This window comes from Heterodontus francisci, chromosome 13, assembly GCF_036365525.1.
Source record: "Heterodontus francisci isolate sHetFra1 chromosome 13, sHetFra1.hap1, whole genome shotgun sequence".
NCBI classification, from domain to species: Eukaryota; Metazoa; Chordata; class Chondrichthyes; order Heterodontiformes; family Heterodontidae; genus Heterodontus; species Heterodontus francisci.
The window spans coordinates 104,841,392-104,907,395 of NC_090383.1; the positions used below are offsets into that span (position 1 = coordinate 104,841,392).

General features: G+C 42.7%; 2 protein-coding genes across 5 annotated transcripts; one reads left to right on the plus strand and one right to left on the minus strand.

Annotated features, from left to right (window-relative positions):
- Positions 1 to 6,372: 6,372 nt before the first annotated feature.
- mrpl4 (mitochondrial ribosomal protein L4) lies at positions 6,373 to 24,487 on the plus strand. Of its 2 annotated transcripts, XR_010976276.1 has the most exons (10): positions 6,373 to 6,560; positions 13,346 to 13,427; positions 14,211 to 14,376; positions 16,337 to 16,388; positions 17,879 to 17,996; positions 18,789 to 18,895; positions 19,837 to 19,946; positions 21,397 to 21,470; positions 22,400 to 22,503; positions 23,945 to 24,032. XR_010976276.1 is itself a non-coding variant. In XM_068045327.1 (9 exons), exons 1-9 carry the CDS (start codon positions 6,510 to 6,512, stop codon positions 24,088 to 24,090), a joined length of 906 nt encoding a protein of 301 aa, XP_067901428.1. In that variant the 5' UTR covers positions 6,374 to 6,509; the 3' UTR covers positions 24,091 to 24,487. The 2 variants fall into 2 exon arrangements, 1 of the variants encoding a protein (XP_067901428.1); XM_068045327.1 differs by lacking the exon at positions 22,400 to 22,503 and having other exon boundaries at positions 6,374 to 6,560; positions 23,945 to 24,487.
- hyls1 (HYLS1 centriolar and ciliogenesis associated) lies at positions 24,110 to 49,243 on the minus strand. Of its 3 annotated transcripts, none has more exons than XM_068045325.1 (13): positions 49,214 to 49,243; positions 48,669 to 48,770; positions 47,579 to 47,680; positions 46,118 to 46,209; positions 40,915 to 41,168; positions 29,359 to 29,417; positions 28,643 to 28,954; positions 27,002 to 27,159; positions 26,572 to 26,632; positions 25,784 to 25,847; positions 24,871 to 24,952; positions 24,754 to 24,786; positions 24,110 to 24,354 (listed from the first exon to the last, which is right to left on the minus strand). In XM_068045325.1, the coding sequence occupies exons 2-13, from the start codon at positions 48,766 to 48,768 to the stop codon at positions 24,223 to 24,225; spliced, it is 1,449 nt and encodes a 482-aa protein (XP_067901426.1). In that variant the 5' UTR covers positions 48,769 to 48,770; positions 49,214 to 49,243; the 3' UTR covers positions 24,110 to 24,222. The 3 variants fall into 3 exon arrangements, with proteins under 3 accessions (XP_067901426.1, XP_067901424.1, XP_067901427.1); XM_068045323.1 differs by lacking the exon at positions 49,214 to 49,243 and adding an exon at positions 49,064 to 49,193; XM_068045326.1 differs by lacking the exons at positions 28,643 to 28,954; positions 49,214 to 49,243 and adding an exon at positions 49,064 to 49,193.
- Positions 49,244 to 66,004: the final 16,761 nt, after the last annotated feature.

The window sequence follows — 66,004 nt, forward strand, 5'->3', positions numbered from 1 at the left end:
GATTCTGTAAATGCTGGACTTTTTTTTAAAAAAGAGATCATCAGAAGGTCTGCTCAACTTGGCTTGTAAACAACTGTTATTGGCACCAATTTTCAGATAAATACCTCAGCAGGGGGTTTGTTTGACTTGGGGAAGATGTTTACGGAGAAGTGACAGGTCAAGATTTATAAGGATCAGGAGGCTTGACTCCTGAGATGTTTTTGGTTTCACTTTGGGATTGTTTTCAGTCAATTGGGGTATAGACAGAGTTTTGAAAAGGAGTTAAAGAAAACTTGCCAAGAGGGCAAACCCCAACTCAGCTTGTTCCAGTTCTTTGAAAAGCCTGCCAGTTTTTCCATTTCTTTAAGAAGACCTGAGAAGCAAGTATAAGAAACAGACTGAAAGCCCTTTTGCTTCATTTCTCCTGGAAAAGAACCTGAAAAGAACCGTTTAGGAAGATCTCAATGACAGCCGTCCAGATGTATTTGGGATGCCAAACCAAAAAAGGACATCTGACAGCTTTCCATATCTTTTTTTCAAGAATTAGCAAGTATTTTGCCAAAGTATTCTTTTTGTCTTTTATTTGTAATAGAGCTCTAAAGAGTAAATTTCTTTATCTTTTTCGGTTATGTGTGTGTGTGTGAGGGGCTAAGTTAAAAAGGGAACTTTCATATTTCAATCTGTGTGTTAATACTTTGCTTCACTACTGGTTAAGACTTGTTTTATAATAAACTGATAATTTTGTTGTTTAATAAAGAAACCTGGTTGGTGAATTTTATTCTGGGATATAAATAGAGTCTATGACTGTATTGGTAACTGGGAAAAATTTTAAATATATGTTGTGATCTGTGGAGAAGTGGAACTAGAATAACAGTGCACTCCTCCCACCTTGGTCGTAACACCTGTTAGTAGTAGTGAAAATGATAGACTATTATAAATAATGTGATAACTAGACACTTAGAAAATAATATGATTGGGCAGAGTCAACATGGATTTATGAAAGGGAAATCATGTTTGACAAACCTGTTGGAGTTTTTTGACAACATTACTTGTAGCATAAAGGAGAACCAGTGGATATGGTGTAATTGGATTTTCAGAAGGCTGTTGATAGGAGGTTCGTAAACAAAATTAGAGAACATGGGATTGGGGGTAATATACTGGTATGGATTGAGAATTGGTTAACAGACAGAAAACAGAGAGTAGGAATGGATGGGTCATTCTCAGGATGGCAGGCTGTTACTAGTGGGGTACTGCAAGGATTTGTGCTGGGACCACAGCTGTTCACAATCTATATAAATGATATGTGGGGACCAAATGTAATATTTCCAAATTTGCTGATGACACAAAACTCGGTCGAAATACAAGTTGTGAGGAGGATGCAAGGAGGCTTCAAAGGGACTTGGGCAGGCTCGGTGAATGGTCAAGAATATGGCAGAAGGAATATAATATGAATAAGTGTGCAGTTATCCACTTTGGTAGAAAAAGAAACAGAAAGACAGAGTATTTCTTAAATGGTGATGTCCAAAGGGACCTATGTGTCTTTGTTCATGAGTCACTAAAAGTTAGCATGAAGGCGCAGCAAGCAATTAGGAAGGCAAATGAATGTTGGCCTTCAAAGCATGGGGATTTCAGTACAGGAGTAAAAATGTCTTGCTACAATTGTATAGAGCCTCGGTGAGACCGCACCTGGAGTATTGTGTACAGTTTTGGTCTCCTTATCTAAGGAAGAATATATTTGCCATAGAGAGAGTGCAATGGAGGTTCACCAGACTAATCCCTGTGGGAGTGGGATTGTCATACGAGGAGAGATTGAGGAAACAGGGCCTGTATTCTCTAGAGTTTCGAAGAATGAGAGGTGCTCTCATTGAAACTTACAAAATTCTTACAGGGCGTGACAGGGTGGATGTAAATAGGATGTTTCCCCTGGCTGGTGAGTCTCGAAGCAGGGGACATAGTCTCAGAATAATTTCTTCACTCAGAGGTTGGTGAATCTTTGGAATTCTCTACCCCAAAGGGCTGTGGAAGCTCAATCACTGAGCATGTTCAAGATAGAAATTGATAGACTTCTGGATACTAATGACATCAAGGGATATGGGGATAGCATGGGAAAGTAACGTTGAAGTAGATGATCAGCCATGATCTAATTAAAGGATGGAACAGGTTTGAAGGGCTGAATGGCCTACTCCTGCTCCTCTGTTCCTGTGTTTCCTATTCAGTACTGGCAGCTGCCACAACCAGCCTTTCTCACTGTGCTGTGGACCTCCAGTGGAGCTGTTGAGTTGTTCAGTTTCCTTTTGAATTAGGCCCAACCACGAAGTCACAAAATGGGCAAACTAAAACAGTAATAAAAGCAAGAAATGCTGGTCTGGCAGCATCTGTGGAAAGAGTTAACGTTTCGGGTCAGTGACCCTTCTTCGGAACTGACAAACATTAAAAATGTCACAGGTTATAAGCAAGTGAGGTGGGGGTGGGGCAAGAGATAACAAAGGAGAAGCTGTAGATTGGACAAGGCCACATAGCTGACCAAAAGGTCATGGAGCAAAGGCAAACAATATGTTAATGGTGTGTTGAAAGACAAAGCATTAGTACAGATAAGGTGTTAACTTAATATTGAACAGCAGCAAGTGCAAACATGAAAGAAAACAGTGGGTAAGCAAACTGAACAAACTAAGATGAAATGAAATAAATGCAAAAAAAAGGTTGTAAAAAATGTAAAAAAGAAAAAAGAACTAAAAATGAAAGTAAAATGGAGTGGGGGGCTGTCATGCTCTGAAATTATTGAACTCAATGTTCAGTCCAGCAGGCTGTAGTGTGCCTAATCGGTAGATGAGATGTTGTTCCTCGAGCTTGCGTTGATGTTCACTGGCACACTGCAGCAATCCCAGGACAGAGATGTGAGCATGAGAGCAGGGGGGAGTGTTGATATGACAAGCAACCGGAAGCTCAGGGTCTTGCTTGCGGACTGAGCGGAGGTGTTCCGCAAAGCGGTCACCCAGTCTGCGCTTGGTCTCCCCAATGTAGAGGAGACCACATTGTGAGCAGCGAATACAGTATACTACATTGAAAGAAGTACAAGTAAATCGCTGCTTTACCTAAAATGAGTGTTTGGGGCCTGGGATAGTGAGGAGAGAGGAGGTAAATGGGCAGGTATTACACCTCTTGCGATTGCAGGGGAAGATGCCATGGGACGGGGACGAGGTGGCGGGGGTAATGGAGGAGTGGACCAGGGTGTCGCAGAGGGAACGATCATTTCGGAATGCTGACAGGGGAAAGGAGGGGAAGATGGGTTTGGTAGTGGCATCACGCTGGAGGTGGCAGAAATGGCGGAGGATGATCCTTTGGATATGGAGGCTGATGGGGTGGAAAGTGAGGACAAAGGGAACCCTGTCACGGTTCTGGGAGGGAGGGGAAGGGTTGAGGGCAGAGGTACGGGAAATGGACCAGACACGGTTGAGGGCCCTGTCAACAACAGTGGGGGGAATCCTCAGTTGAGGAAAAAGGAGGTCATACCAGAAGCACCGTCATGGAAGGTAGCATCTTCAGAGCAGATGCGTCGGAGACGTAGAAACTGGGAGAATGGAATGGAGTCCTTACAGGAGGTAGGGTGTGAAGAAGTGTAGTCGAGGTAGCTGTGGGAGCCAGTGGGCTTATAATGGATATTAGTAGACAACCTATCCCCAGAGATGGAGACAAAGAAGTCGAGGAAGGGAAGGAAAGTGTCAGAGATGGACCATGTAAAGGTGAGAGAAGGGTGGAAATTGGAAGCAAAGTTGATAAAGTTTTCCAGTTCGGGGCGGGAGCAGGAAACGGCACCGATACAGTCATCAATGTACCGGAAAAAGAGTTGGGGGAGGGGGCCTGAGTAGGACTGGAACAAAGAATGCTTGATATATCCCACGAAAAGACAGGCATAACTAGGACCCATGCGGGTACCCATAGCGACACCTTTTACTTGAAGGAAGTGCGTGGAGTTGAAGGAGAAGTTGTTCAATGTGAGAACAAGTTCAGCCAAGCGGAGGAGGGCGGTGGTGGATGGGGACTGGTTGGGCCTCTGTTCCAGGAAGAAGCGGAGAGCCCTCAAACCATCCTGGTGGGGGATGGAGGTGTAGAGTGATTGGACGTCCATAGTGAAGAGGAGCTGGTTGGGACCAGGAAACTGGAAATTGTCAAAATGACGTAGGGCGTCAGAAGAGTCACGGATGTAGGTGGGAAGAGACTCGACCAGCGGAGAAAAGATAGAGCCAAGATAGGAAGAAATAAGTTCAGTGGGGCAGGAGTAAGCTGACACAATGGGTCTGCCGGGACAGTCCCGTTTGTGGATTTTGGGAAGGAGGTAGAAGCGGGCTGTCCGGGGTTGCGGGACTATTAGGTTGGAAGCTGTAGGGGGAAGATCTCCAGAGGAGATGAGGTCAGTGAGGTGGCTTGATGTTCAGTGATGGTGTCATGGTCCAAAGGGAGGTAGGAATAAGTGTCTGTGAGTTGGCGTTGAGCTTCTGCAAGGTAGAGGTCGGTACGCCATACAACAACAGCACCACCCTTGTCTGCAGGTTTGATGACCATGTCGGGTTTAGACCTGAGAGAACAGAGTGTCTCAAGTTCAGAGGGGGACAGGTTAGAGTGAGTGAGGGGGGGGGGGGGGGGAAGGGAAATTGAGATGACCAATGTCTCGCCGACAGTTTCAAAGAAGAGATCAAGAGCGGGTAAGTGGCCAGGGGGAGGGGTCCAGGTAGAGGGAGAATGCTGGAGGCGGGTGAATGGGTCCGCTGGTCGGGGGGAGGACTCCTGGTCAAAGAAGTGAGCCCGGAGGCGACGGAAGAGAGCTCAACGTCATGCTGAGCGCGAAATTCATTGAGGTGGGGGCGTAAGGGGATAAAACTGAGACCTTTGCTGAGTACAGAACGTTCAGCATCAGAGAGGGGGAGGTCAGAGGGTATAGTGAAACTAAAACAGTAATGGCTTCAGCTACTGCTTTTCAATTTTTTCAGCCCACTGCCAGACCAGTTGAAAGCTCTGATTCCCTCACAAATTGCTCCTGTACTCAAGAGTTTCAACACCTTCCGGGGTACTGTCTGTGGTCCTAGCTCACTGCACTAGTGTGGGGTCTCCAGATGCCAGCTTCTCTCCAGAATATTCTGCCACTCCAGATAAACAACCTGCTGTTCTTTGTTGGTGTGTTCGTCAGAAAAAAAATCAAACATTGCCACAATGTAATATTTGGGATCTTCAGTAAAAACTATATCCCACCGCTGTCACCATATTATATTACTTGTCCCTTCGGTATAATAGAACATAGAACAGTACAGGACAGTACAGGCCCTTCGGCCCACGATGCTGTGCCGAACCTTTAACCTACTCTAGGATCAAACTACCTACATACCCTTCATACTACTATCATCCATGTACCTATCCAAGAGTCGTTTAAATGTCCCTAATGTATCTGCTTCTACTACCACCGCTGGCAGTGCATTCCACGCACCCACCACTCTCTGTGTAAAGAATGTGTATGTGAACTATTCTACGAGTCACAGGACTACAAGTAATATCCAAAGACATGGGTTTTGTTGTATACAGTTACTTACCGAACCACATCCAAACACATCTCTGTTGGATTACACCCACAACTCCCTCGTCATGTGTGACGCAACATCACTTCCTCAGGTGACCTTCACTTACAGCTATTAAAGTGATCCTCTCTTAAGGTGGATCCCTTCTTAAGGTCATCCCACAACACCTTTTGGCTTGCATCATCTTCCCTTTTGTCATTTAATCACTCCTGCCCTCAACCCTATCACAGTGGGGTTACCAATTCTAGTTGGACATATTCCTGGAGCATTCATCACATGACCTCCCAACTCCAACCACCCTGTTTAGTCAAACAGCCTTTTTACCCATCTCAAGTATTTTTATAACTAATTAAAGAGCTCAAAGTACACTGAAAAAAATACTTTTTTTCAATGATTTATAATTTTACTCCTGGATTGTTATAGATTTTTTTTTCCTGGAAACTCCAGGACAAATCTGGAGGGTTGGCAACCCTATGACTGACGGGCACATTGCTTTTAAATTCTAAATTTTCTAACCTGTTCCAGTTTTGATCACAGGTCATAGACCTGAAACGTTAACTCTCTCTCTCCAAAGATGCTACCCTGACCTGATGAGCATTTTCAAATGCAGATGTAATATCTTTTCTTCACACTGAGATATTTTATAACCTTGGCCCCCCATCAGCAGCGACGATCCGTCCCGCGCCTGGAAGAGGCCCGCATGCTGCCTCATAACCGACGCCGCTGCTCGAGCGCCGTGACATCAGCATTGGCCACCAATAAGATGACGGCGGCGGCTTCAGCGCCCGAGTTTCGCGGTCTGTTTGCCAACACGGGATTTCACCCAGTCAGTCTCGCGAGGCTGGGTGCCCATCGCTCTCCCCAGCGACGTTGTCTGCCGTCCAACAGTCGGAGCCGGATTGGTTGAGAAACAGCAGGTTTGCAAAGTGGCGCCGTGGGCGGACATTAAGCGATTAAAGGCGGACGATGATGATTTCTCGGGTTATCCGCATGTGTTGCAGGGATTTCGGGAAAAGGGTAAGGGAGGAAGCGCCGGGCCCTGAACCTCATCCCAAGCGTGTCTGAAGCATTTTAAAAGGGCACAGCCGCAGCCCGTTCAGATAATTGCTGTTTTTTAAAATGTCATTTTATGTTATTGACAGAAGGTTGAATCTTCACTAACTGTGGCCTGTTGAAATGCCAGACACATAGATACACAAAATCTGTAAAAAGGGAAGATATCAGTGCACTTACGGACATCTGTTGTTTATTTTTTGTTCCAGACAGGTTAGGAATAGATATTTTGTGTAAATGTGGACCTGCTGTGTGTGACAACATGATTGTCCTTTGCACAGTTCATGATGTCACAGCAGCAGTACGTAGACAAATACCTTCATTTGTAAAATGTAGAATTGCGATAATTCACATTAATCCAATTCATCTCTAAACAGTTTTCAAAGAAACTTTTAAAAATAGATCAACACCGTCTTGTAATGCAAAATCTATTTTTGCTTTCCTGCTTCCTACATAATAAGATAGTCTATTTTAAAGGAACTTGATTAAGTTTAACCCTGAAGGATTTATTTCCTTTCATCTTCTGAGATGTCAGGTTATTCTGCCACATAATTCCCGTAAAAATGTTTCAGTCACTAGGTATAGTGACAACTGGTGTGCATTGAAAATGTTAGCTTCTGTAGTTTTGGATATTGTGCTTTTTAAGTAACTTGTTGCCCTAAACAGAGCATCAGTTTCTACAAGTATGTTGATGACACTCAGCTCTACCTCACCACCACCTATGATCCCTCTATTGTCTCACTGCTTGTTTGACATCCAATACCAAATGAGCAGAAATTTCCTTCAACTAAATATTGGTAAGACCAAAGTCATTGCCTTCGGTCCCTGCCACAAACTCTATTCCCTAACTACTGGCTCCACCCCTCTCCCTGGCAACTGTCTGCGGCTGAACCAGACAGTTAGTAACCTTGGTCTCATATTTGACCATGAGATGAGCTCCTGATCACATATCCGCTCCATCACTGAGATCACCTTTTTCCATCTCTGTCATATAAACTGACTCTGCCCCTGCCTCATTTGATCTCTTGAAACTCTCATCCTGGCCTGCCTCCCACATTCCATAAACTTGAGGTGATTGAAAAGTCTGCTGCCTGTGTCCTAACACATACCAACTCATGTTCACCCATTAAAATTCTCATTCTTGTTTTCAAATCCCTCCATGGCCTCGCCCCTTCCTATCTCTAATCACTTCCAGCTCCACAATCTTCCTAGATCTCTGCGCTTCTCTAATTCTGGCCTCTCTAACATCCCTGATTTTAATTGCTCCACCATCGGTGAGAGGTTAGCAGGGTCATTTGAGACCTCGGGGCGGTCATCCCTGCTCTTTTGCAAGTTGCCTGGGGCCCAGATAACAGTCCAATGCTCGGGGTTACGCGCCATGGCCAATGTTGGAACCAGCAAACTTTCAGTGGTGATAGCACCTCAAGGGACAACAGCTGCTTACAGGTGGAGAATCCTACAGGAAGTGGACTTGTGTTTCTTTTAAAGTACACATGAGGAAGGTAACAGGAAACCACCTCATGTACATTTTCCATCGTCATATTGCTCATTTCTCATGGAACTTAAAAAATGGGAGGCTCTTATGAGCAACTGAAGAAGAAAGCACAGGACCATGAGGCATGGAGAAATGAGCAGAGGACCTGCCCTTGGGCAGATCCCCACTACTACTACCATTGAGGATTGTGCATTTAGATGCCACTGCCCTAAGTTCTGGAATTCCCTCCCTAAGCCTCTCTGTCTTTCTACTTTGCTTTCCTCAAAGAGACAAGACCAAGATTTTGGTAATCTGCCCTAATATCTCATCATGTGGCTCAGTATCAAAGTTTTGTTTTATGAATCTCCTGTAAAGTGCCATGGGACATTTTACAACATTAAAGGCATTATATGAATACAAGTTGTTATTTTCAGTGTTTATGTTACTAATTCCATCACCAGTGTCAGATTATCTTCAGCCTGCATCCCGCTACTATCCTAAATCTGTAATTGGATCGTTGAAAGCACTGAAGTTGATTGCGTTGTTTCAGCACACTGCTTTCCATCCTTTGGTTTCACATCTTCTCAGCTGTTTGTTCAGGTGGATTGTAACCTTGGCATCTCGTTTGACCTCAGTCTGACCTTTATGCCGCTAATCAAGTCAGTTAGTAAGAATACATATTTCTGCTTTAAAGAATAGCTCATTTACACACTTAGCTTTTCTGCCACCAAAAACTTATTCAATGCCATTGTCACATCAACCACTATCAACACAATAAATATTTAAAAGGAAAATACAAAAAATTTGTGGGACTCAAGTTGAAAAGTCACCAGGCTTAGTGATGCTCCATAAAACCCATCTCTTTGACCAAGCTTTTGTTCACCTGTCCTAATGGCTCGAATTTTGCTTACTGTTATTGAATAGTAAATTGGACAGCAATTTCCAGCAACCAGTCATGCACAGTTAAAGGCACAAATCAGAATATTGTTGTCTGAGTTTCCCTGCTCTTCCAGAAATTGCGCTATACCTGAATTATGCCAAGATACCTGGCTTGAAACACACAAAAGGGTGTGAAGTTGCCATATTTACATGATAAATAAACACCAAACACACCAGAAAAAGTTAGGACTGGTCCATTCCACTGTAAGTAAATAACGGCATGATATGTCTCAATTACTGCCAAACAACCTCTCTGGCTCTGAAAAATAACTTCTACGTGTGCGGAGTCTCATTTCTTCAGATTTTAATTCATAGAATGCTAACAGCACAGAAGGAGGCCATCGCCCAGTCGTGTCCATGCCAGCTGTCTGTAAGAGCAACTGAACTAGTCCCACGACCCTGCCTTTTCCCATAGCCCTGAAATTTTTTTCGCTTCAGATAATTATCCAATTCCCCTTTGAAAGCCACAGTTGAATCTGCCTCCACCACACTCTCAGGTAGTGCATTCCAGATCCTAACCACTCACAATGTAAAAACGTTTTTCGTCATTTTGCCGTTGTTTCCTTTGTCAATCACCTTAAATCAGTGTCCTCTGGTTCTTGACCCTTCTGCCAATGGGAATAGTTTCTCTCTATCTACTGTGTCCAGACCCCTCATGATTTTGAACACTTCTATCAATTTTTTTTATTAACTTGTGGGATGTGGGCATCGCTGGCTAGGCCAGCATTTATTGTCGATCCCTAATTTCCCTTGAGAAGGTGGTGGTGAGCTTCTTTCTTGAACCTCTGCGGTCCCTGGAATGTAGGTACACCAACAGTGCTGCTAGAAAGGGAGTTCCAGGATCTTGACCCAGCGACAGTGAAGGAACGGCAATATAGTTCCAAGTCAGGATGGTGTGTGGCTTGAAGGGGAACTTGCAGGTACTGGTGTTCTCCTGTATCTGCTGTCCTTGTCCTTCTAGGTGGTAGAGCTCATGGGTATTGAAGGTGCTGTCAAAGGAGCCTTGGTGAGTTGCTGCAGTGCATCTTGTAGATGGTACACACTGTTGCCACTGTGTGTTGGTGATGGAGTGAATGTTGAAGGTGGTGGATGGGGTGCCAGTCAAGCAGGCCGCTTTGTCCTGGATGGTGTTGCGCTTCGAGTGTTGAGTTGCACTCATCCAGGCAAGTGGAGAGTATTCCATCACACTGCTGACTTGTGCCTTGTAGATGGTGGACAGGCATTGGGGAGTAAGGAGGTGAATTACTTGCTGCAGTATTCCTAGCCTCTGACCTGCTGTTGTAGCCACAGCATTTATGTGGCTGGTCTAGATCTGTTTCTGGTCAATGGTAACCCCCAGAATGTTGATAGTCGGGAAATTCAGCAATGGTAATGCCATTGAATATCAAGAGGAGATGGTTAAATTCTTTCTCTTGTTGAGATGGTCATTGCCTGGCACGAATGTTACTGGCCACTTATTAGCCCAGGCCTAGATGTTGTCCAGGTCTTGCTGCATATGGACATGGGCTGCTTCAGTATCTGAGGAGTCGTGAATGGTGCTGAACATTGTGCAATCATCAGCAAACATCCCCACTTCTGACCTTATGATGGAGGGAAGGTCATTGATGAAGCAGCTGAGGATGGTTGCACCTAGGACATATCTCCTCTGAACCTTCTCTACTCTAGGAAGAATAGCTCCAGCTTCGCCAATCTTTCCACATAACTGAAGTCTCTCATCCCCAGAACAGTTTTCGGAAATTTTTTCTGCACCCTCTCCAATGTCTTTACATCCTTCCCAAAGTGTTGTGCCCAGAACTGGACACAATACTCCATTTGAGGCTGACCCAGTGTTTTATAAAGTTTCACCATAACTTCCTTGGTTTTGTACTCTGATTTATGAAGTCTTATTAACCACTTTCCCAACCTGCTCTTCCATCTTCAACAATTTGTGCTTATACTTATATCCCAGGTTCCTATACTCCAGCACCCCCTTTGGAATTGTATCCTTTTATATATTTTATATTGCCTTTCCTCGCTCTTCATACCAAAATGTATCACTTCACACATCCCTACATTAAATTTGATCTGTCATGTGTCCACCCATTCCACCAGCCTGTCTATGTCCTCTTTAAGTGTATCACTATCATAGTTCACAATACTTCCAAATTTTGAAATTGTTGGTCCTGCACACCCAAGTCTGGGTCATTAATATAGATCAAGAAAAGTAGTGGTCTGAATACCAATCCCTGGAGATTTAAAAAAAAATTAAAAATTACAACTTTTTCTTTCTGTCTCTATTATCTGTCTCAATCCAATCGCGCTCACGTTCTGATTTGGCAGTGAGCCAACTATTCGAACTTACACTGAAGAAGGGTCACTGACCTGAAACGTTAACTCTGCTCTTCTCTCCATAGATGCTGCCAGACCTGCTGAGTATTTCCAGCATTTCTTGATTTTAATTCAAACTTACACTTCTTGCTTCAGACTCTGCAACTCATTATGAATTCTTCAATTTGATTGGTTAAGGAGATAGAATTGCTTTCCCTGTTTACACAAGTACCAGATCATTTGTCGAGGATGCTGTGCTGAAATAGATTTCTAAACACTGCAAGTTCCCATGCAAAAGCCTATAGAAAGTCTGTGGGAAAGTGTAAGTGTAATGAACAGCTGTTGCCATTTATTCACTGCTGACTGCAAAATCTAGGCCAGTATCTTGTGTGGCTCAGTGTCAATTTTTGTTTAATAATGGTCCACTGAAGCACTTTGGGATGTTTTGCTATGTTAAAGGTGCTAGATAAATGTAAGTTGTTGTATGCATTGCAGATTACAGGGGAAGGAAATGTCAGTCATTAACTACAATTTCCAAAATATCTTTGGAAATATCTTTAGTTCACTAAACTGTTTCTTCCACTAACTGTACTGATTTGAAAAATTTTTGACAGTCAGGTGAAGGGCATCTTTATTTCAACATCATTTCTCTTTAGTCCCAATTGAAACTACCTGATTTCCGGTTGTGTTATTCATGGATAGATTTTTGAAATAACTTTGTATCTTACTGTCTCGTAGCCCACCTTTTTTCTGTTTGTCTTCTTTTTTCTCATGCAAATTATCTCTCATCGTCTCTATCTTTTACATTTTCTCATTTTCCTGCATGCCGTAATTAAAACAGGCTGTGCACTTTGACATTATCTTGGCATCAAGAAAGACTTACATTTATATCGTGCCTTTCATGGCCTTGGCGTCCCAAAATGCTTTATAGCCAATGAAATGCTTTTGACGTGTAGTCACCATTGTAATCACAGCTAATTTGCACACAACAGGATCCCCCAACCCACAATGTAATAATGACCAGATAATTTGTTTTTAGTAAGGTTGGTTGAGGGATAAATATTGGCCAGGATACTGGAAAGAACCCCCCCGCTCCCCACTTCTCATCAAAATAGTGCTATGTAATCTTTTACATCCACCTGAGAGGGCAGGCGGGGCCTTGCTTTAACGTCATCCAAAAACCAGCACTGCCTCGAGTCTGCTCTCGAGTGTCAGCCTAGATTTTGTGCTGTAGTCTCTGAAATGGGACTTCAACCCATAATCTTTTGACTCTAAATTGAGAGTGCTGCTCCAAAGCCACAGCTGATAAATATCCTGATATGTGCACTAATATTACTTTACCAGATTCCTTTCCTGGAAATTTATCCTATTCATTATGCTGGGGAGATAATGTCCTGAGGCATAGGATATGATCTGCGCTTGCCTAGATCTGTCTAGACCACTGAAATCTTAAGTATCAGTTATCGCCTGTTATACACATTCTGACTGTTCTCCATAGGCTATACAACTTATAATTAACATATATTCTGCTTTCCATTTGACATTTAAATTACCACAACTGTTAAACACAGTCTTTCTGTAATTAAATGCCCTTATCAAGTGTTACATGATGCCCCATGCTTGATGTAATATGCTGCCATTGTGCCATAAATGGAAGAGAGAGATTGGACAGACAAAAATAATTCCTGACCAGTTATATCTAATAATACAGCTTTCAGAGATCTAAAAACTGATTGGAGAAAGAGTTCTTTCCAGACTTTCTGAAAAATATGACACTACAGTGGTTTTATTAGTTTTATAAGTACGTTTACGAAGTGCAACTGTTGTAAACTTGCTTCTGAAAAATGAATGAAACTAGCCCAGTTTCAGGTCTTGATCGTGTTTATCTCATGTCTGATGAGTCAAAGGAAAAACTTTTTTTAATTAAATGGATAAATACAGAGTTTAGTGTGTGCCACAGCCCAGTGGGACAATATTTTAGTGTACTGCATTGCTTTAATTAAAATGCTTTCTTTTCCTCTTGAAATAGTTTGTGTCAACTCTATCTGGAGGAAGTGAGTTGCCATCCAATCTCCATCTCCAAGGAAACTTATTTGAGATAGGAAAAAAAGGTATGCTATTCAGTGTTGTTTTCTTCGGTTTAATGAAGCACCTAAGCACAGGGCCCACCCTCCCCTCAGTTTGTAGCGATAGTCTGACTTCAGTTTGTGCTTTTTATTCAGTTGGCCAGGAGAAGATCCATCTATCCTAAAAGTTTTGTACAATTCATTAGGGCATTATCACAGTGCCTCCTTTGTGATAATCCTCTATTAAAGAAATTAGACTCTCTTCTGCGACAACATTATTAACAGCCTCTAGTTTTGATCCGATTATCCCAGGGTGATAATATTACTTTCTGGTCCTAATGGCCTCAGCATCCCAAATTACCTTTTGCTGTCTGCAATTTAAATTGTAGCTGTTTTTTTTGACTAAGCAATAAAGCAGTGAATACAGTTATTGCCTATAGCTTATAGTTTATGTAGAAAAAAATCAGGCCGACTGAAACCAAAAGGTGATGGAGAAGTTATTCTAGATGTTAGTAATAAAGTGACCAATAAAGTTGGCTACTTGAAGAGAAAAACCAAGCAAAACCAGCAGCCAGCCTGTAGTTCTAGGGAATTCTGATTTCAGTAGCTCAATGGTCACTCATTTGCTGCAGCCAAAGTTGTAAGAGCCATGGTAGGCTTTATTTACTTGGGCACTTTGAGTTCAGCCTGAGGTGGAATGTGTTTTTAAATTTACATTTTTTAATGGAGTCTTAGCAATAGAATTTTCTCACAACATAGTTTTAACTGCTATCATTGTATTCAAGGACAGGTTATGGCAGCATTCATAATCTGGTTAATACATTTCAGGACCATCCCCAATTGAATCTGGGCTGCCCGTTCTGAGAAAGTGTGAAATAGCAGTTCCTTCACATCTGAAGCCCAGACAGGCCTGGCTAGAGTCTCTGCAGAGCTATACTGATGACAAGTTAGGCATTGTTGATTTGCATCCTGATGTCTTTGCAGTACCTCCAAGGTAATGTATTCACTATATTTTAAGATTGCAACAAAAATTGAAATATTATCAAATTCACTCATTTACGATTGTTTTCATGTTCCATTATCTTTTCTGACTGTTTTAAAGGAAAAGATTAATCGTGATTGTATTAGTTTGGCACTGTATAATCAGCTTGTTTCCCTATGGTATTAGGCTATGTGCACAATTATACAAATAAATGTAGAAACAAGTGAAGACTTAAATTTACTGAACATCGTAATCCTAAAACAATTAGAACATTGAAATTGTATTTTTTTCTAATGAACTCTACTGAGTTCATAAATTAGTCCCTATCTAAGATACAGCTTAATTTACTAACTAATGGGTCTCCTGAAGTATTGCTCACAAGTGAGTCTAGAGGAAATGCTGTTTGATATGTAAGGTTCAATGTATTATCAGGACAACTGATTAATAGCTACTAAATAATTGAAAATGTATTCTTACTACTTTTAAATACAATTACTATGATAGCAAAAGTACATATAGCATTTTGAGCACTGAACCTGTACTCCCAAAACCATGGCTTTTGCAATGTGGGGCCAGGAGGAAGAGGTCGAGTAATTGAGTCATAGGAGAAGCAGCAGCGAGGTGGTACACAGCCACCTTGGGATGGGGGAAGGGGGGGCTCAGTAATCAGAGAAGCAGCAAGGGGCCATTGGGCAACAGGCTCAATTTTAATCAACCTGAGGTGGTGGCACTTTGGAGAGCAGTGCCACAGTCTGAAGAGGGGGGTAGAAGAAGGCAACTATAATGCATGGTAAGTTTAAGTGTGATAGGCAGATAGGACAGAAATCTGTTGCAGGAAGTATGTGTGACACGTGCAAGAAGTGCACTCTACACAAAACTTTTAAAATCTTACATGGCATTGTTTATGGTGAGTTGGAGGATATGCTGCTGATTCATTCTCTTGGTAGAATTCATAGCATCCAAAGGAAAGGCAAATTAAAAAGCTACTTAAAATTACAAAAGTTAAAAAACAGGCTTAGTTTGCTAAGATGCTGCAAGTTAATACTTTCTATTTGTATATTATATTCACTTAAAACATTCAGTTTCCTGTAATGGAACTCTCAGTAATCTCAAGAATGTGAATTGTAAGTTTTATAAAAAGCCTAAATGCCTCTCCTGAGGGGCAAGATTTTTTCATTCATTCTCCGGATGTGGGTATTGTTGGGAAGCAATGTTCTCTTAATCTGCGTGGATGTGGCTGCAATTCAGAATGTACAGCAGAGGGAACAGCAGGCCACGTACAACCAGTGTTCCCTTTAAGATGCGCACATGTGCGGTGATCTTAAAGGGGCTGCACAGTGGAACAGGCTGCACACAGCAAGGAGAAATTAGAGGGAACATTGCTGGTAAGACTACTGATCACTAGTTGCACTTAGTAATGGACCTTCTTGAAACGCTGAAGTCCATGTGACGAAGGTACTCATACAATGCTGTTGGGTAGGGAGTTCTAGAATTTTGCCCCAACGATAATGAAGGAGCAGTGATCTAAGTCCCAGTTCAGATGATGTGTGACTTGGGAACTTGGAAATTGATACTGCTTCAGTTCACCTGGTGCCCTTATCTTGGTGTGGAGGTTGTAGCTTTAGGAGCTGCTGTGAAACTGTCAGAAATTGCTGCAGTGCACCTCATAGATAGAATACACCTTGGGCACTGTATGCTGGTGGCAGAGGGAGTGAAGATTTAGGCTAGTTGATGAGGTGCTAATCTAGTGGTCTGCTTTGCCCTTGGGGGTCAAAAATACACCAAGTTTTTGTTGTAATTTTCAGCTGCATGAAAAGTAGTGCATTCAAATGCAATTCTTGGAGAAATTGTTGCACTTCTTATCCACAATAATACCATACTTATTTGAACTCATGTTGACCAATATGATGTGTTTACACTTGCTACTTCAGAAATCAAATGCTAATGATTCGTTTTATTTGTTTTTAAATAGAATTGATATTCTACATGAAGTGGCAATTTGGCAGAAAAACTTTAAAAGAATAGTAAGTTCATTTTCTTTTTCTGTTTGTTCAGAATGCAGGCTGTTCGGTTCACAACTTGGTTTATTTTCAAGTTCATGATTTAGGAATAGGAGTAGGCCATTTAGCTCTTTCAGCCTGTCAGCCATTTAAATAGATCATGGCTTATCTGTATCTTAACGCCATTTACTGCTTTTGTTCTACATTCATTGATACCCTTAATGAAAAAAAAATCTTAGTCTTGAAAATTTCCATTGAATCAGCATCACAGCTTTTTTGTGAGGCAGAGAAGGAGTTCTAGATTTTCAGTACCCTGGAGGAAAGTTTTATTGTCCGTGTGCTCTCCCTATCATACTGTAATTTTAAATACTTGGATTCTAAATTCAAGGAGAATGCAAATTAAATTTAAATAAACTGTTTTCATACTTTAACACTGGAATAGGATCATAGGAAATAGGAGCAGGAGTAGGCCATTTGGCCTGTCGAGCCTGCTCCACCATTTAAACAGATCATGGCTGATCATCTACCTCTGCCATTTTTCCCCACAATCCTCATATCCCTTGATAGAGTCATAGAGAGATACAGCACTGAAGCAGGCCCTTCGGCCCACCGGGTCTGTGCCGACCAACAACCACCCATGTTGTTAGCATTCAGAAATCTGGCAATTTTTGTCTTGGACATGCTCAACAATTGAGCTTCCACAGCCCTCTGGAGTAGAGAATTCCACAGATTCACTACCCTCTGAGTAACGAATTTCCTCCTCCTCTCAGTCCTAAATGGCCTGCCCCTTATCCTGAGACTGTGTCCCCTTGTTCTAGACTCACCAGCCAGAGGAAACATCCTATCCACATCCACCTTGTCACGCCCTGTACAAATTTTATAAGTTTCAAAGAGATCACCCTCATTCTTCGAAACTCTAGAGAATACAGACCCAGTTTCTGCAACCTCTCCTCATAAGATAATCTTGCCATCCCAGGGTTAGTCTGGTGAACCTTGGTTGCACTCCCTCTATGGCAAGTATATCCTTCCTTAGATAAGGAGACAGAAACTGCACAATGCTCCAGGTGCGGTCTCACCAATGCTTTATACAATTGAAGCAATACATTGTTACTCCGGTACTCAAATCCCCTTGCAATGAAGGCTAACATTCCATTTGCCTTCTTAATTGCCTGCTGCACCTGCATACTAGCTTTTAGTGACTTGTGAACAAAGACGCCAAGGTCTCTTTGGGCATCAACACTTCCCAACCTCTCTCCATTTCAGAAATACTCTGTCTTTGTTTTTTCTACCATAGTGGATCGCTTCACACTTATTCACGTATTCCATCTGCCATATTCTTGCCCATTCACTTAGCCTGTCCAAATCCCCTCCTAGTTTTGTGTTATCTGCAATTCTGGAAATAATATTTATTTAGATTGTAAACAGCTGTGGCCCAAGCACCGTAATGTAGATCAGGACTGCAAAAATACTGAAAGAAAATCTGGTTTAGTTCCGTTCTCTTGCTAAATTCGTAGAGCCATGCTAAGGTGAAGACTCGAGCTGAAGTGCGAGGTGGAGGTAGGAAACCCTGGCGACAGAAAGGAAGTGGCAGGGCACGTCATGGCAGCATCCGGTCACCAATATGGAGAGGAGGTAATCTACTGTTTAAAGCATCGATAATCGTTTCAGTAGTTCTGTTAATTTAACTTTTTATTCATGCTCACTTCAGAAGATTTCTGCTGTTTTCTTCTATTTACAACAAAACTGTAAACATGAATAAAGTAAGCACTTATTTCATTCTAAATAACAGGCTGTGGAAAGCTCCTCTTCCCCCTTCCCTTATTTGTTCAGCATTATAATGAGAAGCATTTTCATCTGCAGGCGTTTTCTTTTCAATCTTTTGTATTCCGGAAGCCAGGGCAATAGTGTTCCTAGAATATGGCACAGGCTGACCATATTCTTAACCTTTTACAATAGCCGCTTTCTTTTCAGTCCTGTCCAATAATGTGTTCTTTTAATTGAATAATGTGCTTCATCAACTATCTAGTAAATTGCCAGAGGAATTGTTACTTTTCTTGATTAGGGAAAGCCTAGCTCTGATACTTACAATAACATTCTACAATGAAATGGATAGGTTAAAGCAGAATCATAGAACCATAGATATTTACAGGAAGTGGCATTTGGCTTTTTGCAGAGCAATCCAGAACAAGTTCCACTACGCTGCTCTCTCCCTATTGCTCTGCTTTAAATGTTTATTTGCTGTTCTCTTAAAAGTATGGTAGTGTGGAAGAACAATGGGAAAGGTTTCCACTATTTACTATTTCTAGTGAAATAATCAATGCAAGCCAGTTTGGAGAGGGAACAGTCAGCAAAATATGAGCTGGACAAAGATCTGGATGAAAAAGAAATGATCAACCATCAAAAAGAAATTGTGTCATTTTATAGGTGGTGTTGCCCATGGTCCTCGAGGGCCAACTAGTTATTATTATATGTTGCCCATGAAAGTTCGTGTAATGGGTCTGAAAGTGGCGCTCTCCATGAAGTTTGCTCAGGTAAGGACTAGTGAGTGCTGTTTCTAACCATGATTTGTATCTATTTTATTTCTCTTATTGGTGTCTCCAAACCAAGACTTTTCAGTTGTGACCACTAGGTGGCATATCTAGCCAAGGCAATTTTATTCCTAATTACCAGCTGAGGTTTCTGGGTTAATCAAGAATGCAGCATAATCCAAAGGTAGCTGAACCTAAATTACAACTGAGCATCTTTTCTGATAAAGACATTGTAGTGTAAGGAGAGCAAAACATTCCTCTTGGAAGTACTTTAGTAGTGTGTGGTCTTGATGAATGTTTCTTTGGTAACTTTTAACCTGTGACTTTTGGCAATTATGCACAAAGGAAAATGAAGAGCATTTCCAATACAAAAATAATTCCAGCCCACACAGAGCTTTGTCATACCTGCTGAGGATAAAGGCCCACTATGCTAAAGATCAGAATGTTGGATGAACAAAGATTTAAACTGTGAAGTACTTTTATTCTAATCAGAAAGCATTTTCCTCATTTAATTATCATATGGAAGCTATTAAGTGAAGTGCCTTTCAATAGTTAAGCTTTTTCAATTCTTAACTCCACCATCCCAGATGAGTTAAAGTGACATTACACAGCACAAAAACAGGCCATTTGCCCAACTATGCCAGCATCCACTTCAGCCTCCTCCCATCTTTCTCAATCTGCCTTGTCTGTGTAAATATGCCTCTAGTTGAATGAGTAGTGCTGATCGTCGTCGTGAAGAAATCTCCAAATTAGGTTGTTCTCCAGCTTTTTTTCCAAATCATGCCAGATAGTTGAATTATAAAAACTGAATTATTTGCCAGCCTAGTTGCTAACAAAGCTACATCTTGATGCAATGTCAATCATTCTTCTCACCCAATTTTTTTTTTTATACTACTCATGTGCTGCAGTTATTTTGCATTAACTTTTGATGGCTGTATTTTTAGGATTACCTGCACATTATCAATTCCCTCGAAATGCCCAGCCCAGATCCTCAATACCTTATTGACTTGGTACGGTATAGACACTGGGGAGATTCTGTCCTTATTGTAGACGTGTAAGTATTTGTTCTTTGTACTAGGTTGTAATATTTGTGAAACTCCAATAAGCAGAGGGTTAACTATTTTGGGTAATTAGTACAAGCTTTTTAATCCACTACAAAATAAAATTTACATGTAATATTGCCTTTAATTGCTTTACATTAATAAATGCACCAGTGATCTGAATCTGATTCTTTAATTTTCAGTTGTGATTGGCTTTTAATCAGGTTTTAGCCTCATTCTGGGGAATTGTGTTCAGCTGCTAGTCAAGAAAATTCTGAAGTCTACCAAATAAGTAGTTGCAAGGAAAGGCAGTTGAAATGCATTTTATTTGAATCTGAGCATACAGGGTATCATGGTGGCATTGGACTAGCTACCATAAGCTCATTAGCTCAAATCTTACCAAGGTAAGTTGTGAAATTGAGTTCAATAAATCTGCTCATTAGTGGTCAAGAAACAAACATGAAAGTTGCTAGATTGTCATAAGAATCCAACTGATTCACTAATTTTTTAGGATGGAGTACTGCCCATCTGTGCCCAACCCTCTGAAGCCACTCAGCAGTGAAAACAAAAGCTACATAAGGCTCACCTTCAGTTTATCAAGAACTAGCAATAGGCAGTAAATACAGTCTTGCTGCTAGTACCCACATCCATAGAATAAATGTGTTTTCTGTTGATTTTACTTTCAAGCATAGCCTTATAATTCATAGTCTTTACTGTAGCCATCTGACATTGTGTGAAATTCCTTAAATAGCAATGTTAAACCTGGCAAGAACTACTCAAACACATTATCTACCCTACAAGCTACAGCAACATAAGTAGTCTGTTGAAAAGGAACTCAGTGAACCTTTTTTTTTTAAAGGGATTCTGCAAATGTGGACTTCAGAATTAGAAGAGATATTCAAAAGTGTCTAAAGCAGTATTTTTCCCCATTATTCAATTGGAGTGTAAATTTGGCTTTCGTTGCAGCTTGATTGTTCCTGCAGTGCACTAACGTTAACATCTTACATAGTAGTTCATTTAAAATGCAATGTCCTATGTTTAACACTTTTTTCTGGGATGGGGTGGCTCTGGATCAACTCGGTGATTGAGTTGCAGCTGCACTAAAAATGATACTGCTAGTGACAAAGTAATCCAATAGTAAGAAGTTGATATTTTAAAATTGGAAACTGAACCAGTACTTTCAACAAAAAACATTACCTTTAGAAATTTTTCCCTTTTGAGTTTTGTAGTTGGGCAATTTGGGTAACATTGAAAGAACAATGCTTGTTTTTTGGTGCAATTAATAACCTAACAATCTCAAATCAAATTTCATATATCCCTGCACTTTCATTAGTAGGCTGGTGTTAGAGAAAAACAAGTTATTTTTCCAAGAGGAAATGTCAATACTTCAAATTACATAGAATAATTACTTAATTGAATGTTTATGTATTATGAAATTGATTCACTTACTGTTCATTCCTTTAGTAATGAAGACATGCCAGAAAATATTTTAGCAGCAACAAAATATTCTAAAACTGTAACAGTGATGCCTGTTATAGGTAAGATTGTTTCTTCTGCATTACTTATTGCTTGATCCAAAATAAACTTAAAGAAAATTTCAGAATATCTAACAATTCATATCAAATAGCTCCAAACCCATTTGCCACTGTGGCTCAGTAGGTAAATCCATGCGCTGTGATACAAAGCTTTGCAAAATGGGAAGAACCCATGTTAATATCTCTGCTGCAGAAGTACAGTTGCTTTCTGTGTCTCTGGTAAAGGCCTGCTCAGGCCTGGGAAAAAAAAAATCGGACCCAAGCCTGACCCAGCCCGAGTCATTCCATTTTTGCCCGACCCGACCATAGTGCACTTGCTGTACTTGCCACTTTTAGATGGATGGAATGGAAGGAAGCTGCACTGCTGCAGCATGAGCACAATGACATCATAGAGATGCTCACTCGCTCACTGCACAGACTCGGTCTGTACTATGCGTGTCCGACCCGACCTCGACACACGGCGGGTAGCAGGCCTTTAGTCTCTGGACAAGGGAGAGTGGGGGTGGAAATCAGCCAGGGGTTCTGAGTCCTAATCACTGGCCATTGATCCCTAATCGGTGTCTGTAGATTGCATGTGACCAGATAGAGTTGGACTGTGATGTCTTTTTCCAAGTTATCTAAAGAATGATTATCCAGGGGTATTATCAGAAGACGGTCAATGTCTTTTAGAAAAAGGTTAAAGGGTGAGGGCAAAACAACATCACATTAGCAATCAATCTTTAACCAGTACAATATCGAAACCCTGCTTTGTATTCCTCCATATGTGGATTGCAATTTGCTGTACATTGTTTCTATTGCATCAATGATTTGTTAGAATAGGGGATTTATTATGTTTCAGTAAAAGTACCAATTCAAAAATGAATAGCATCTAACTCTTTAGGATTGTTTCCATCCATTTTTAAAATTTATTTTCCTTTTTCATTTTGTACTAGTTTTCAGTGAAATCCTGACAGCATGATTTATAGTAGATGAACCATTTAATGTGAAGCAGTTAAAATCCTGAGCAAATAGACCAGAATGTGAAGTACATGTACAGGTACTGATAGCCACAAAATATTCCTTGAAAATTTCCATCTTTCAAAACTTCATAACTACCCATTTCTGATCACTCTGAAAAACTGTCTTAACTCTTCCCCTCTCTCTTCTAATCAGTGCTTAAGGAAAAGTGCACAGTTACCTATTTAGGTTACTTTTTAAGTAGACCAGCTATGTATTTAGTTTCACGCTTGCATTTCAAGCGTGCTCTTGTACAGAAAGCTCTAAAATGGAATTGATGGCAAAGTTCCTTTTAAATACAGTGGAAGATGGCCTGTAAGAAAAAGAACTTGCATTTACAGTGCCTTGTCAACAACATTTATATAGTAGCTTTCACGTAAATAAAACATCTCCGGGTGCTTCACAGGAACATTATAAAACAAAAATGATCCCGAACCACAAAAGGAGGTAGGTCAGATGACCAAAAGCTCATCAATGAGGTAGATGTCTGTTTCACAGCCAATTAATTAAGTGCAGTCAATCTGGCAGCTAATTTGAACAGTGAAATTTCAAATATGTATGACCAGTTAATCTGCTTCTGAGAGAGATTTCCGTACTTTATTGGTGCTAGGGGAATTACAGCAGTCAGAGGTTCTCCTGTTGGACCAATTCATTTACAAAGTGACTCCTGACAATGCAGTTCAGCGTTAGACATCAGAGTGCTCCCAGCTTCGCATATGCGCAGAACAGACTCTTGCTGTGAGTATGGTGCTGCGCATTCACAGCCTATGTCAGCACCCAGTTTGCCAGGACTAATTTGCGCATGTGCACAAAAACATCATCCCGTACTGCAACGTCTGCTTGCCCCCCCACCACCACAGTCTCTCTTTCCCGCACGGAAGGAGAAGGAGAGAGAGACTGTGAGCGGGAGGGAGCAGGGAGATAAATTGAGCAGCGCCATCTTTACTACTGGCCGCTACCAAAAACATCACAGTGATGTTTCAGTGCATGAGGCTGTATTTGCACATGTGCAAGTACTGCGCCATCTGGTGGTTGCATTGTCAGCAAACACAGCCATTCATTTATCCAACTGTATGAGTCATAGGCAAGGTCTGAATTAAAGTTGACTCCAGCAATCCTGCTGCTATTGCTCTACAATGCCTTTGTTAGCAAACAGCCTGCCAATACTCAGTCAAGACTTGCATGTGAATAACAATTATTGGGGAAGAGAATCATGCAAGGTGACAATCTGTTGGGATGAATGACAACTTTAAGAGGTCCATTCTCCTACAGTAGGCTTCAGTCTTCATTGGGTGTAATTGGAACCATATTGAAGATTTATCCTACATTTAATATGCACTCTATTTTAACCTGGAAACTTCTATCATGAGCTGTAAAAACAAAAAACATTTTCATTTAATCACAAAGCAAACCCGTTTCTAAATTGGTCTGGATTTTACTGTTTTATTAGCTTTCTGAAATATTGCTCTATTTTCTTTCAGGGCTGAATGTTCACAGTATGCTGAAACATGAGACCTTGGTTCTAACATTGGATGCAGTCAGTTTTCTAGAGAAGAAGTTGCTGTGGCACAATACAAGATTCTCCCCCCTCTATCCATTCAAACTACCTTACAGAGACTTTCCTTGAGAATCAAGCGGAAAACCAGTTTAGAAAAGAGGACTTTTATTTTATAAAAATCAATAAAATTGTTGCCTTCATTGCAGTTGCACACTTACAAAAGGATGTTATTTATATAAAAAGTATACCGAGTTAATCCAACTATAAAGGGCAGAAAAACTTCTGTGGAATGGCTCCACTTGCTAGTTCATGTCTAATTTGCCATCGCAATGCAGACCTTTTCTTCTCTGTTGGTACAACATAGTCATTTGGAACATAAATGTGTTGAGGTTTCTATGGTGGGATGAATTCAAAGAGAAGATAGTAAATTTAAAAGTAGCTTGTGGCTTAGCAATAGCATAACTAAAGCAACTTAAAAGGCAGATTTGCAACATTTACAACAAAAATAAAGTTGAAATTACTCTCACATTTGTTACTGTTCGGTTACATAATAAGTGCCCATCAAGCATGTCAACTTTATTCCAAAAATCAGTGATGATACTGTAGATGCAGCAGGTATTAATTTTACCATATTGCAAGTAACAGCAAAACATGTAATCTTTTAATTTAGAATTATACCAGCTATTTTAAAGTTAATGTGTCACCATGATTCAAGGGAACTTGACTTACATTAATGGTTGTGGAAAAGGGATAGTGGAGTCAGTAGTAAATGAGACAAAAGAAAAGACTCACCAGAGGTAGTTGGTTCTTATAAAGCATTTGTTCCTAGGGAAGAACAAGTTATACTTGAAATGATTATCGAAGAGTTTAAAATTGCAGTTGTCCTGGTCAAGGAATAGAAATACATACCCTTATTCCCCATCGCAGTTCTTTCCTATCTTTTTCTCCAGGAGCTTTGAAAGTTTCCCAGTTTCGCTTATATTCAAAATACCTACAAAACACAATTTATGTATTAAAATCTCTACTCAAACAGACACCTAATGTGCAGCTTATCACTTGGCTCAATTGGTGAAAATTAAAGAAAACTGGTCCTGTTGGCAAGGGCACTTCAATAAAGGTAAGAACAGCTCTAGCCTGATGAAATAAAAGTCTCAACACTCTTCACTAAGGATTTTAAAGTTATGAGATTCAGTATTAATATTTAGCAAGTGGCTTCACAAGCACAAATTTGACCATGATGCAACAAAAATCAGCATTATCACAATCATCCGGACATTCTTGAAGTTAAGTTTAAAGTACATTTATGTAGCAAAAAATAAATGTAGGAGACTAAAGGTGGTCAGAGGGAAAGTTGTCCTGGAGAATTGAATAAATGAGTCAGAGGTTAGGATCTCATGAGTGTACAAAAGAGACATGGCAAAATAGCTGCATTTGGTCTCATTGGCATTGAATACAGAAAGCTGGATTAGGGAAATACATGTACAATTGTTCTCTCGTGCAAAACCATATCTGGGCACTGCAGTGGGAAAATATGAGCAGATGCTTCTGCTGCATGGGAAAGCGCCAAGTAAAAGCAGCTAGAAGTTAGCACAATGGAACAATGAACAAAAATATCCCAGAAGAAATGGCCCCTCTAGAAAGCAGGATGGGGCCAGGAAAGGGGAGGATATCTTGTACATCCTGGAAAATGCAAGAGATAGTGGAATGGAAGATGAAAATATACACAACACAAGAGTCAAAAGTTTAGTACGTTGGAATATTTTGTTCCAATTCTGTTGCAGATTTTAAAAACTGGAAAACAACTAACAAATCCAGCACTTACTTTGCTACAGGATCATTTTTCTTTATGTTTCTTGTGTGAGGATGATCCATTAGTGGCCTAATAACTGCAACAACATTGATTAAAGTTAAACATATAACTGTACCATTTCAATTAGAATAAACTTGCGTTTATACTTTGTCTCATCACATACTCGAGAACATCCTAAAGCATTTTATATTCAAATAATTACTATTGAGTGTACAGTCTATTATGGAGGCAAGCAATTTGCACACAGCAAAGTCCCATAAACAAATGGCCAGTTCAACTTTTTTTTGGTGGATGGAGGAATTTTGGGTAGGAACTTGAAGACTCTCCTCTTTGAATTGTGTTAGATGATCTTTTATGCACACCCTGACAGGCACGTTTTCCCTAGTCTAATGTCACATAAAAGATAACATCTCTGACAATACTGAACTCAGTACAGTGCAGACTGTTCAATCCTGGAGTAGGGTGTGAACTTACAAGCTTCTAATTTGGATATGAGTATTACCAACTACTATTACTACTTAAGTACTATTTTTCATGTGTCTACGATTTACTGTGGGATGACAGCGCCAGATTTAGAATGCAAGCAAAGACACCAGTCTCCTCAAATCAAAACCAAGGAAGTGGCAGTATAAAACTATATTTAATAAGGTCTCTCGTAGCCTCTTGATTTTAGTAATGCTTTAGCTTAAAATAGAGATAAGAATAGTTTCAGAGGACATTAGTTCCTTTGTACAAAAGATTTACATAGTTTCTCAATTTAAGAACCCAACATACAGGAAAGATGAAATCGTAATACTTACATGATTTTGGAGCATTTGAAATATAACCGTAGCTTTCACTCCCTGCAGGCCTATGGCTCCACTGCAAAAGGAGGAAAACATTTCTGAATTGGCATGATGCCTTGTTTGTACAGTTTCAAAAAACCTTCAGAGAAGAGAAGCTGCCTAGTCTGGCCTACACATGATTCTTGTACAATATGTTGGTCAACACCCTTACCAGTGTTATCCACATCTCAAAAATCAAAATTTTATAAAGAGCAGTTTTGTGTAATTTTATTTCCACACACACGTCCTCATTGGAAGATTAATTGCTCACGTTATTTGAATATATTTCATGCTGCAGTTTTAATCCTACGTATTAGTTGCAATTAAATGTACTGGAGAAAGAAATGTCCCTGGCCCAAATTGGTACAAAAGTAAGCAAAGCCAGGACACCGTTCACATTAATTACCAGATCTCTTGTGATGAATGGTTGGACAGAATTTGGTCTTCGAGTTAGATTTCCAGTATCAGGTGTGCTGCTCAATTCTTCACTTTCTGTGTCAGACTCTGCTTCATTGCTAAGAGTCTGGAATCTGCTGATTCGCTGTCCCAATTCACTGACTGCATCTTTTTAAGAAAAGTTTAACACATTACAGAACCAACGATAAAGAAGCTGTTGTGATGTTACTTTAAACAGCAACACAAAGTTCTCCAGTACTTTTCAGTTCAGGATTACAATCAATTACTATGTGTAATAGCAATTTCCCTTTATAAATTCTCCTATCTCTGCCTATAATGGATCCACATTTCTCTTTGCTAATTTTTTTCCTTTATACATATCTATAGAAGCTTTTACAATCTATATTTATATTTCTTGCCAGTTTACAATCATATTCTATTCTCTATCAATTTCTTGGTCCTCCTTTGCTGGATTCTAAAATTCTCCCAATCCTCCAGCTTACGACTTTTTTTGGCAAATTTATAAGCCTCCCTCTTTGATCTAATACTATCTTTAACTTCCTTTGTTAGCCACAGCTGACTCACTTTCCCTATTGAGTTCTTTTGCCTTAAAGGAATGTACGTTTTTGAAAACCATGCATTAATTCTTTAAATACTAGCCATTACCTATCTACCGTCAAACCTTTTAATGTAGTTTTCCAATCCACTGTGGCCAACTTGCTCCTCATACGTTTCTAATTGCCCTTGTTTAGATTTAAGACCCTAATTTCGGATTGAACAATCTTTTTCAAGCTTAATGAAAATTCTATCATACTATGGTCACTTTTCCCTATAGGTTCTTTTACCACCAGATTATTAATTAGCCCTTTCTCATAAAATACTAGATCCAAAATAGTTGTTTCCTAGTTGAAGAATCGACAAATTGCTCCAGAAAATCATCTCGGACACATTCCAGGTTCCACAGCATTGGTGCTCATTAGATTTACCCAGTCTATATCTAAATTAGTCAACAATATGATTAAAATTGAGTTATGTGACTACCAGAATGGTAGAAATTGAACTATGTGGATCCTGATTTTTTTCTCATATAGAGATTCCTATGGAATTTGGATATATTTTGTATTGAGGGCTTGGATTTCTTATATGGGGGGAGAACTGCATTTTTGTGCAATCACAATGGATCTTGTATCCCCACTCCAAAAAAAGAGTTGCACATTTCTGCACTAGGGAATTTTTCTGGAGGCTGGAGATGAGGTAGAGGTGCTTTACTCTGCATCTAAACATTTCATCTGTGACCTGGAAGTGCCTGGTGCTAATATTAGGTAGCCAAAATGGAAGTGGTCCATTCCCTAGTCTTGAGCACAAAATTAACACAAAAAAAATATAATCTAGCCACACATGACAGGAAGGTTACAGGTTCAATCTCCAAGTTACATAATTTCAGACAGGGCAGCAGCAAGAATGCAGTCGGGGTTCAAACCTGTGACCATGTGATTGTAAAGCAGAGCCTTCCCCTCTCATTTAAAATGTTCTATTAAAACAAAATCACAAAGCAAGCATACAATATCCTAAAGATGATCAATGACCTATGAACATACACAGGCATGAACCAGACAAACCTTCAAGCCCTCTTGTAAGCACTAGCTCTTACCAAAAACTTCCTTTTGTCGTTTGTTGAGATGTGTTGCGGAAATACAAGTCGAAGATTTACTTCTACTGGGACTGCTATGCTGGCTGACTGTATCTGTATTATTAAACGACACATCACTTCTTATATTATCCAGTGCAAGCAGAGACCTCTGGTTGAAAGAATTGGGTGAATCACTGTTGATCTGACCCTGTGAATTGTCCTTCCTTAGATTCAAAATATCAGTCCCAGTCAGGTGGTCTGAGAAACTCCGGCCTTCAACATCTCCCAAGGCCGGAGATATTTTAACATTTGCTGTGGATTGTTCAGAGTCCTCTTGAAACCAAAACAAGGAAGATGATTTATCTTCTGCATCATCACTGCCACTGATCCGTAAGTGATCAAGCATTGATTTATACATGATTACTCAAGTAACGACTACACAGTCTGGTTTGCTACAGTCCTCTTTGACAGCTAACAATGCACCAGCAACGCCATCAATATTTCAGCAGATGGGGAGGCTTTATTATTCGTTTCATCAAATAATTATTAAGGTAAGAGGCTTAGGGCGCAATGGCTTGACGCAGCATTTAATTACTGCAGAGCCAATACCTGAACAGACAACAAAATCTAATTTCGGCCTATCTGCCTAATGGAACAAGCTGTACTTTAACTAGAAAGGGCTTATACATAAGAAGTACATACCAAGGAGTGACAAATAAACAGTCCATTATATTTACCAGAGTCGGTCTCACTGATTGTCGATTCATCATAAACATGCAATTGTCCATTCTTCTTCCTGCAAAACAGATAAATGAACTTTCCCAAATGCTTTATAAAAGCATACTGGTCTTTGTGACTAACCTATGCAACACACAAACTAGCACTACCGGATACTGGGTACAAAAAGTGAGAAATTGATCAGCTTCCAATGATTAAAGCAACACTGCATCCTTTATGAATGCAAAGTTCACTCCAAATTAAAACATTTGGTTGCTATTTCAGTTGGTCTGCACTGAGTGCTGTTGGAGAGCACAGAGTGTGAAGGGAGTTTGGTAAGTGATTTCAAGGATTAATCTCTCAAGTCTAGTTTTTACTTTGTTTACATTTAGCAATTAATTGAAATTCTTCTTTAAGTTAAGCGGTAAGTTAGGTTTCATACAGTTTTAAGCAATGGTACACAAGCTCAGAGTAACTGTAGCTAGTTAATTAGGTAGCTATCTTAAACTGGTTTCTGAGCTCTAGCAGAGCTGACGCAGCATTGTTTTCAGAGTATAAATTCAGGGGACTCTCAGTGCTGCTGGTCTGCACTGAGTGCTGTTGGAGGGCAGAGAGTGTGAAGAAGGGAGTTTGGTAAGTGATGGAGTTCAGTAAGGAGGGGAAGTTTAATTAATTAAGAAAAAGTAAATATGACTACACTCAGTTGGAGTAGCTTGATTTAGGAGGGCTTGCTGTCGCCTGCAACCAGTCGGAGCCCACATTCGGCAAGAGAACAAAAAGGTGAGACATCACAGGAGAGCAGGTAGGTGATTGCCTGGTGAGTATTGCAGCTTAGGGACTGCGTCTCAAGAACTAGCAGACTAGAAACGAGGGAAAAAAACAAGCATTAATAAGGAACAAGTGAGTAGATGGTGAGTATTATCTTTTTTTGAGTAAGGTTTATTTTAACAAGTGAACTGTATTGATTAGTAGGAGGATTTATCAGTACCAGTAAGGTTTTATTCATAGTTCTAAGGTGTTTTAGTATTGGTAACATTTCTTTTTTTTTTTAAACAGTAGCAAAGGGTTAACTAATAACAGGTATGGAAGGTTGGTTCAACCTCAAGAGTGCACCTCTTGTGCTATGTGGGACTCCAGGATGCTTCCCATATCCTGGATAAGCATTTGCGCAGGAAGCGTAGTCAATTGAAGCAGCTGAGCTCCGGGTTTTGGAACTTGAGCAGCAGCTGGTGACACTGTGGTGCATTCATGAGGATGAAAGCTATGTGGATAGCACGCTCATAGATGTGGTCACCCCACAGCTTATTATGCAGGGAGAGGGAGAATGGGCAACCACCAGGCAGTCAAAAAGAAACATGCAGGTAGTGTAGGAGATCCCTGATTGCATCTCACTCTCCAATCGGTATTCAGTACTGAATTCTGATGCGAGTGATGGTTCAACTGGGGAGTGCAGCCAGAGCCAAGTCCATGGCACCACGTGTGGCTCAGCTGCACAGGGAGTACAGGGAAGACTGGAAGAGCCATAATGATAGGTGATTCAATAGTCAGGGGAACAGACAGGCATTTCTGTGGCCACAGACATGAATCCAGGATGGTATGTTGCCTTCCTGGTGCCCGGGTCAAGGATGTGACTGAGCAGCTGCAGAGCATCCTGAAGGTGGTGGGGGGGGGGGGGGTGGGTGAACAGCCAACAGTTGTGGTCCACATCGGAACCAATGACATAGGTAGAAAGTGGTCTGCGGTCAGAATTTATGGAACTAGGTAAGAAATTAGCAAGCAGGACTTCAAAAGTAGTAATCTCTGGATTACTGCCAGTGCCACGCGCAAGTGAGTACAGGAATAGACGGATAAGACAAATGAATGCATGGCTGGAAAGATGGTGCAGGGGGGAGGGCTTTAGATTCTTGGGACATTGGGAATGGCTCTGGGGGAGATGCAGCCTGTACAGGCCAGACGGGTTGCACCTGAACAGAACCAGGACTGAGTTCCTTGCGGAACGTTTAGCTAGTACTGTTGGGGAGGGTTTAAACTAGTTTGGCAGGGGGATGGGGTCCTGAGTGTAGACTCAGTTGGGACAAAATCAAAGTGAAAATGGGAATCCTGTGGCGAGTAACTCACCTCCTGACTCCCCAAAGCCTGTCCACCATCTACAAGGCACAAGTCAGGAGTATGATGGAATACTCTCCACTTGCCTGGATGGGTGCAGCTCCAACAACACTCAAGAGGCTCAACACCATCCAGGACAAAGCAGCCCACTTGATTGGCACTCCATCCAGAAACATTCCCTCCCTTCACCACCAACGCACAGTGGCAGTAGTGTGTACCATCTATAAGATGCATTGCAGCAACGCACCAAGGTTCCTTAGACAGCACCTTGCAAACCCGCGACCTCTACCAACTAGAAGGACATGGGCAGCGAATGCATGGGAACACCACCACCTGCAAGTTCCCCTCCAAGTCACACAGCATCCTGACTTGGAACCATATTGCTGTTCCTTCACTGTCACTGGGTCAAAATCCTGGAACTCCCTTCCTAACAGCACTGTGGTGTACCTACCCCACGTTGCTGCAGCGGTTCAAGAAGGCAGCTCACCACCACCTTCTCAAGTGCAATTAGGGATGGGCAATAAATGCTGGCCTGGCCAGCGACATCCACATCCCATGAATGAATTTTAAAAATGCAAGGAATATAGCAAATAAAGCAGATGAGCTAAGGGCACAGATAGACATGTGGCAGCCTGATATCATAGCTATTACAGAAACATGGCTTAAGGAAGGACAGGAATGGCAGCTCAACGTTCCTGGTTACAGGGTTTTCAGACGTGATAGGGAGGGGGATAAGAAAGGAGGGGGGAGTGGCAATTTTGGTCAAAGAAGCTGTGAGAGGGATGATATGTTGGAAGGTTCATCAAATGAGGCCATATGGTTTGAGCTAAGCAACAAAAAAGCACGATCACAGAACCCCCAGTCAGAGGGAGATAGAAGAGCAGATATGTAGGCAAATCTCTGAGAAGTGCAAGAACAGTAGGGCAGTAATAGTAGGGGATTTCAACTAGCCCAATATTAACTAGGATAGGTTTAGTGTGAAAGGAATTGAGAGAGCAGAATTCTTGAGGTGCATTCAGGAAACTTTTTTGACCAGCATGTAGCAAGTCCAACAAGAGAGGATGCAGTTTTAGACAAAATTTTAGGAAATGAAGATGGGCAGGTGGAAGGAGTGGCAGTGGGACAGCATTTTGGTGGTAGTTATCATAATTCAGTTAGTTTTAACATAATTATGGAAAAGGACAAGGATAGAACAGAAGTTAAAATCCTCAACTGGGGCAAGGCCAGTTTTACTAAGCTGAGGAGCGATTTAGCGAAAGTAGACTGGAAATAGCTACTTGAAGGTAAATCAGTGTCAGAGCAGTGGGAGGCATTCAAAGGGGAGATTCAAGGGGTTCATACTAAACATGTTCCCACGAAGAAAAAGGATGGGATGGCCAAATCTGCAGCCCCGTGGATGTCAAGGAGCTTACAGGGTAAGATAAGTCAGAAAAGGAAACTTATGCCCGACACAGAGAACTCAACACTACAGAAAGCTGAGAGGAGTATAGAAAGTGGAGGGGTGAAATCAAAAAGAAAATTAGGAAAGCTAAAAGAGTAAAGGAAAGAATACTGGCAAGCAAAAATCAAGGCGAACCCAAAGATGTTTTATTAATACGTTAAGAGTAAGAGGATAACTGAGAGTCGGGCCCATAGAAGACCAAAAAGGTAGCCTATGTGTAGCAGCGGAAGATGCTGATATTGTTCTTAATAAATACTTTGCATCTGTCTTCACAAAAGAATGGTAAAATGCATATATTGTAGTTAAGGAAGAGTGGTGTGAAGTATTGGATGTAATCAACATAGAAAGGGAGGACATATTAATGGGATTAGCATCCTTGGAAGTTGATAAATCACTAGGGCTGGTGAAATGTACCCCAGGCTGTTAAAAGAAGCGAGAGGGGAAATAGCAGAAGGTCTGACCATCATTTTCCAGTCCTCACTGGATACAGATGTGATGCCGAAGGGTTGGAGGACTGCTAATGTTGCACCTCGGTTTAAAAAGGGAACCAGGGATAGACCGAGCAATTATAGGCCAGTCTAAACTCAGTAGTGGGCAAATTATTGGAATCTATTCTGAGAGACAGGATAAACTGTCACATAGTAACTTAAGCCTCAAGACAGATGATCAGCGAAACAAGTTTGAAAGTGTGTATTGGCCCCAACAAGAACTGCAAGACTTAACTTCAATCAAAGACTTTACATCCAAAAAAAAACCAGTAACTGATTTTCCATCTACTACTTCAAACCTCCCCCCCACCTTTTTAATTCTTTCTCCTCCTCTGTATCTATTTGTGTGTTTTCATCGCATATGCATGCTAGTGTGGTCGCATCGCATAGCGTATTCTTAGTGGTTTTAACTGAGTTAGAGTTCTAAGGTTAATAAACTTACACCTTTCTTGTTTAAATCTGAGAAAACCTGTCTGGTTGATTTCTTTACAATTACAATTAGAGAGCAGTGAGCAAGGACTCACTGAGGGGAAGCTAAAAACACTTTTAAAAGTTAAACACTGTTACGGCCAAACCAGGAAAAGGCCGAGAGGGGAGCCCTAGAACCCTTCCTCACCTGGTTGTAACACAGGAAACAAAGGGTAATAGTTGACAGGTATTTTTGCGACTGGAGGGCTGTTTCCGTTGGCTTTCTGCAGGGCTCAGTAGTGGGTCCCCTGCTTTTTGTGGTATATATTAACGATTTGGACGTAAATGTGGGGAGCATGATGAAGAAGTTTGCAGACGACACAAAGATTGGCCATGTGGCGGACAGCAAGGAGGATATTGATGGTCTGGTCAGATGGGCAGAAAAGTGGCAAACGGAATTCAACTCTGAGAAGTGTGAGGTGATGCATTTGGGGAGGTCAACAAGGCAAAGGAATACAAGATTAGTGGGAAAATACTGAAAGGTGTAAAGGAAGTGAGGGACCTTGAAGTAAATGTCCACAGATTCCTGAAGGTAGCAGGGCAGATCAATAAGGTTAAATAAGGCATATGGAATCCTTTCCTTTATTAGACAAGGTACAGAATATAAGAGCAGGGAGGTTATGCCGGAACTGTATTGTCAGGCAAGCACCACCACCACCGCCATCCCCCCCACCCCCACCACCTACCCAGACTGAGCCATACATTATTTTGCCACTTTAACAGTAAAACTTAAAATTGCAAGCCATGGAAAGACATTTGCATAGTAACTAGCAGCGTTAGAACAAAGGGACCAATCCCTGCCCAATACATAGAAGAAACCTAGTCAAACCAGTCGGTTACGTGACCACCTGCTGGCCAACTAGGGGAGTTTTAAATTGGAAAAACAGAATTTGAACTTCCAACAATGAAAATAAGTCAGAAAACTCCTGGCTCCTGGTTTGAGAACATCTCCAGTCCTGCCTGCCTCCATCTTTCCCACAGAGTTGAATCTTGTGAAAACATGTGAACCTCAAAGAGAGAAAAGTCTCCTACGTGAACACTGGGGCCCAACAAAGAGCAAGACTACCCACAATCAAGTGAGCCCGAAGCACAGTAAATAAGAAACGCTTCTGATATTGCCTCAAACCCCTCTCTACTGTATTTTCCTCTCTTTTCTGTCCCTATTTGCATGTGTATATCGCATGTGCATGCTAGCTAGTGCATCGTACATCTGTAGGTGTCAATGTATTAGAGTTTAAGTTTTAATACGTTTCACTTTTCTCCTTTAAACCGAAGAAAGCCTCTTTATGGTCATTTCTTTGCCTTATAATTGGAACGCTGTGAACAAGGATTCAAAAATAAACCCTGTTACAATAAGACCAGGTGAAGACAGCAATAGACCCCTAGACATCTTTCTCACCTGGACGTGACAGAAATATGGGGGCTAGCGTCCGGAATTTTACCCACAGACGAACGAGAGAAATTGGAAGTGGGAAGCCAAATTGTTCCCAATCAAAAAGAGGAAACAAACAATCAATACAGGTTGTCTTGTGGTTGTGTGTGATTGAATACTAACATGTCTGCAACTGAAGCTAGTAGTTCCCCAAGCCAGGGCGAAGCAGCTCGGGATAAGTGAACAGCACTGTCTATGGAGGGGTTGGGGACAATGGCTGAGCAGTGTGGGATCACTGGGGGGAAAGAGGGGGACAGACAGACAGAGAATGAGAATATTCCGGAAAGAATCCGAAATGAGAGCGCTGAAGCAGCTCAAGTTAACTAGGGGGCAACAGAGTAACCCTAGTGAAGCATGGCCAATATTGAGGAGCATAATTCAGGGCTGGGTACAAGATTGCTAAAACTTACTCAATTAATTCCAAAATTCAATGAGGAAGATGTGAAAGCATTTTTCATGCCTTTTAAGAAACTGGCAAGGCAGCTAAAATGGCCAGTTAAGACCTGGTCTCTGTTATTGCAAAGCAAACTAACCACAAAAGTCCATGAGGTTTATCCCTTGTTGCCAGATGAGAGTTCATCAAATTATGAACTGACCAAAAATACTATCCTTAGGGCATATGAATTAGTACCCGAAACCAATCACCAAAAGTTCAGAACCCTCAAAAAGCAAGCCAATCAAACTTATCTGGAGTTTGAAAGAAGCAAGCAGCTAGCTTTTGACTAGTGGCTGAGGGCTTTAAAAATACCGCTCAGCTACAAGACTCAGAGATGTAATCCTGTTAGAGGAATTTAAACACTCTCTCCCATTCTCAATAAAAACCCATGTAAAGGAGCAGTGGGTTCAGGGAGCCCAGCAAATGGCTGTTCTGGCCGATGAGTTTGCTTTAATTTATAAGTCGGTTTCCCAGGGGAGAACCTTTCCTAATCACCCCCACAAATCCAAAAAGGACAAAAGTTTGGGAAGGTGATCTCCACCCAGGCAGTCCTGAAAGAGAAAGGAAAGCACGAGACACAGGGGGCCCTCCTCCAGCCAAAAAGGAAGGTGCTGTGAGCAAGAGTGAGAACTGGAGACCTGTGTGCTTCCATTGTAATAAGGCAGGGCATTTAAAAGCTAACTGCTGAAAACAAAGGGTAAAGGCCTGCTCAGGTCGGGAAAAAGAACCCGACCAAACCACAGTAGACCCGAGCCCAACCCGGCCCGAATCCTTCCAATTTTGTCCCGAGCCCGACCTCGACTCGGCCCGACCAGTGCCATCCATCGTTTTACTTACCTTCCGACTCCGAACCTCCAGGAAGTTGTAGTGCATGCGTGATGATGTCATACTGGCATCACTCGCTCACTGCGCACTCAGTTTCGTCCCGGACTCCCAGCTCAGGTAAGCTTTTTAATTGTAATACTTACCAGCCTGACCCGGCCCAACCTGGACTCGGCCCGACCCGACCAAGCCCGATCCGGAAGATGGGCCCAACCCGACCCAAACCCAACACGTCGTAGGTCCCGTCGGGTTCGGGTCGGGTAGCAGGCCTTTAAATCAGGGCACACCCACTCAGTGAAGACGAGGGCCTGATGGAAAACACGGAATGGCTGTGACTTTGACTGCAGTAAGGGTGCAACCCAGGAAACTTACTACGACCAATGCAGGAAAAGTTAATAGGATTCCTATTGGATTTTGTATCAGAAGGGAAAGTAACCCCATATCCCTCGAGTGGGGCAAGCAAGCCCACAGTGATTCTAAGGGACACAGAGGCCACCAGATCCTTTTTACTGGGAAAAGATCTGAACTTTCCCCCAGAGACTGCAGTGAACACCAAAATGGTGGTGAATGGTATTGGAGGGCAGCGTATGTCGGGTGCACCTGGTGTGCGACCTAGTTTTGGGACCAATGACTGTAGAATTTTTCCCAAGTTTGCCTGTGGACCGGGATGACCTGCTCCTAGGTAATGATCTGGCAGGGGTGAAGGTGGTAGCCCCCCACCCCCCAGTAGTGAAAGAAAGACTGCAGGAGGTCAGAGAGACAGGGTGGTGGCAGGAAACTGTCTCCTGCTCATCTCTCAAGGAACTGAAACCATTGAAGACACGTAAACTCAGAGAGAGAAAAGGCTTCCTACGTGAACAAAGTTTAACTCTAACACTGGGCCCCAACAAAACGCAAGACCACATCTTCAATCAAGGACTACAGCAAGCACGAGAAACAGTAGCAAGATATTGCTTCAAACTGTTCTACTTATCTTTTCTTCTGCTCTTTTCTGTCCCTATTTTTGCATGTTTATATCGCGTTTGCATGCTAAATATCAGTATATCTGTAGGCATGAACCATATTAGAGTTTAAGTTTCATCTTTCTGCATTAAACCAAAGAAAGCCTGTTTGTGCTCATTTCTTTGTCTTATAATTGAAAACTGAACAAGGATTCACAAAAAGGGAAGCTCAAAACACAGTGTTTAAAATTAAACCCTGTTACTATAAGACCAGGTGAAGACCCCTACACACCTTTCTCACCTGGTCGTAACAGTATAAATCATTGGTTAGGCCACAACTTGAGTGCTGTGTGAAGTTCTGATCACCTCATTACAGAACGAATGTAATTGCAACTAGAGAAGGTACAGAGGAGATTTACGAGGATGTTGCCAGGACTGGAAAAACGCAGCTATGAGGAAAGATTGGATAGGCTGGGGTTGCTCTCCTTGGAACAGAGAAGGCTGAGGGGAGATTTGATTGAGATGTACAAATTGTGAGGGGCCTAGGTAGAGTTGATGTGAAAGGCCTATTTACCTTAGCAGAGAAGTCAGTGACTAGAGGGCATAGATTTAAAGTGATTTGTAGGAGGATTAGAGTGGAGATGAGAAAAAAATTTTTTACCTAGAGGAAGGTGGGGATCTGGAACTCACTGCCTGAAAGGGTAGTTGAGGCAGAAACCCTCAGCTCATTCAAAAGAAGTCGGGATATGCACCTCAAGTGCCATAATCTGCAGGGCTAAGGACCAAATGCTGGAAGGTGGGATTAGAACGAGAGGAACATTTTTTGGCTGGCACAGACACAATGGGCCAAGTGGCCACTTTCTGTGCCGTAAACTGTCTATGATTCTATTTAGTTTATTATATTTCTCTTAATTTTCAGATTAAAAAATTTCCTTTACATTAACAAATTGCAACAGGGACTGGGACAAGAGAATTAAATTCCTTGTTGTAAATTGTATTAATGCATCATTCACAAATCCATTGTGGATCCTATAAATGGTTTTTGGGGGCAGGTGGGGGGGGAGGGGGGGTGGGGGGGAGAAGCATAACAGAAGTCATATAAATCCTTTAAAACACTTCTGTATTCAGAATTTCTGTTTCTATTTAAAAATATCAAAAAATTATTTGAAGTAGTCATTATTAGAGTTTGCTGTTGAAGTTTACCTGAATGGGTACATTAACAATATACAAAACTCAGAGCCACAGCCACAAACTGCAGAACATGTAGGAAATGCAGTTACTCCCTGATTAGTATTCTATTTACATAGTACATAATTAATACTTTCTAAACGTAATTACTTTCAGATCCCATTAACGCTGGAATTTGGAGGGTGAAGCTACATTGTAAAGTGTGATGTGGAGAATGTTTGGATTTGACCAGTGTAGGATCCCACGGTTAATCCCCGTTTTGGACTAATTAGCTAATTTTAGCCAAACGCTCTCTAAATGACCTCTCCTGCTAAGGAGCAGCAAAGAAAACTCTTGGTTCCTCATTTTCATCAAGTGACTGTTGCTGAAAAGCATGTGTGGGGTGAACAGGGTTGAGATTAACCATAACATACACCCCAATGCCATGCAAGAATACCTTGCTGACACTATCTGGAGTCACAGATAAAGAATGGCCAACAGACTGCCATACCAATGACTGTGGAATTGTATGACAGCTCAAATTTATATCTTCAAGAGAAGCAGGAATAAAATTGTGGATATGGCGAGAAGACAAGAAACATACCTAAAATGCTACCTATGAAGATATAAACGGCAGTAGCCCATTTAGCCTCAAGCCTCTTCCACCATCTAAAGGGATCATAGCTGATCTGCCATCTAGCTCTTATCTGCCTTTGCCCCATATCCCTTAATACCCTTGGATAACAAAAATCTACCAATCTCTGATTTAAAATTTACATTTGATCTAGCAACAATTGCCATTTGCGAAGAGTTCCAAACTTCTTCCACCCTTTGCATGTAGAAGGGTTTCCTAATTTCACTCCCCTCATTTTTAGACTATGCCCCTTAGTTCCAGACTCTCCAAACCAATGGAAATAGCTTTGTCTATCCTATCTGTTCTCCTTAATATCTTGAAATTTTGATCAAATCACCTCAATCTTCTCAATTCCAGGGAATACAACTCAAGTTGGTGTTATCTCTCCTTGTAGTTTAACCCTTAGAGTCCAGATATCATTCTGGTAAACCTTCAATGCCAATATATCCTTCCTAAGGTGTGGTGCCCAGAACTGCTCACAGTATTCCAGGTGTGGTCTAACCAGGGCCTTGTACAGCTGAAGCACAAAGTTTTACCCCCTTGTATTCTAGTCCTCTAGGTATAAAAGGCCAACATTCCACTGGCCTTTTTTCACTTAATCTATTAACATCTCTTTGCAATTTTGCGCTTCGGTCTACACTGCTGACAATGCCACCTAACTTTGTGTCATCAGCAAATTTGGATATGTGGCTTTCTATCGCATCATCTAAGTCATTAATAAATACTGTGAATAGTTGAGACCCCAACATATATCCTTGTGGGACACCACTAGTTATCACCTAACTGAATAGGCTGTAACAAAAATTGTTGCTACAGTTGGAATGGGCCAGTACATTGGAAGTTCTAATCAGCTGCAGTTGTGACTGACAGAATTTCACAAGGTTTCTGCTACCAGCTCCAGAGTCATGCTGGTGGAAAGAGAAACAGGCAGTCCCCCACTACTCATGAACACTGCAAGCCATGCAGAACAGGCCATCTACCTGGCCCACAAACAATTGAAGGTGCATGGCTCAGTAATAATTTGTGGGTAAGGTCAAAGAGAAGAAAATCCCTCATCATTAAATAAAATTAATACTGCAGTCAAAATAATAAATATGTAACTATGTTAAGAAACTTATTTGGCCATTTCATCTGCTGCTTATACAAACAAAATCCTGACAATTTCCACATTTGTATCACAATTATTTAATTGCTTATTCCAAGAACAGTTCAGCTATGAAAATAAAATGTAAAAAGGTTCTGATAAAGATTGTGAAGAGAAATGTACTGTGGTTCCATATATTCCATTGTTGTACTACACATTGTTCAGCACTCAAACTCTACAGGTGAATTTAGTCTACTCAACATATATTGAAAGTTACCATGGAAACTGAGGATTCAACAAATTATTTCAACACTTGAACATAGCTGAAACAGCTGCTATATGAATTACAGTCTACTCCTGACCATGCAAAATCATTTTGTTCTCAAACGGATCAAAAATTCAAATTAAACATTTTAAATTCAGCAAATTGTGAATTTAGTGCTACATTTCTAAATCTGTTAAAAATCTGTAGTACATTCAGTTTTCACAAATCTTCTCATCTCAGCAAAAAGCTTATTTTCAGTTCACAAAAAAAAGCTGGTTTTCATTTTACATACCGTAATACTTTTCTCCGGATAATGGGTTTTCTGGTGCTTTCAGACGATGTTTCAGGGCTGCCTGTGCTGCTATTCTCAGACTGCACTTGACTGCGATTACTCTCCTGATCTGGGGTGTTCTGAAGAATTAGCCTAGTTGGTGCTGATGTACATCTAAATGAATTTGGGGCTACTGAGTATCTGCTATATGCATCACACTGATGAAATTCTGTAGGATGACTATAAAAAGTCTCAATCGGCCTCCTATATGAAGGCTATAAGTGGGAGAGAAGAATGCACCGATTAGAAGTAGTTAGGGTCATTTTTACACAACAATTCTATTAGCAAGTTACTGAACTCTCATTCTCTGAATTATTAGTCCAGGCCTCAGGAGATAACTTCAACAAGCTAATTCAGATATACAGTTTATGTTGCCAGGTTCATACCTATGCTTTGAATATCTAACTTTTCCCATATATCTATAATAGCTGAGGAAAAAAAAAAGTTGAAGATTTGTTACTTTTCTTTAGGGTCAGTTACTTGCTGTCTTAAATCATTAGGTACTCCAAAGCTAAGAACAGAAGTCAGAGATAACAGACTATTGTGTTCATTCAAGTTCCGAGTTCCAGACCCTAAATTTCCCATTGCCCCAATGTTCTTGCCTGTCCTACTCTGCCTGGCAGATTATTCCAAACATTTATCAATCTTTGAATAGATAAGTACTTCCTGAGCAAACTACTGTGGATGCTGGAAATCCGAAATAAAGACAGAAAATGCTGGAAATACTCAGCAGGTCCAGCAGCATCTATGGAGAGGGAAACAGGATTAACATCTCAGGTTGATGACCTTTCATCAGAACTGGGAAAAGGTGAGAAAAGTAATAGGTTTTAAGCAGGTGAAGTGGGGGAAGGGCGGGAAAAAGAGGGAAGGGTAGGTCTGTGATAGGGTGGAAGGCAGGAGAGATTAAATGACAGAAGAGTTAGTCGTGCAGGGCCAAAGGGAGTGGTGATGGGACAAGAAAACAAAAAGGAACAAAAGAAGATGTGCCGAGAGCAGGTGTGAATAATGAACAGCTGCAAAAACAAGAAAAAAAACAAGGGTAAGACTGAAACATGCAAAGAAAAAGGAAACAAAATTGGGCAGAGATTACGGTCTGAAATTCTTAAAATGCAATGTTGAGTGCAGAAGGCTGTCAAGTGCCTAATGGAAAGATGAGGTGCTGTTCCTCAAGCTTGCATTGAGCTTCACTGAAACAGTGCAGTAGGCCGAGGACAGAGAATGTGAGAATTAAAATGACAGGCGACAGATCGCTCGGGGTCATCCTTGCGGTCTGAATGGAGGTGTTTCACAATGTGGTCACCCAATCTGTGTTTGGTCTCCCAATGTACAGTCGACCACATTGCAAGCAGTGAATACAGTACACTAAATTAAAAGTACACGCAAATCACTGTTTAACTTGGAAGTGTGAGAGGCCTTGGACGTAAAGCCTGGCTACCCAGCGCGTACCCAACCAAACCCAAATGCGTGTCGGGTTCTGGTTGGGTCGGGTCTGTACTCTGCGCCCGGCATTCGGGGTCGGGTTGGGCTGGACTGTACTGTTTTAAAAGAACAAAGAACAAAGAAAATTACAGCACAGGAACAGGCCCTTCGGCCCTCCAAGCCTACGCCGATCCAAATCCTCTATCTAAACCTGTCGCCTATTTTCTAAGGGTTTGTATCTCTTTACTTCCTGCCCATTCATGTATCTGTCTAGATACATCTTAAAAGACGCTATCGTGCCCGCGTCTACCACCTCCGCTGGCAAAGCGTTCCATGCACCCACCACCCTCTGCGTAAAGAAATTTCCACGCATATCCCCCCTAAACTTTTCCCCTTTCTCTTTGAACTCGTGTCCCCTTGTAATTGAATCCCCCACTCTGGGAAAAAGCTTCTTGCTATCCACCCTATACCTCTCATGATTTTGTACACCTCAATCAGGTCCCCCCTCAACCTCCGTCTTTCTAATGAAAATAATCCTAATCTACTCAACCTCTCTTCATAGCTAGCGCCCTCCATACCAGGCAACATCCTGGTGAACCTCCTCTGCACCCTCTCCAAAGCATCCACATCCTTTTGGTAATGTGGCGACCAGAACTGCACGCAGTATTCCAAATGTGGCCGAACCAAAGTCCTATACAACTGTAACATGACCTGCCAACTCTTGTACTCAATACCCCGTCCGATGAAGGAAAGCATGCCGTATGCCTTCTTGACCACTCTATTGACCTGCGTTGCCACCTTCAGGGAACAATGGACCTGAACACCCAAATCTCTCTGTACATCAATTTTCCCCAGGACTTTTCCATTTACTGTATAGTTCACTCTTGAATTGGATCTTCCAAAATGCATCACCTCGCATTTGCCCTGATTGAACTCCATCTGCCATTTCACTGCCCAACTCTCCAATCTATTTATATTCTGCTGTATTCTCTGACAGTCCCCTTCACTATCTGCTACTCCACCAATCTTAGTGTTGTCTGCAAACTTGCTAATCAGACCACCTATACTTTCCTCCAAATCATTTATGTATATCACAAAGAACAGTGGTCCCAGCACGGATCCCTGTGGAACACCACTGGTCACACGTCTCCATTTTGAGAAACTCCCTTCCACTGCTACTCTCTGTCTCCTGTTGTCCAGCCAGTTCTTTATCCATCTAGCTAGTACACCTTGGACCCCATGCGCCTTCACTTTCTCCATCAGCCTACCATGGGGAACCTTATCAAACGCCTTACTGAAGTCCATGTATATGACATCTACAGCCCTTCCCTCATCAATCAACTTTGTCACTTCCACAAAGAATTCTATTAAGTTGGTAAGACATGACCTTCCCTGCACAAAACCATGTTGCCTATCACTGATAAGCCCATTTTCTTCCAGATGGGAATAGATCCTATCCCTCAGTATCTTCTCCAGCAGCTTCCCTACCACTGACGTCAGGCTCACCGGTCTATAATTACCTGGATTATCCCTGCTACCCTTCTTAAACAAGGGGACAACATTAGCAATTCTCCAGTCCTCCGGGACCTCACCCGTGTTTAAGGATGCTGCAAAGATATCTGTTAAGGCCCCAACTATTTCCTCCCTCGCTTCCCACAGTAACCTGGGATAGATTCCATCCGGACCTGGGGACTTGTCCACCTTAATGCCTTTTAGAATACCCAACACTTTCTCCCTCCTTATGCCGACTTGACCTAGAGTAATCAAACATCTGTCCCTAACCTCAACATCCGTCATGTCCCTCTCCTCGGTGAATACCGATGCAAAGTACTCGTTTAGAATCTCACCCATTTTCTCTGACTCCACGTATAACTTTCCTCCTTTGTCCTCGAGTGGGCCAATCCTTTCTCTAGTTACTCTCTTGCTCCTTATATATGAATAAAAGGCTTTGGGATTTTCCTTAACCCTGTTTGCTAAAGATATTTCATGACCCCTTTTAGCCCTCTTAATTCCTCGTTTCAGATTGTGCCTACAATCCCGATATTCTTTCAAAGCTTCGTCTTTCTGCAGCCGCCTAGACCTTATGTATACTTCCTTTTTCCTCTTAGCTAGTCTCACAATTTCACCTGTCATCCATGGTTCCCTAATCTTGCCATTTCGACCCCTCATTTTCACAGGAACATGTTTCTCCTGCACGCTAATCAACCTCTCTTTAAAAGCCTCCCACATATCAAATGTGGATTTACCTTCAAACAGCTGCTCCCAATCTACATTCCCCAGCTCCTGCCGAATTTTGGTATAGTTGGCCTTCCCCCAATTTAGCACTCTTCCTTTAGGACCACTCTCGTCTTTGTCCATGAGTATTCTAAAACTTACGGAATTGTGATTACTGTTCCCAAAGTAGTCCCCTACTGAAACGTCAACCACCTGGCCCGGCTCATTTCCCAACACCAGGTCCAGTATGGCCCCTTCCAGAGTTGGACTATTTACATACTGCTCTAGAAAACCCTCCTGGATGCTCCTTACAAATTCTGCTCCATCTGGACCTCTAACACTAAGTGAATCCCAGTCAATGTTGGGAAAATTAAAATCTCCTATCACCACCACCCTGTTGCTCCCACAGCTTTCCATAATCTGTTTACATATTTGTACCTCTATCTCACGCTCGCTGTTTTGTTTCATACTGTTTTCCTTTTAATCTACAATTTTTATCTGTTTCAATAATATTTTTGGTATTTTCGGGTCGGGTCGGGCATTTAAAAAAATTAAAAGGACTCGGGCCCAGGTCGGCTGCTGTTGGGTCAGGCCCGGGTCGGGTTTTAATTTTATACCCGAGCCTGGCTTTACTTGGATGGTGTGGAGAGAGGAGGTAAAAGGGACAGGTGTTGCATGTATCTACTGCGCCTGCTTTGAAAGATGCCACGGGAAAGGGTAAGTCAGAGAGGGAACGGTCCCTCTGGAATGCTGAAAGGGGCGGGGAGAGGAAGATGTGTTTGGTGGTGGCAGAAATGGCAGAGCATGGCTGGTGGGTTGGAAGGGAACATGGTCCTGAGAGGGAGAGGAAGCGGTGAGAGCAGAAGTGCGGGAAATGGAATGGATACAATCAAGGGATCTATCAACCATAGTGGGGGGGATCCTTAGTTGAGGAAAAAGGAAAACATATTAGAAGCGTTGATATAAAAGTTGCATTAGACAGTTGCAACGGAGAATCTAGGGGAATGGAATGATGTCCCTACAGGAAGCAGGGTGTGAGGAAGTGCAGTTGAGGTAGCTGTGGGAGTCAGTGAATATTTGTTGATTGTCTCCATTTCTGAGGATGGGCTGAGAAGTCAAGGAAGGGAAGGGAAGAGTCGGAGCTGGACCATGTAAAGGTGAGAGAAGGGTGGAAACTGGAAGCAAAGTTGATTAAACTGTCCAGTTCAGAATGAGAGCAGGAAGCGGTACCGATACAGTCATCAATGTACCTGAAAAGGAGATGAGGGAGGGGCCCCCGAGCAGGACTGGAACAAGAAATAATCCACATATCCTACAAAAAGGCAGACATAGCTAGAAACCCGTCCGAGTTTGCAACACCTTGTATTTGGAGGAAGTGAGTTGAGTTAAAGGAGAAGTTGTTCAATCTTGTTGCAAACCTTTTGCTGCATCCTGTTCGGTAGAGAGTTTTATCTGTTTTTATTTTTTTTTTAAATAAAACCACCTACTTTGTATTTTGTATTGTGTTACTAGCAAACAAAATTCAACTAACCTGATTCTCTTTTCCCGAGTTGAACTCACGTTGAGTTGTAGTTTGTGTTGCTGCAAGGGGCTGATATATGGACCTATTTTTCACCTGTGAAACTTAATAGGAAACAAGGATCTAAAAAAAAATCTTTTAAAAATAGTATCCTGCTCTCTACAAATCTTTACTATTTATCGCATTTAAATAGAATAAATTCCTATACAATCTAATCTATCGAAAGCATTGCAAATGAATTCAATCAGAAGTAGTAAAATTTTCACAGAGGGATAGAAACAGAATTTTGCATTGTTTGTAGAATACAAAAATAATTCTGCAAGTGACCAGCCATTTAATACATGAGCAAAATCCAGGAAGAAACATCAAGTTTTTCATGTAAACAATTTAGATAATTAGCTGAGTCTGCCTTCCACTTTGCTTCAAGGTTACTTCAAGAACCTTTATCCTTATATCTTAGCATGGCTTCTGTACTGATTTGACAATATCATCTGTAGGTGCCAATCAAGCAATAATTCCATAGATATTGTTATAAATATATATTACTATTCTATTGGTTAATTTAAACTAGTATTCACGCATATATGATGCAGAATTGGTTAAGAGGCATAAAGCAAAGCGTAATGATGAATGTGTTTCAGACTGGAGGGAAGGATACAGAAGAGTCACCAGAGTCCTGGGACCACTGCTCTTTGATGGACTTGGGTATAAAGGGCATAACATCACAGTTCACAGATGGCACGAAACTCGAATGTAAATAGTGAGGAGAATAGTAACAGATTTCAAGAACACAGACTGGTGAAATGGGTAGACACAGGGCAGATAAAATTTAATGCGGAGAAGTGTGAAGTGATGCATTTTGGAAGAAAGAATGTGAAAAGGCAATATAAAGTAAATTATACAATTTTAAAGCAGGTACAGGGACAGAGAGACATGCATGAGTACACAGGTAAGTCTCTGAAGGTGGCAGAACAAATTAAGAAGGCTATTAACAAAGCTAAAATTAATCCTCATAGTTGTGATCACCCTAGGTCTGATTAAATAAAATGGTGGCTGCTCCAAATAGCTGGAATGTGCATCTACATTGTGCAGAAAGTGCACACATGACATGAGAAATCATTCTGTTAGTCATCTTTGTCCCATTCTGCAAATGACTGGATTCATGTTGTCGTGCTGTAGTTCCAAGTGCTATGCCCTTCAAAAATATAAACAATTGCTTTCAAAATTTCCAAAATTAATGTTTGTAATAATCTTCCCATAAAATCTATGCATTTCTACAGCCAGCAATTCTGGTAACACAAAGAAGTCTTCCCAACTTTTGACGGGCCCACTCAAACTTTCAATTCAGGTTTAATAAACCAACACTAAGGGACAAAATTTTTCTCAATCTTATCCTCATTGATTATATCTCACTCACCCATAAACAAGACACGCTGCTTTTCACAAATACCCACAAAGTATAACCCGCCATACCATAGTTTGGTGACGTTATACTGCTGTGTGACTCCACACTATCACTGGCTTTACTGGAACTTTGACTCTTCGAACGCTCATGCCTGATCAGCTCCTCCAAATCTGAAAAAACAGGACGTTTCACTGCATTTAGTGCTAACACAGAACTTGTTTGGAGAGTTACAGCAATGCAAATCAGACTGCACCACATAGTGTTTGCTATTACAGCCCTGATTTTCTAGCCATATGATGCAGGCTTCAGTTCAGAGTAAAGCAGGCCACTAAAGGTATGTCTCAGCATCAGATGTTGTTGTTCCTGGGTTTGGGGTGGGGGAGGAAACAATCAATCATTGTTTGTGCTTCAACTCATGCAGCTTTTCATTAAATCAGAGTTTGTGATAACTTCATAAATCCACTCAAGGTCCAGAGCATGGTGCTTGATCTTAGGATCGGGCAGTGAGACAAATATCTTCTTCCTTTCCTCCACCTGTCCCACCTTCTTCACCCTGGTTTGAGCAGGATTAGCCACAATTCAAAACAGTCCATCTACACTTGGGAGTGCCCACTTGATTAAGGCACCACGACTAATGGCCTGCTACCCGACCCGACGTGTCGGGTTCGGGTTGGGTCACTCCTCCAGGTCCGGTTTTCGGGGTCAGGTCAGGTCAGGTCAGGCCAGGCCCGGGTCAGACACACACAGTAGTCCACAGACTCTGAGTATGTGCAGTGAGCGTCTCTATGACGTCATCGCGCTCATGCTGCAGGAGTAGTGCAGCTTCCTTCCATTCCATCCATCCAAAAGTAAAGTGAATGCACGCGTTGGGCTCGGGTCAGGCGTGGGGAAAAAAATGGAAGGACTCAGGCCGGGGAGGGCTTGGATCCGATGTGGTTCTGTCGGGTTCAGGTCGGGTTTTTTTTTTCCAGACCCCAGCAGGCCTTTAACAACGACTGTAAGATTTACTATATACCATCATGTATCTCCATCTTCAGGAAAGGGATAAAATTAAAATCCCATCTACCACTTAATTTCTAAGTAGGGTATATATAGAGCCCTCATGGGAAAACATAGCCATTTCCTACAACTACTGCTGGGTGTGGTGCAGCGTCTTACCTTTTCTGAATTCTCGAAGTTGATGTTGTGGGACATTGTGGTAGCCCAACAAATCCAATTGCTCTCTAACATCTTGGTCTGTAAAGTCCAGTCCTGCCATTGCTAAAGACAAAAACATCGGTTTCCTTTATAGCGTTGCACCATTGTTGTGGGGTTCTTTCGAAATAATGGTACCATGCTCAAAAATATGCTAATAAAGTAACATTATAATTTGAATTCGTGTTCTCGGTTGCAAAGACCTTTCCAGGAGCCAGTCCTCCACAAGGTGGGTGCATCAGGTTCCACCCAACTTTTAAATAATTAAACCCCCGTTTAAATGCCTTGACTGATGCACAGACCCTCCCCCACCCTACACAAACCAAGAGATCGCACAGGACACGTTCAGAGTCACTGACCGTGCGGTGTTGCCTCTCTTCCCTTGTTCCCCTGTGTGTCCCTGTCCCTCCCTCCCGGGTTCTTTAACGGTTTTATCGCGCGGACCAACTCGCGGGAACATTCAGAACGTTTAAACAGCGACCGTTAAAAAAAAAAGCCAACAGACGCACCAACTTGGCAGCACAGCAAGAGACGGCCTCCACCGACAGCGCCATCTCCGGGTAGTGTTATCTGTCATTGTCCAACATGTACAATTTATCCCCCGCTCCTGTAATTTTGTTTTCATATACTAAGGTTGGGAAGAGATGATATACTGATTAGATGACGCCAAAAATTATTTATGAAGTGTTGTGTAGCCAAACACTGGCAGCTAACTTAAATTCAGCAATGCCCTAACTCCCCTGCTCTTCAAATAGTTTTACACAAACTTTTATTTCCATTTTATCAATTAGGTGAGGGCCTAAGTTTAAACATCTCATTCATAAGACGGCATTTTCAACATGCAGCACTCCTTTACTTGTAGAAGTTTAAATGTTGCTTAAACATAGAATAGAGAGTGCATAAACAGGCCATTCAGCCCAAATAGTCTGTGCTGGTGTTTATGCTCCACTCGAGTCTCCTCCTATTCCCTCTATCTTATCTCTGTCTTTTAGCATATCTTTCTATTCCCTTTTTTCTCATGAACAGGCTAGGTTTCTTTTCTCTTGAAAAAAAGGCTGAGAGGTGACCAAATAGAGGTCTATAAAATTATGAAAGGTTTTGATAGAGTAGAAACTGAGGGTGGAATTTTATGCTCTCCCCTGCGGTGGGTTGGGTGGGGTCCCTCAGAGACATGGCATTGGGAAATGTGGGCGGGGGGGGCCTGCTGAGTGCCACCTCGCTGCCGATCCCCTCCCCCGCAACCCCACCCCACGAGCCCCTTCCACCCTGACCTACCTTAAGTCTGGTTCCAGCGCTGCAGCTACAGCAGCAGCTACCGCCTTTGCAATGGTGCTGCAGCTGCTGGCCTCTGATTGGCTGGCAGCACTGCAAGGCTGGGACTTCCAGCGATGGGGTTCCAAATCTTATAGGAGGCCCGCCACTGTCAAGTTAAGTGCTTGGATTGGCACTAAATTCGGCAGACCTTCCGTTCAAGAGGCGATGCGGGGATCTCGGCATCGGTTTCCTGCAACATCAAGGTTTTCCTTTTTTAATCTCTGTTGTCAATTTAGTGCAGAGGGGATGGAAGCTAGGGCAGTCCTCTTGCAGGATGTGGGAGGTGAGGGTCACCACTGGTATCCCTGCTGACTTCACCTGTGAGAAGTGCACCCAACTCCAGCTCCTCGCAGACTGCGTTAGGGAGCTGGAGCTGGATGAACTTCGGATCATTCAGGATGCTGAGGGGGTGATAGTGAGCAGTTATAGGGAAGTAGTGACACCCAAGTTACAGGATAAAGGTAGCTGGGTGACCGTCAGGGGAGGGAAAGGGAATAGGCGCACAGTGCAGGGATCCCCTGTGACCGTTCCCCTCAATAATACGTATACCATTTTGGATATGGTTGGGGGGGGTGGACCTACCAGAGGAGAGCCACAGTGGCCAGGTCTCTGGCACTGAGCCTGGCTCAGTGGCTCAGAAGGGAAGGGGGGAGAATAGGAGAGCGATAGTGATAGGAGATTCAATGGTTAGAGGAACAGACAGGAGATTCTGTGGTCGCGAACGAGACTCCCGGATGGTATGTTGCCTCCTGGGTGCCAGGGTCAGGGATGTCTTGGATCGAGTCCACAGGATTCTTAAGGGGGTGGGGGAGCAGCCAGAGGTCGTGGTACATATCGGTACCAATGACATAGCTAGGAAAAGGGATGAGGACCTGAAAAGCGAATATAGGGAGTTAGGTTGGAAGCTGAAAGGCAGGACAAGCAGAGTAGTAATCTCAAGATTGTTACCGGTGCCACGTGCTAGTAAGGCTAGAAACAGGGAGCGAGTGCAGCTGAACACGTGGCTACAGAACTGGTGTAGGAGGGAGGGATTCAGATATGTGGATCATTGGGATACCTTCTGGGGAAGGTGGGACCTGTACAAGAAGGACGGGTTGCATCTGAACTGGAGGGGCACCAATATCCTGGGCGGGAGGTTTGCTAGAGCTCTTCGGGAGGGTTTAAACTAGTTTGGCAGGGGGATGGGAACCGGAGCCATGGATCAGTGGATGGGGTAGCTGTTGAACAGGCAGATACCGAGTGCAGAGAGTCTGTGAGGAAGGTTAGACAGTTGACAGGGCAAAGTTGCAGCCAGTATGATGGGTTGAAGTGTGTCTATTTTAACGCAAGAAGTGTCAGGAATAAGGGTGATGAACTTAGAGCATGGATCAGTACTTGGAGCTACGATGTTGTGGCCATTACGGAGACGTGGATATCACAGGGGCAGGAATGGATGTTGGATGTTCCGGGGTTTAGATGTTTCAAAAGGAATAGGGAGGGAGGTAAAAGAGGTGGGGGAGTGGCATTGTTAATAAGGGATAGTATCACAGCTGCAGAAAGGGAGGTCATCGAGGAGGGTTTGTCTACTGAGTCATTATGGGTGGAAGTCAGAAACAGGAAAGGAGCAGTCACTTTGTTGGGAGTTTTCTATAGACCCCCCAATAGCAACAGAGACATGGAGGAACAGATTGGGAGGCAGATTTTGGAAAGGTGCAGAAGTAACAGGGTTGTTGTCATGGGTGACTTCAACTTCCCTAATATTGATTGGAACCTCCTTAGTGCAAATAGTTTGGATGGAGCAGTTTTTGTCAGGTGTGTCCAGAAAGGTTTCCTGACTCAAATGTAGATAGGCCGACTAGAGGGAAGGCCATGTTGGACTTGGTGCTTGGCAACGAACCAGGCCAGGTGGCAGATCTCTCGGTGGGAGAGCATTTCGGTGATAGTGATCACAACTCCCTGACCTTTACTATAGTCATGGAGAGGGACAGGAGCAGATGGGATGGGAAAATATTTAATTTGGGGAGGGGGAATTACAATGCTATTAGGCAGGAACTGGGGAGCATAAATTGGGAACAGATGTTCTCAGGGAAATGCACGACAGAAATGTGGAGGTTGTTTAGGGAGCACTTGCTGCGACTGCTGGATAGGTTTGTCCCGATGAGGCAGGGAAGGGATGGTAGGGTGAAGGAACCTTGGATGACAAGAGATGTGGAACAGCTAGTCAAAAGGAAGGAAGCTTACTTAAGGTTGAGGAAGCAAGGATCAGACAGGGCTCGAGAGGGTTACAAGGTAGCCAGGAAGGAACTGAAGAATGGACTTAGGAGAGCTAGAAGGGGACATGAAAAAGTCTTGGCGGGTAGGATTAAGGAAAATCCCAAGGCGTTCTACACTTATGTGAGGAACAAGAGGATGGCCAGAGTGAGGGTAGGGCCGATCAGGGATAGTGGAGGGAACTTGTGCCTGGAGTCGGAGGAGGTAGGGGAGGTCCTAAATGAATACTTTGCTTCAGTATTCACTAGTGAGAGGGACCTGGTTGTTTGTGAGGACAGCGTGGAACAGGCTGATATGCTCGAACAGGTTGAGGTTAAGCGGGAGGATGTGCTGGAAATTTTGAATGATATGATGACAGATAAGTCCCCGGGGCCAGACGGGATATATCCAAGGATATTACGGGAAGCGAGGGAAGAGATTGCTGTGCCTTTGGCGATGATCTTTGCGTCTTCACTGTCCACTGGAGTAGTACCGGATGATAGGAGGGTGGCAAATGTTGTTCCCTTGTTCAAGAAAGGGAATAGGGATAACCCTGGGAATTATAGACCAGTCAGTCTTACGTCGGTAGTGGGCAAATTATTGGAGAGGATTCTGAGAGACAGGATTTATGATTATTTGGAAAAGCATGGTTTGATTAGAGACAGTCAGCATAGCTTTGTGAGGGGCAAGTCATGCCTCACAAGCCTTATTGAATTCTTTGAAGATGTGACAACGCACATTGATGAAGGAAGAGCAGTCCATGTGGTGTATATGGATTTTAGCAAGGCGTTTGATAAGGTTCCCCATGGTAGGCTCATTCAGAAAGTAAGGAGGCATGGGATTCAGGGAAAGCTGGCTGTCTGGATACAGAATTGGCTGGCCCATAGAAGTCAGAGGGTGGTAGTAGATGGAAAGTATCAGCATGGAGCTCGGTGACCAGTGGTGTTCCACAAGGATCTGTTCTGGGACCTCTGCTCTTTGTGATTTTTATAAATGACTTGGATGAGGAAGTGGAAGGCTGGGTTAGCAAGTTTGCCGATGACACGAAGGTTGCTGGAGTTGTGGATAGTGTGGAAGGCTGTTGTAGGTTGCAGCGGGACATTGACAGGATGCAGAGCTGGGCTGAGAAGTGGCAGATGGAGTTCAACCTGGAAAAGTGTGAAGTGATTCATTTTGGAAGGTCGAATTTGAATGCGGAATACAGGCTTAAAGACAGGATTCTTGGTAGTGTGGAGGAACAGAGGGATCTTGGGGTCCATGTCCATAGATCGCTCAAAGTTGCCACCCAAGTTGATAGGGTTGTTAAGAAGGTGTATGGTGTGTTGGCTTTCATTAACAGGGGGATTGAGTTTAAGAGCCACGAGGTTATGCTGCAGCTCTATAAGGCCCTGGTTCGACCACACTTGGAATATTGTGTTCAGTTCTGGTCGCCTCATTATAGGAAGGATGTGGAAGCTTTAGAGAAGGTGCAGAGGAGATTTACCAGGATGCTGCCTGGACTGGAGGGCATGTCTTACGAAGAAAGATTGAGGGAACTAGGGCTTTTCTCATTGGAGCGAAGAAGGATGAGAGGTGACTTGATAGAGGGGTACAAGATGATGAGAGGCATAGATAGAGTGGATAGTCAGACTTTTTCCCAGGGTGGAAAGGGCTATCACCAGGGGGCATAATTTTAAGGTGATTGGAGGAAGGTTTCGGGGAGATGTCAGAGGTAGGTTCTTTACACAGAGAGTGGTGGGTGCGTGGAATGCGCTGCCAGCGGTGGTAATAGAAGCAGATACATTAGGGGCATTTAAGCGACTCTTGGATAGGTACATGGATGATAGTAGAATGAAGGGTAGGTAGTTAGTTTGATCTTAGAATAGGTTAAAGGTTCGGCACAACATCATGGGCTGAAGGGCCTGTACTGTGCTGTACTGTTCTATGTTCTATGTTCTAACCCCGCTGCCAGCATAAAATTCCACCCAGAGTGTGTTTCAACTTCTGGGGAAGAGCAAAACCAGAGGGATCAATATGATAGTCACCAAGAAATCAAATAGGGAATTAAGAAGAAAATACCCACAGAATGGTGAAAATATGGAACTTACTACCACAAGGAGTAGTTGAGGCAAATAGTATTGATGCATTTAAGGGGAAGCTAGATAAGCATATGAGGGAGAAGGGAATAGAGGGTTGCTAGATGAGGAAAGAAGAGAGGAAGCTCAAATGGAGTATAAATGCCAGCATGAACTGGTTGGGCTGAATGGCCTGTTTCTAGGCTGTATAGTCTATGTAACTTACTTTGAAAGCATCTAAGCTATTTCCCTCAACCACTTACTGTGGAGCAAGTTCCACATTCCAACCACTTTCCAAGATGATGAGATGGATGTTAGTAGAATGAAGATAAAGAAATTTTTCTTCATTTCCCTATTGGATTTATTAGTAACTATCTTGTATTGATAGCCCCTAGTTTTGGATTCTCCTATAAGGAGAATCATGGAATGCTTACAGCATAGAAGGAGGCCTTGTGACTCCATCATGTCTGTACTGGTTCTCTAAGAGCTACTCAGCTAATCCCACGCCCCTACCTTTTCCTCATAGCCCTGCAAATGTTTTTCTCTTCAGATAATTATCCAATTCCCTTTTGAAAGCTATGATTTAATCTGCCTCCACCAAACTCTCAGGCAGTGCATTCTAGATCCTAACCACTCACTGCACAGAAAAGCTTTTCCTCATGTCACCATTGCTTCTTTCACTAATCACCTTAAATCAGTGTCAAGTTCTCGACCCTTCTGCCAATGGGAACAGTTTCTCCCAATCAACACTGTCCAGACCCCATAATCATATCTCAATTTTCTCTTCTCTAAAGGGAATAGCCACAGCTTCGTCAATCTATCCCTGTAACTGAAGTCTCTCATCCCCAGAACAATTCTCAATTTTTTCTGCACTCTCTCTAATGCCTTCGTATTCTTCCTAGAAAGTGTCGTGTCATGAAATGGACACAAACTCCACTTGAGGGTGAAGCAGTGTTTTATAGAGGGTCATCATAACTTCCTTGCTTCTATTTATAAAGCCTGGGATCCCACACGCCTTATTAATTGCTTTCTCAACCTGCCCTGCCACTTTCAACGATTTGTGCACATATACTCCTAGATCCCTCTCCACCCACACCAGTTTTAGAATTGCATCCTTTATTTTATATTGCCTTTTCTCATTCTTCATACCGAAATGTATCACTTCACACTTCTCTGCATTAAATGTCATCCGCCATGTGTCTGCTCATTTCACCAGCCTGTCCTGTGTCCTCTTGAAGTCTATCTCTATCCTCCTCACAGTTAACAATATTTCCAAGATTTGTGTCATCTGCAAATTTTGGAAGTGTGCCCTGCACACCCAAGTCTCGTTAGATCAAGAAAAGCAGTGGTCCTAATACTGACCCCTGGGGAACCCCACTATATCCAGTCCAAAAAACAAAGGTTCACCACTACTTTCCGTTTCCGGTCACTCAGCGAACTTTCCATCCATGTACTGTCCTATTCAGTTTCTTACTTTTAACTTCTATACCCTTGGAAATAAATCCCAGTGCTTTCTTAGAATTATTAATTGCTTTACTTACCTGTGATGCTGCTTTAAATAATTTAAATGCATCCCTGGATCCCTTTTCATTTCTACCTCAGTTTCTTACTTTCTAAGATATAGGTGACGTAATATGGCATGAAAAATAGAAACATCGCCTCCTTGTTATGTATGCTAATATTCATTTGCCACTTAACTACCCAGTCTGCAAGTTTTCTGAAGTCTTCTTGTATTATGTTTCATTCTTCCTCACTGTTAGCTACACCACCAGTTTTGTGTTAGTTGCAAATATATTTCGATTTTCCTTAAAAAAAGAATGATTACGCTATAAAATTAGGAAATTATCACCTCATCCTTATTGCCTGAGATATTAGCCAATTGTAATTAGCAACATGAACTACAGATGATCAAGTGAGTCTTGTAAAGATAGTGGCATTTTTAACAAAATAATGCACCCATTTCATAATGACATGGGCTTTTCATAAGTTAAGCATTGGTATGCCCAAGGTTCCATCTCTTTTATTGTGGAAAGTGGGCACAAAAATTGTGGGAAGTGTCCCTAGCTTCTTGGAGATTTTTTAAATTCATTCATGGAATGTGGGCGACGCTGGCCAAGCCAGCATTTATTGCCCATTCCTAATTGCACTTGAGAAGGTGGTGGTGAGCTGCCTTCTCGAACCACTGCAGTCCATTTGGGGTAGGTATACCCACAGTGCTGTTAGGAAGGGAGTTCCAGGATTTTGACCCAGCGACAGTGAAGGAACGGCGATATGGTTCCAAGTCAGGATGGTGTGTGACTTGGAGGGAAACTTGCAGGTGGTGATGTTCCCATGTATTTGCTGCCCTTGTCCTTCTAGTTGGTAGAGGTCGCAGGTTTGGAAGGTGCTGTCTAAGGAGCCTTGGTGCATTGCTGCAGTGCATCTTGTAGATGGTACACACTGCTGCCACTGTGCGTCGGTGGTGGAGGGAGTGAATGTTTGTAGATGGGGTGCCAATCAAGCGGGCTGCTTTGTCCTGGATGGTGTCGAGCTTCTTGAGTGTTGTTGGAGCTGCACCCATCCAGGCAAGTGGACAGTATTCCATCATACTCCTGACTTGTTCCTTGTAGATGATGGACAGGCTTTGGGGAGTCAGGAGGTGAGTTACTCACCTCACAATTCCTAGCCTCTAACCTGCTCTTGTAGCCACGGTATTTATATGGCTACTCCAGTTCAGTTTCTGATCAATGGTAGCCCCTAGGATGTTGATAGTGGGGGAATTCAGTGATGGTAATGCTGTTGAATGTCATGGGAGATGGTTAGATTCTCTCTTGTTGGAGATGGTCATTGCCTGGCACTTGTGTGGCGCGAATGTTATTTGCCACTTATCAGCCCAAGCCTGGATGTTGTCCAGGTCTTGCTGCATTTCTACACAGACTGCTTCAGTATCTGAGGAGTCACAAATGGTGCTGAACCTTGTGCAATCATCAGCGAACATCCCCACTTCTGACCTTATGATTGAAGGAAGGTCATTGATGAAGCCGCTGAAGACGGTTGGGCCCAAGACACTACCCTGAGGAACTCCTGCAATGATGTCCTGGAGCTCAGATGATTGACCTCCAACAACCACAACCATCTTCCTTTGCACAAGGTATGACTCCAGCCAGCGGAGGGTTTTCCCCCTTATTCCCATTGACCTCAGTTTTGCTAGGGCTCCTTGATGCCATACTCGGTCAAATGGTGCCTTGATGTCAAGGGCAGTTACTCTCACCTCACCCCTGGAGTTCAGCTCTTTTGTCCATGTTTGAACCAAGGCTGTAATGAGGTCAGGAGCTGAGTGGCCCTGGCAGAACCCAAACTGAGTGTCACTGAGCACGTTATTGCTAAGCAAGTGCCGCTTGATGGCACTGTTGATGACACCTTCCATCACTTTACTGATGATTGAAAGTAGGCTGATGGGGGCGGTAATTGGCCGGGTTGGACTTGTCCTGCTTTTTGTGTACAGGACATACCTGGGCAATTTTCCACATTGCAGGGTAGATGCCAGTGTTGTAGCTGTACTGGAACAGCTTGGCTAGGGGCGCGGCAAGTTCTGGAGCACAGGTCTTCAGTACTATTGCCGGAATATTGTCAGGGCCCATAGCTTTTGCAGTATCCAGTGCCTTCAGTCGTTTCTTGATATCACGCGGAGTGAATCGAATTGGCTGAAGTCTGGCATCTGTGATGCTGGGGACTTCAGGAGGAGGCCGATTTGGATCATCAACTCGGCACTTCTGGCTGAAGATTGTTGCAAATGCTTCAGCCTTATCTTTCGCACTGATGTGCTGGGCTCCCCCATCATTGTGGATGGGGATATTTGTGGAGCCACCTCCTCCAGTTAGTTGTTTAATTGTCCACCACCATTCACGGCTGGATGTGGCAGGACTGCAGAGCTTAGATCTGATCCGTTGGTTATGGGATCGCTTAGCTCTGTCTATCGCATGCTGCTTACGCAGTTTGGCACGCAGATAGTCCTGTGTTGTAGCTTCACCAGGTTGACACCTCATTTTGAGGTATGCCTGGTGATGCTCCTGGCATGCTCTCCTGCACTCTTCATTGAACCAGGGTTGGTCTCCTGGCTTGATGGTAATGGTAGAGTGGGGGATATGCCGGGCCATGAGGTTACATATTGTGGTTGAGTACAATTCTGCTGCAGCTGATGGCCCACAGTGCCTCATGGATGCCCATTATTGCATTGCTAGATCTGTTCGAAATCTATCCCATTTAGCACGGTGATAGTGCCACACAACACGACGGACAGTATCCTCAATGTGAAGGCGGGACTTTGTCTCCACAAGGACTGTGCGGTGGTCACTCCTACCAATACAGTCATGGACAGAAGCATCTGCAGCAGGCAGATTGGTGAGGACAAGGTCAAGTATGTTTTTTCCTCGTGTTTGTTCCCCGACCACCTGCCGCAGACCCAGTCTAGCAGCTATGACCTTTAGGACTCGGCCAGCTCGGTCAGTAGTGGTGCTACCGAGCCACTCTTGGTGATGGACATTGAAGACCCCCACCCAGAGTACATTTTGTGCCCTTGCCACCCTCAGTGCTTCCTCCAAGTGCTGTTCAACCTGGTGGAGTACTGAGTCATCAGCTGAAGGAGGGCGGTAGGTGGTAATCAGTAGGAGGTTACCTTGCCCATGTTTGACCTGATGCCATGAGACTTCATGGGGTCCAGAGTCGATGTTGAGGACTCCCAGGGCAACTCCCTCCCTACTGTATACCACTGTCCCGCCACCTCTGGTGGGTCTGTCCTGCCGGTGGGACAGGACATACACGGGGATGGTGATGGTAGTGTCTGGGACATTGTCTGTAACGTATGATTCCGTGAGTATGACTATGTCAGGCTGTTGCTTGACGAGTCTGTGGGACAGCTCTCCCAACTTTGACACAAGCCCCCAGATAAGGAGGACTTTGCAGGGTTGACAGGGCTGGGTTTGCTGTTGTCGTTTCCAGTGCCTAGGTCGATGCCGGGTGGTCCGTCCGGTTTCATTCCTTTTTATTGGCTTCGTAGCGGTTAGGTACAACTGAGTGGCTTGCTAGGCCATTTCAGAGGACATGTAAGAGGTAACCACATTGCTGTGGGTCTGGAGTCACATGTAGGCCAGACCAGGTAAGGACAGCAGATTTCCTTCCCTAAAGGACATTAGTGAACCAGATGGGTTTTTTACAACAATTGACAATGGTTTCATAATCATCATTAGACTAGCTTTTAATTCCAGATTTATTAATTAAATTCAAATTCCACCTTCTGCTGTGGTGGGATTCGAAACCATGTCCCCAGAGAAATACCCTGGTTCTTTTTGCAGCAGCGACAGGGAGAGCGAGGTGGCAGCTGGGTAAGTGAGTTTACAACTTATATAAACTTACCTTTTTGTTTTGGCAGTTTCTTTTTGCAGCGGCGACAGGAAGAGCGAGGTGGCAGCTGGGTAAGTAAGTCCTATATAATTGGGCAGCGGTTGAACCCGAGACACGACACCTGTAGTGTCTCCCACCCGCCCTCCTCCTCTAACCAAAAAAAAAGGACTCAGTGGTGTGCAGATAAGGTAAGGCTTTTTCTATTTATTTATTTTTTTCGTGTGATTGGTAAAAACTTTTCGTTCCTTTTTCATTTATCTAAGTTAAGACGAAGTTAAGCTTAAGATTAAAAATGGCAGGAGATCTCAGACCCATGTTATGCTCCTCTTGCTCAATGTGGGAGCTCAGGGACATGGCTGATGTCCCTGACTCCTTCACGTGCAGGAAGTGTGTCCAGCTGCAGCTCTTGTTAGACCGCATGACGGCTCTGGAGCTGCGGATGGACTCACTTTGGAGCATCCGCGATGCTGAGGAGGTCGTGGATAGCACGTTTAGCGAATTGGTCACACCACAGATTAGGATTGCTGAGGGAGAAAGGGAATGGGTGACCAAAAGGCAGAGAAAGAGCAGGAAGGCAGTGCAGGTGTCCCCTGCGGTCATCTCCCTCCAAAACAGGTATACCGTTTTGGATACCGTTGAGGGAGATGGCTCACCAGGGGAAGGCAGCAGTAGCCAGGTTCATGGCACCGTGGCTGGCTCTGCTGTTCGGAAGGGCGGGAAAAAGAGTGGAAGGGCTATAGTCATAGGGGATTCGATTGTAAGGGGAGTAGATAGGCGGTTCTGTGGTCGAAAACGAGACTCCCAAATGGTATGTTGCCTCCCAGGTGCACGGGTCAGGGATGTCTCAGATCGGCTGCAGAACATTCTGAAGGGGGAGGGTGAACAGCCAGTGCACATAGGCACCGATGATATAGGTAAAAAACGGGATGAGGTCCTACAAGCAGAATTTAGGGAGTTAGGAGCCAAGTTAAAAAGTAGGACCTCAGAGGTAGTAATCTCAGGATTGCTACCAGTGCCACGTGATAGTCAGAGTAGAAATGAAAGAATAGTCAGGATGAATGCGTGGCTTGAGAGATGGTGCAGGAGGGAGGGGTTCAGATTTTTGGGACATTGGGACCGGTTCTGGGGGAGGTGGGACTATTACAAATTTGACGGTCTACACCTGGGCCGGACTGGAACCAATGTCCTTGGGGGTGCTTTTGCTAACGCTGTTGGGGAGGGTTTAAACTAATGTGGCAGGGGGATGGGAACCAAATGAGGAGGTCAGTGGACAGTAAGGAGGTAGTAACTAAAGCCTGTAAGGAACTAGATAATGAAGTCTGTGTGACTAAGGGAAAGAGTAGACAGGGAGCAGATGATGAACGCAAAGGGACTGGTGGTCTGAGGTGCATTTATTTTAATGCAAGAAGTGTAGTAGGTAAGGCAGATGAACTTAGGGCTTGGATTAGTACCTGGGAGTATGATGTTATTGCTATTACTGAGACTTGGTTGAGGGAAGGGCATGATTGGCAACTAAATATCCCAGGATATCGATGCTTCAGGCGGGATAGAGAGGGAGGTAAAAGGGGTGGAGGGGTTGCATTACTGGTCAAAGAGGATATCACAGCTGTGCTGAAGGAGGGCACTATGGAGGACTCGAGCAGTGAGGCAATATGGGCAGAACTCAGAAATAGGAAGGGTGCGGTAACAATGTTGGGGCTGTACTACAGGCCTCCCAACAGCAAGCGTGAGATAGAGGTACAAATATGTAAACAGATTATGGAAAGATGTAGGAGCAACAGGGTGGTGGTAATAGGAGATTTTAATTTTCCCAACATTGACTGGGATTCACTTAGTGTTAGAGGTCTAGATGGAGCAGAATTTGTAAGGAGCATCCAGGAGGGATCTCTAGAGCAGTATGTAAATAGTCCAACTCGGGAAGGGGCCATACTGGACCTGTGGTGTTGGGGAATGAGCCGGGCCAGGTGGTTGAAGTTTCAGTTGGGGACTACTTTGGGAATAGTGATCACAATTCCGTAAGTTTTAGAATACTCATGGACAAAGACGAGAGTGGTCCTAAAGGAAGAGTGCTAAATTGGGGGAAGGCCAACTATACCAAAATTCGGCAGGAGCTGGGGAATGTAGATTGGGAGCAGCTGTTTGAAGGGAAATCCACATTTGATATGTGGGAGGCTTTTAAAGACAGGTTGATTAGCGTGCAGGAGAGACATGTTCCTGTGAAAATGAGGGATAGAAATGGCAAGATTAGGGAACCATGGATGACAGGTGAAATTGTGAGACTAGCTAAGAGGAAAAAGGAAGCATACATAAGGTCTAGGAGGCTGAAGAAAGACGAAGCTTTGAAAGAATATCGGGAATGTAGGACCAATCTGAAATGAGGAATTAAGAGGGCTAAAGGAGTCATGAAATATCTTTAGCAAACAGGGTGAAGGAAAATCCCAAAGCCTTTTATTCATATATAAGGAGCAAGATGGTAACTAGAGAAAGGATTGGCCCACTCAAGGACAAAGGAGGAAAGTTATGCGTGGAGTCAGAGAAAATGGGTGAGATTCTAAACGAGTACTTTGCATCGGTATTCACCGAGGAGAGGGACATGATGGATGTTAAAGTTAGGGACAGATGTTTGATTACTCTAGGTCAAGTCGGCATAAGGAGAGAGGAAGTGTTGGGTATTCTAAAAGGCATTAAGGTGGACAAGTCCCCAGGTCCGGATGGGATCTATCACAGGTTACTGAGGGAAGCGAGAGAGGAAATAGCTGTGGCCTTAACAGATATCTTTGCAGCATCCTTAAACACGGGTGAGGTCCCGGAGGACTGGAGAATTGCTAATGTTGTCCCCTTGTTTAAGAAGGGTAGCAGGGATAATCCAGGTAATTATAGACCGGTGAGCCTGACGTCAGTGGTCGGGAAGCTGCTGGAGAAGATACTGAGGTATAGGATCTATTCCCATTTGGAAGAAAATGGGCTTATCAGTGATAGGCAACATGGTTTTGTGCAGGGAAGGTCATGTCTTACCAACTTAATAGAATTCTTTGAGGAAGTGACAAAGTTGATTGATGAGGGAAGGGCTGTAGATGTCATATACATGGACTTCAGTAAGGCGTTTGATAAGGTTCCCCATGGTAGGCTGATGGAGAAAGTGAAGTCGCATGGGGTCCAGGGTTTACTAGCTAGATGGATAAAGAACTGGCTGGGCAACAGGAGACAGAGAGTAGCAGTGGAAGGGAGTTTCTCAAAATGGGGACGTGTGACCAGTGGTGTTCCACAGGGATCCGTGCTGGGATCACTGTTGTTTGTGATATACATCAATGAATTGGAGGAAAGTATAGGTGGTCTGATTAGCAAGTTTGCAGACGACACTAAGATTGGTGGAGTAGCAGATAGTGAAGGGGACTGTCAGAGAATACAGCAGAATATAAATAGATTGGAGAGTTGGGCAGTGAAATGGCAGATGGAGTTCAATCAGGGCAAATGCGAGGTGATGCATTTTGGAAGATCCAATTCAAGAGTGAACTATACAGTAAATGGAAAAGTCCTGGGGAAAATTGATGTACAGAGAGATTTGGGTGTTCAGGTCCATTGTTCCCTGAAGGTGGCAACGCAGGTCAATAGAGTGGTCAAGAAGGCATACGGCATGCTTTCCTTCATCGGACGGGGTATTGAGTACAAGGGTTGGCAGGTCATGTTACAGTTGTATAAGACTTTGGTTCGGCCACATTTGGAATACTGCGTGCAGTTCTGTTCGCCACATTACCAAAAGGATGTAGATGCTTTGGAGAGGGTGCAGAGGAGGTTCACCAGGATGTTGCCTGGTATGGAGGGTGCTAGCTATGAAGAGAGGTTGAGTAGATTAGGATTATTTTCATTAGAAAGATGGAGGTTGAGGGGGGACCTGATTGAGGTGTACAAAATCATGAGAGGTATAGACAGGGTGGATAGCAAGAAGCTTTTTCCCCCAGAGTGGGGGATTCAATTACTAGGGGTCACGAGTTCAAAGTGAGAGGGGAAAAGTTTAGGGGGGATATGCGTGGAAAGTTCTTTACGCAGAGGGTGGTGGGTGCCTGGAACGCGTTGCCAGCGGAGGTGGTAGATGCAGGCACGATAGCGTCTTTTAAGATGTATCTGGACAGATACATGAATGGGCAGGAAGCAAAGAGATACAGACCCTTAGAAAATAGGCGACATGTTTAGATAGAGGATCTGGATCGGCGCAGGCTTGGAGGGCCGAAGGGCCTGTTCCTGTGCTGTAATTTTCTTTGTTCTTTTTGTCTCTGGGTTACTAGTCCAGTGATAATACCACTACACCACCGCCTCCCCTATTGTAGGTTATTTTGAAAATGCATGGGTATTCTGTTGCTACATCTGATTAAGTTATTTTAAAATCATTTTCTATGGTTGTCAGAGTGGCATAGAGGTGCTCTTCTCCTCCTACCTCTCTCCCCACCAGTTTTTTGGCTGGAACTCTACCAGATATACGGCCAGATAATCCGTTATATTGATGGTATAACAATGATCATTAGCTAAACAATGCTGAGGAGGATTTGATCTTAAGAGCTAATTTGGAAGCATAATCCATTCTATTAATGGCTAGAACTGACTCAGTTAAAATTGATGGCATAATAGTTGCTTAGAATATCATTTGTATTCTCTAGTCTCTCCATCACCCTTATTGCAAATGGGAGTAAAAGTATTCTTTTATAAAAACTTCAGTTTGTAACAGAAACAAGAATTGACAAGTTCTTTATCAAAACTGTTGAGGCCACATTCTGGTGGACAAACACTGCTAGATAAATAGGGCAGACACATTAGATATAAGCTTTCATCACAGTAATTTGTTGTTGCGTTTGTGTTCTTAGTTTTGGAAAGACTTCAGTCAAGTGCAAGGATTAAAAATACAGATCTGCCAACTCACTTATTTTTTGGCAAGTTTTCACCATTTAAAACTACTATCACAATCTTAAATGATGTATTCAGTCAAATACATGTTGTTTACTTTGATGAGAACATAAGAAATAACAGCAAGAGTATACCATACAGCTCCACAAGCCTGTTCCACCATTCAATACAATCATGACTGATCTTCAGTCTCAATTCCACTTTCCTGCTCCCCATATCCATTGATTCCCTGAGATACCAAAAGTCTGTGACTCAGCCTTGCATATACTCAACGATGGAGCATCCACAACTGTCTGAAGTAGAAAATTCAGAAGATTCACAACCCTCTCAATGAAGAAATTTCTCATCTCAGTCCTAAATGATCGACCCCTTATCCTGAAACTGTGACCCTATGTTCTAGATTCCCCACCTATGGGAAACAACCTCTCAATATCTACCCTGTCGAACCCTTTCAGCATCTTGTATGTTACAATGAGATCACCACTTATCCTTCTAAACTCCAGAGAGCATCGGCCTAATTTACTCAGCTTCTCATCATAGGGCAACCTTCTCATCCAGAAACCAATCTGGTGAACCTTCAGTGTACCGTCTCCAAGCACGTATATCCTTCCTTAAATATGGAGACCAAAACTGTGCAAATACTCCAGGTGTGGTCTCCCCAAAGCCTTATACAGTTGTAGCAAGATTTCATTATTCTTGTACTCCAATCCCCTTGCAATAAATGACAACATGCCATTTGCCTTCCTAATTGCTTGCTTTACCTGCATGCTAACTTCCTGTGTTCCTCATACATGTACACCCAAGTCTCTTAGAACGTGAACATTTAGAAATTTCATGCCTTTTAAAAATGATTCTGCTTTTGTATTCTTACTACCAAAGTGAATAATCTCACTCTTCATATTATACTCCATCTGCCACTTTGTTGTCCATTCACTTAACCCGTCTATATTTCTTTGTAGCCTCTGTGTCCTTCTCACATTCCACCAAACTTTCTATCGTCAGCAAACCTGGATACATTACTCTCGGTCTCTTTGTCTAAGTCATTAATATAGATTGTAAATAGCTGAGACCATTGCAGTGATCCTTGTGGCACTCCACTAGTTCCAGCCTGCCAACTTGAAAATTCCCCATTTATCCCTACTGTCTGCTTCCTGTCCATTAACCAATCCTCTGAACGCTAATATATTACCCCAAAATCCATGACCCCTTATCTTACGTATTAACCACTTTTGTGTGGCACCTTATTGAATACCTTTTGGAAATTCAAGTATACTACATCTACTGGCTCCCTTTATCTACCCTACTAGTTATAACCTCAAAGAAACTAATAAATTTATCAAACACGATTTCCCTTTCATAAAACCATGTTGACTCAGTCTGAACTTACGATTTTCTAAGTGCATTGTTCAGACAGATACACTGCTGTGA

Bases quoted from the DNA above. Each gene is read 5' to 3' on its own strand.
- mrpl4 (XM_068045327.1), top strand. From the start codon at position 6,510: ATGATGATTTCTCGGGTTATCCGCATGTGTTGCAGGGATTTCGGGAAA. The intron at 13,428-14,210 runs GTATGCTATTCA...AATACATTTCAG, and splicing joins ATTTGAGATAGGAAAAAAAG to GACCATCCCCAATTGAATCT. The intron at 14,377-16,336 runs GTAATGTATTCA...GTTTTTAAATAG, and splicing joins GTCTTTGCAGTACCTCCAAG to AATTGATATTCTACATGAAG.
- hyls1 (XM_068045325.1), bottom strand. From the start codon at position 48,768: ATGGCAGGACTGGACTTTACAGACCAAGATGTTAGAGAGCAATTGGAT. The intron at 46,210-47,578 runs GTATGGCGGGTT...TTTCCTATTAAG, and splicing joins TATAACGTCACCAAACTATG to TTTCACAGGTGAAAAATAGG. The intron at 25,848-26,571 runs GTAAGTATTACG...ATGTTGTTGCAG, and splicing joins TTCAAATGCTCCAAAATCAT to TTATTAGGCCACTAATGGAT.